General features: G+C 40.0%; 1 protein-coding gene across 2 annotated transcripts; it reads left to right on the top strand.

The window, feature by feature from the left end:
- The first annotated feature begins 6,758 nt into the window (after positions 1-6,758).
- Positions 6,759-52,593, top strand: NSRP1 (nuclear speckle splicing regulatory protein 1). 2 transcript variants are annotated; one of them, XM_056127610.1, is made up of 7 exons: positions 6,759-6,820; positions 8,010-8,103; positions 39,184-39,240; positions 42,331-42,459; positions 49,637-49,844; positions 50,398-50,506; positions 51,090-52,593. In XM_056127610.1, the coding sequence occupies exons 1-7, from the start codon at positions 6,801-6,803 to the stop codon at positions 52,135-52,137; spliced, it is 1,665 nt and encodes a 554-aa protein (XP_055983585.1). In that variant the 5' UTR covers positions 6,759-6,800; the 3' UTR covers positions 52,138-52,593. The 2 variants fall into 2 exon arrangements, with proteins under 2 accessions (XP_055983585.1, XP_055983586.1); XM_056127611.1 differs by lacking the exon at positions 8,010-8,103 and having other exon boundaries at positions 6,778-6,820.
- Positions 52,594-60,234: the final 7,641 nt, after the last annotated feature.

Here is a 60,234-nt window from a genome sequence, read left to right as displayed (position 1 = left end):
GATCAAGCAGAAGGACCTCACACATGCAAGACATGAGCTTTATCACTTTGAGTTACATCTCAGTCCAAATTCTAAATATTTCTTATAGGGTCCTTTGCGTAAAAAGTTTTCCAATCCTTACTTTTTGCAGTAGTTGGAGGTCATGCCATGCTAGGGATTGAAACTGGGGCTCCCATAAGCAAAGTATGTGTTCCAGTCATTTGAATCATTTCCCTATCCCCCATCACTGTAGTTTTGACATGTGCCTGCAGTTTTTTTTCTTTTGTCTTTCTTTTTTTCATGTAGGAGTATTGCTATTTATTCAGCCATTGATTAGGTTGATAGAATTGGGCATGAACTCTACCTTACTTTCCCCCCCCCCCACTTTGTTATAATTTTATTTATTGAATCACCGTGAGAGCAGTTACAAAGCTTTCAGGTTTAAGTCTCGGTCATACAATGGAACACCCGTCCCTTCACCAGTGCTCATTTTCCACCACCCAAAACCCCTGTATACCCCCTATCCCGCACCCTCCCCCTACCTGTGGGGCAGATGATTTCCACATTACTCTCTCTCTACTTTGATTACATTCAATATTTTGACACCAGAGCCATCATTATTATTTGGGATTTTATCCCAATACTCAAATCTGCTGAAAAGACAACAGTAGACAATTTCTTTTCTACTGCTGGTTATGAACAACATATGATGTTGCGTGGCCTCTGTAGTGGCTGCACGATTTTGGAATTCTGAAATTTTAACAATTAAATCTGGAGGGATTTCTACCCAAAACTGCTGAGTTCTGAGATTTGTTCCTGAGTCTCTTGGATCATGGCCATTAAGCAGCTTATCAGGAGCCAGAGAGGCCATTCGTGGATGGTGACTCGAGATCTCGTTGGGGCGGGGAGGAAAGGGCCAGCTCCACCCCCCCATCCCATGAGGCCCCAACGTGTCTCATCACTGTGGGCCCAATCCTGACTGTCCAATGACCTCTGGAGGATGGCGGCCACTGAGTCGCCAAGGGCAGCAGGTGGAGGGACAGCACCCTTTCCCCCCTGGGGTGGCCTGGTGCCAGTAACCTATTGCGGGAACTGGACGCATTTCTGCCAAAAGCTGCTGGGTTCCGAGATTTGTTTCTGAGTCTCTGGGATCATGGCCATTAAGCAGCTTGATCAGGAGCCAGAGAGACTCTTTGTGGGCGGTGACTCGGGGTCTCGCTGGGGTGGGGAGGAAAGGACCAGCTCCACCCCCATCACATGAGGCCCCACGTGTCTCGTCACTGCAGGCCCAAACCTGACTGTCCAATGGCCTCTGGAAGATGGTGGCCACTGAGCCGCCAATGGGGAGCAGGCGGAGGGACAACACCTTTTCCTCCCTGGGGTGTTCCAGCGCCGGTAACCCATTGTGGGGACCAGACGCATCTCTGAGCAAAAGCCGCTGGGTTCCAAGATTTGTCTCTCAGTCTCTGGGATCATTGCTGTTAAGGAATAATCAGGAACCAGAGAGGCCTTGCCTCCAATTATATAGCTGAGCCGGAGGTGGTTTGTGGATGTGTATCCCACTTACCTAACTTTTAGCCATTTATATTCTTGGTAAACTTTGCCCCAAGTTTTTGGGGTCTGGCCAAAGGCACAGCAGCAATTTTGGGGTATCTGGAAGTCTGAAGGCACCGTCAGGCTGCTGATGCACTCGCCTCACAAATACAGATTGACTTTGGCGACACCATACCCCTGTCTTTCTCTTTTCTTTTCTTTTCTTTCTTTCTTTTCTTTTTTTTCTTTTTATTGATGAAGCAAGAAGGTTTTTACTGAAGTTTATTTAGAAAGAGGTGAAAGGAGAGAAATGGAGAAGTACATGTTCAAGAGAGAACACAGGCTTCTCCAGAATGAAAATAAGCAAATAAACATAGACAAGCAAGTGAGACATGTGTTCAAGGGAGAACACAGTCTTGAAAGCAAGCTGCACCTCCGTATTTCTAACAAACAAGCATGATAACTTTTTTTCTGACTTAGTTGATATCAATTAACCTCCCAGCATTCAATACAAAGATTTAGCTCCCACCTTGGCATGTACATCCCCAGCACACATACTTTCCATCCCTCTACTCTTTCCTTTATAATAATGTGATGTAGGTAAGAATAGCTTGATATCCAGTGTTAGCACTATCATTATTATGTATTTGGCACTAAGCCATTTAGAAAAGTACAATTATTTTCTTTCCCTGAACATCTTTTTTTGTCTTTCCCTGGATTAAGCGTCAAAAGAAAACTTTAGAGTGTTTAATATCATCACAAAAAGTAGATTTCAGAGCAAAGAATATTACCATGATAAAAGGTTGTTTCAAAATGAAAAAGGGGTCAATTAATTAAGACATCACAAACTTTAAACATACAGCTAATAACATTTTCAAATCTGTGGATCAAAAACTGGAAAAAAAAGGCAAGTCCATACGATAGAAGTAGTATAGGTTGCCAAGAATTTATTGGTTTGGGAGCGAAAGGAGTGATTAATAGGTATACAGTTCCTTTTTTGGATTCTGTTGTGTTGTTGGTAGCTCAGCTCTGAATATAATAAAATATTGAATTGTACACTTTAAGAGGGTGAATGAATTCTATCTTAACAGAGATGTTTTTAAAAATAATTAAACTACACAAAAATTTGGATCTACACAAAGATCTGTAGAGACCAGAAATAGTAAATATGTGGATAAATAATATTTTATTTAAGAATATTTTGAAAGAATTACTTAAAGCAAAAATAGCTATTTTATTGTTTTTGTTTTTAAGAGGGAATTCCTTCTGAATCAATACTCAGAGGCTGAGGGCCACTTGTCATACCTGGCAAACTGAGCCAAATAGTTTGGTCCTAGGAGTCTCCCGGATTGGGATCTATGAGTATATGATGTCTGAAGCATCTCACACAATCAAGGCATGTGCTTTAGTGCTTCACTCTTTCTTCAACCATTACTGTTTTTTTTTTAATTGTTGTGAGGGCCAGAGAGATAGTCTAGGGCTTAAGGCCCTTGCTTTGCACATAGCTGACCCTGGTTCAATCCCTTGCACCGTGCATGTCTCTCAAATCCTTCTAGGAGTGATCCCTGAGCACAGCACCAGGAGTAGTCTCTGAGCACTGAAGCCCCAAATTAAAATACTTCTAAAAGTAACAAGACTTGTATTCATTATAAATAAAATTTTAAGGGGCCAGAGTGATACTACAGCAGGTAGGGGAGTGCTTGCCTTGCAAGCAATCAACCCAGCCTCAATCACCAGCATCCCATATCATTCCCAAGCCCTCCCAGAATGATTCCTGAGCACAGAGCCAGGAGTAAGTCCTGAGCACTGCCAGATGTGACCCAAAAACAAAAAAAAAATTGAAAAATTGTTGTGGTCCCCACACTAGGGGGCCATCAGAGCTCCAACCTATGAATGGGGTGGCAGGATCTTGATAGCTCATGCTGGGTGTCATTAGCAACAACTCACACAGGAAAGGCACATGCTCTACCATTTGAACCCTATCCCCCCTCCTTTCATGGGTTTTGAACAGAAAACATGTATGACAACAATAGCACAAAATCTAAGAGAGGAAAAACAGAAATATACTTCCCCTACTTTCTTGTTGTTATTGTGACCAATGACTGCATACTTTAAGTTGCGTGCTGCTAAGGCTTGCACACTATAGTTGTGGTATACTCACTCTTGGATATCACAAATGGCAGTCCACAAAAACAGCACTCACGTATACTTTCTCTCTGTGATTAGACTCCCTTCCTGGCCTTGCAGGTAGGCATTCATTTTTCCTAGAGTGCTACTTTCCCCGCCCACCCCAGCAAGGTTTTTATACAGTATATAATGTGAGAACAGATAATGATAAGCTAAAAATGCATATTAGAAACCCTAAGGCAACATCTCTTTAAAAAAATACCACAATCTCAAAAGCTCGCAATGGCTGAAAATCAACTCTGGCAAAAGCCAGAGCACTCTCGCTATAACTGAGGCTGTGGGTGAGATTCTGCTCCTAGACGCCTAGATCTACCAGAGCTTCTAGCCCACCACATTCTCTTTGCTATGGGGAGAAGAAACCATACAGACACACACACTACTGGCCCAGTGTCCTGAGACTGAAACCATGCTAGGGAGAGGGAGTGGTAGAAAGGGGCAGTTAACCCACTTGGCAATAAAGTTAAGTCAAAATTAAAACAGGGGCTGAGAGATAGTACAGTGGTTAAGGCACAGGGCTGGCATGTCCCCAAGCATTCCTGTCACATATGGCCCTCTCACATCATGGGGTGCCCTGATGACCCCCAGAAATACAGAATCACTGGTGAGACTTCTGGCCTTCGGAAAACGACTTGGGATCTCCCCCTAAAGACCCCCCCAAAAAACACATCTAAACATCCAATAATATAGTTGATAAGCTAATGAACAAATCAATTTTTTAAAATTTTTTATTGGTGAATCACTGTGAGCTACAGTTACAGACTTACAAACTTTTGTGCTTGTGTTTCAGTCATACAATGCTCAAGTACCCATCCCTCCACCAGTGCCCGTTCTCCACCACAAATGATCCCAGTATCCCTCCCACTCACCCACCCCACCTCTGTGGTAGGGCATTCCCTTTTGTTCTCTCTCTCCTTTTGGGAATTGTGTTTTGCAATAGAGGTATTGAGCGGCCATCATGTTTGATCTATAGTCTGCTTTCAGTGCGCATCTCCCATCCCAAGTGGGTCCTCCAACCGCATTTTACCTGGTGTTCCCTTCTCTATCTGAGCTGCCTTTTCCTCCAGCATGAACAAATAAAATTTTAAAATTTCATAATGTACGGTTTGGGAGAAATATTTCAAAGAACAGGAGCAGGTGATTTGCACAGAGGAGGTCAGGGTTCTGGTGCCCAAGCCAGGAGAAGGTTCTGAGCACTGCTAGCTGTGACCCTGAAAGAAAAATAATGCATTCATAAATTAAATAATTAAATTTAGCACTAGCCCTGTCCAGAACTGTCCTCCCATTGTTCATTGATTTGCTCGAGCGGGCCCAGTAACGTCTCCATTGTGAGACTTGTTACTGTGTTTGGCATATCAAATACGTCACGGGTAGCTTGCCAGGTTTTGCCGTGCAGGTGGAATACTCTTGATAACTTGCCGGGCTCTCTGAGAGCGGTGGAAGAATCAAACCCAGGTTGGCCCTGTGCAAGGCAAATGCCCTACCGGCTGTGCTATTGCTCCAGCCCAAATAATTAAATGATATCATTTAATCTAAGAGAGCAGAAAGGAAAAAGGGAAAGGATATATACAGACAAGTAAAATAGAAAAATTGCAAACATACTAATAATTAGTCTAAATATTAATTAAGCAAAAGAGATTGGCATATTGGATTTAAAAAAGCAATTAAGACTCAAAAATTTACTCAATAAGAGATTCACTTTGCAGGACAGAGAGACAACTGAGTGAGTAGGATTCTTGCCTTGCACACCGCTGACCTGTCTTCCATACCCTGCACCACATGTACCGTGACCTCCACTAGGATTGATTCCCTGAGCACAGAGCCAGGAGTAACCCCTGAATACAACCATTTGTGCCCCCAAAAAACTAAGGAAAAAAATAAAATAGAGAGACTCACTTTGACATAGATTTATAAATGGTAAGAATAAAGTGATGGAAAAAGATAAGCTATCAATACTGGCTTTAATAACATCAGATGCAGTAGACAAAGTCAATAAAGGGTCACTTCTTAACAGTATACAGGTCACTGAAAGAAAACATAACAAAGTTGTGTTTATATAAGCAATAACAATTTCAATAGGTGTCAAGTGAAAACTGTCCAAATTGGAAGGAGCAGGCTGGCAAGATAACTCAAAGGGCCAAGCATTCAATCCCAATACCACATGATCCCCTGAACACTGCAGAGAGTATTAAAGAAGTAGTCTTCCCAGGCAGGTGTGGCCCACCTCACACCCCACGTAAGTGAAATGAATAGACATATCCACAATTGTGGTCAGATGTTTTTAACTTGTCAGTAAATTAAAGATCAGTTTGAAATTGGTCAAGAGTGAAATGTGTGGATAAATAGCCCGTGAGTTGAATCCAAAATGAAGTATCACATGAGTTTGCTTCCAAATGACAGCATTGCTTCCATTAATAATTTAGGTGTCAGAGCGACAGTGTGACGGATAGAGCGTTTGCCTTTCACGAGGCTGAGCCGGGTTTGATTCCTATATGGTCCCCCTGAACCTGCAAGGAGCGACCCCTGAACACAGCTAGGAGTAAGCCCTAAGCACTACTTGGGTATGGTCCAAACACAAAAGCAAAAAAAAAAAAAAAAGAACAAATTATCATATTTTCATCGTTGCCAAATTGCCGAGATAGGTTTACTCATCAAACACTTCAGAGAGGACAAAACTTCGATGGCTCAGTCTTGTGGTGTTTAAACCTGATTGGGTACCCAAATCCCTTGCAGACCTCGTTCAAGTTCAGATTGCTGGGCCCCCTGTAGAGTTCTAACCTGAGTAGCTCCGGATTAGGACCTGATCATTTGCATTTCGCGTATTCATTTGTTTTAGGTATCCGGGCCACACACAGTGATGCTCAGAGATCACTCCTAGTGGGCTGGGGTGGGGGCGGGGGGCAACAGACGGGATGCCGGGGATCGAACCCGCCAGTTCCGCCGTCCGCATGGCAGCCGGCCCAGTGGGTGAAAGCCAAAGAAAAAGAGGTAAAAGTGGCCGCTGGGCGGGCTCGCACCGCCCCAAGCCGCGCGAGAACTTCCGCGATTTCGCCTGCGTCAGCGTCACGCCAGCGTCGGCCACGTTCAGCGGAGACGGGAGCAAGATGGCGATTCCGGGCAGGCAGTGAGTGATCTGGGAGTTAGGGTCAGGCTGGGGAGAGGAAAACCACGGCGACTGTGTCTGGGGCCAACGAGTAAACATGCGCTGGAAGTGACGGGGCTGTGTCGTCAGGGATAAGGACGGGGGAAAACGAGGAATCCTGAGCAACATACTTCCCTTCCCCCCGCCACCCCCCGTTTTCCAGGATGGAAGCCCGAAGTTTGAGGGAGAAACTTGTGAGGAAATAAAGGAAGTTAGGCTGAGGGGCAGAGAGCGAGACTTTTCTATTTTCCAAAAGCTCGGTCTGAGGCCCCTCAGTCTTGCTTCCTACCCCGCGCTTGAGTTTCTCCCCGGTTGGATGCTCTGGGGGCAGTGAGAAGAGACACCCCCGGCCTCCTTAGAGGGCCTCTTGTTCTCTGGGCGGCTCCAGCCCCGGCTCCCGCCCTCCCTCCTCGGGGAAGGAGTGTTGTGCGGAGAAGCCTCAGGAAAGGGTAGGCGTGTAGGCAACGGAGGGTGGTGTGGGGGGTGGATCCGTGTTCGCCAGGGAGACGTGGTCACTTGCAGGTTCTGCCTCAGCCGTCCGCCCCGGGATGCGGCTTTCCGTTATCTGTGCATCTTAAACGATGAGCATGGGAGACGCGAAAGGCGTCGGGGTCCGATGGGAGGGTTCTCTCGGAGGCTCCGGGACAAAGCAATGGGATTTTGCCCCATGGCTGCTTTGGATTTCTCGGTTAATGGTATCTTTCAAAAAGTTTGTGTTGGGTGACATTATTCTGTAACTTGTTTAAACTGTGTAAGTGTGTGTGTGGGGGGGGGAGGGGACGCGGAAGCGGGGGGGGGGGGGGCTGGCCATTTTCCTGACTTTTGTTAGACCACAAAGAGAATTGAGTGCGTTTTTGTATTTCGTGGGCTGGAAGTGAACTTTCTAACCCGGTTTGTTTTGTTTATTTGTCTAAACAACTAAAACATTTTTGAACTCTTCAGTGACTTGACTCCCTTGGTTCAAAAAGTGTTTTGAAGTTTGGCCATATTCACAAATAATCACTCAGGGTAACTAGAATTTTGAGCTAATTAAAAAAAAAAACAGAGGCAGTGTTACGTGTGTATAGGTTAATTGACATGTTTTGACCTGGCATCTTCATCTGGAAGAGGCAGTGGGTGTATTATTTTTTAACATATAATGGTGTAATTTCTATTTCAAAAACAAATGCAGGTATGGGCTTATTTTGCCAAAGAAAGCACAGCAGTTACATCCTGTTTTGCAAAAGCCATCAGTGTTTGGGGATGATTCTGATGATGATAATGAGGTAAGGGAACCCATTTTTCTAATGCATTGTTTGGAAATACAGAATTGTTTTTAAAAGTCGAATTTGAGTTGATTAAGTTATAAGTATAGTGTTTCGGGTATAACTACAAAATTATCAAAAGTAGTGATGTTAAAAGCACCAGTTTTTTTTTCTGGGATAAGTGGATAACCTCTATTCCCCCCCAAAATTATGTACTTAATTACTCTTAAGTAGTTACACAATGTCTGATGTAAAAAATTGTTAGAATCCTTGTAAATGTAGTGATAAAATGTCACTGATTACTTAGAAATTTTTAATTATACAAGGTAGTTTTGTATGAGGACTATTTTGGTTATTTATTGTCTACAAAATGTAATTGTTCCATTATAATTATGGTAATGCATAAGGCTACCATTAATAGGACTACACTAGTAGCATCTAATATGACTGCTTCAGCATCTAAAAGTGTCCTGTGAAACCCAATTTATAGCAGAAACAACTCCAAATGTGTTATGACCTAAATTTCAGTTGTTTTCTCTATTTCTAAAAGGCCTTTGGATCAGTTAAGCCTACTGCTCTATCTGACACTTTCTATGCTCTGCCAGAAAATTGCTTCTCTTTCAATTTTAACTAATTGTATAATAACAAGGTAGGTAGTGGGACATTTGATACTTCTTGCGTCTTTCCTTCTATTGAGGAACTTGACTTCTGCTTCACACTGTAAAAATATTTGGTTTTAGTGGCTGGAGAGATAGTATAGTGGGTAAGGCATTTGCCTTGCATGAACCCAACCCCATTCCATCCCTGGCATCCCACATGGTCATGTGTCTTCCCCCTTTTCGTTCCCCCACTGCCCCCCCACCCCCAACACTGCTAGGGGTAATTCCTGAGTGCAAAGTCAGGAGTAACCCCTGAGCTGTGCTAGGTGTGACCTAAAAACTTTAAAAAATTTGTTGCTTTAATTTATATATAATACATTTAGTAGATTTTAAGTGTACAGTTGATCACTGTTGATAAATGCATATGTCCTGGTAAATATAGAAAGTTTCCTTCACCCCAGAAAAATTCTTTCAGACCCTTATATAGTCAGTTTATGTGCCCACATTCTGCCCCATATCACAGTCTCATTGTAATGGGAGCTGTTTGGGCTAGCAGAGCTGTGTTAGGGCTCTGTTCCTGACTCTGCTCAGGAATGAGCTTTCTCAGAGCTGGGAGACCATATGTGTAGTTGGGGGGCGGTGGGGGCAGGGGGTTAGAACCAAAGTTGGGTGGAAGCAAACCACAGGTACCTGAAGCCTACTGCACTCTCTCTCGAGCCTCTCTCATTGTGATTTTTGTTTGTATTTTCCAGAATCAATGATGTGACATATTTATCATTATTTGCCTATTTTTCACATGGTCTTATTTGTTAAAAATTGTAAGATTCTATTACATGTTTAGATACACATTCCTTATTAAATACAGTTTCTGAGTACTTTCTCATATATGTTGTTTTATTTTTACTTTCTTGATAATGCCATTTCAGGCACAAAAGTTCAACCTTGAGAAGACTAACTTCTTAATTTTCCTTTGGTTGGTACTTTGGTGTATCATACCTAAGAAACTATTTCCTAATTCACTGTCCTGAAGATCTGTGCCTCTGATTTCTTCGTAGAGTTTTACCTCTTAAATGTAGGTCGGCCATTCTGAGTTAATTTTTATATATTGTATGAGGTAGTGGTCTAACTTTATTCACTGAGGATATTTAGTTGTCTCTAGACCATTTGTTGAAAACTATTCCCCACTAAATTGACAATATCTTTGTTGTTTGTTTTAATATGTATGTAACCTTTTCACTGACTTACTATGGACACATCAGAAAAATAGGACATGCTTCTGTAGCTTCAACTTGGAATGTCATGTAATGCAACATGATCCAATTTGAGATGGTTGGCCTTATACAAGTGATATAGAAAGTTATTTTTTCTTTAATATTGGTGATTAAACCGAGGATCTTACGCATTTCAAAATTTGGCTAAAAAAAAGGCCTAGCCAAAAGTTTATTAATGTTACTTCTATTTCTTCTCCACTGTGAAAGACAACTGTGGTATTCAGTGAGTCTCCTTTGAGTAAAAATAAGCCTGGACCATTTTGCTCTTTCTTCCCCCTCTATGTTTCTTATCCTTTTATTTATAAGAACTTTAATTTGGATAATGGCATACATATATGATAGGAGATGTTTTGTTAGGGCTCCTCAGCAGTACTCAAGAGTGCCAAGGATCACCATGGGTGATAATGTGGCAACTGAGTCAGATCATTCATGGGAGGGCCTGGAGATGCTGATGAGGTGCTGCTTGGGCCTCGTGATGCTAAGGGCCATAACTGCGATCAACAAGGGCTTGGTGAGGTTGGAGGTGGCAGAGAAAGAGGGCTTTTGGTGCTGAGGATAGTACTGAGGCCTTTGCACATACAAGGCTTACACCCCCTAGCCTCTGAGGTATTTTCCTTGTCATAGAGATGGAAGATTTGAGAAAATAAAAAGAGCATGGTAAAGCAACCATGAGGTAAAATAGGCAAATAGTGGTAAATGGGGGAATACAGCTTCAAGTTAGGTAGTTGAGACCAGGGGTTAATGATTATTTTTTTCAAAAAAGCTGAAGTCACTGGGGAAATTCTGAATTAGAGTTAAAAGGTATCTCTCTCTTTTGCCTTCCAGTATATAATTTTTATCTTTCATTGGTAGAGTTCTACCAGAAGTCTACAAACAAGGGAGCTAAAACTCCATTCGTAGTTTCTAGCATAATTGGAAAGAAAAAAAAAAGACAGTTTTTAGGATAATTCAAACGGAGGTTTGAGTATGAAAACTTAATTTCAAAATTAAATATTTAAAATAAGATCATGACTTTTGAAAGCATAGAGAAAGAAATTGTGTTTCTCTTCATTTGGAGAACATTTGATTCACTTTCTGGAAAGAAGCAACTATGAAACAAAGCCACCTTTACTTCCAGCAGTCCAGCAGAGGGGGCCCTAGTAAGTGAATTCTATCTTAATGGGTACTTGTTTCCAGTGACTTTAAAATGGGAAAGTGGTAGTGCAGCACATTTAATGATTATTTAAATTTAAATAGTTCCTTTTTTAAAAAATAATTAGAACAAGGGGCTGGGAAGATAGCGCTAAGATTATATTGCAAAAATGCACTATACTTGGCATTCTGAGGCCTGTTTCAATCCTAGCACTCTGTGCTCCCATTCCCCTACTCTTGTCAGGAACAGTCGCTGAGCATTACAGAATGTGACCCAAAAGCCAAAATATAAGAAATAAAATTAATTTAAGCTGCTAATTTTGATATAGAAAGCCTTTTTTTCCCTTTGACCTGGACATGGGTTTTTTTTTTAACCTTTTTTTTTAACTAACTATGCTCCTCCATGCAAAGTACAGTCACTTTTGTAGTCTTGTTAGAAGTCTCTTTTTCTTCAACACCGTAACCACCTCATCTTATGTGTCCAAGTTAGAATCATCTTTTAGAACTCAGTGCAACAGCTGATTCCTAATGTCTTCCTGAAACACTTGTTTTTGTTTTGTTTTGTGTTTGTTTTGGGGCCATACCCTGACTTTGCAGTCAGGAATCAATGACTGAACCCAGGTTGACCCACATACAAAGTGCGCGCCTTACTCTTTATGTTCTATCTCTCCACCTCCTAGAAGACTTTCTTAAAGCACCTAGGTTTTTTTTTAAATCCCTTGTTATTGACATACATATCTTTGTTATTTGCATGTAAGACATGTCACTGTACAAGATTATGAACTCCATGAATTAGGATATATGTATATCCTATATGTATCTTTATATATCTATATATCTATGTATCTATATAGATATATAGCGAGAGAGAGAGAGAGAGAGAGAGAGAGAGAGAGAGAGAGAGAGACTGGCTTCCAAGAATGAATAAACTTATTTACTCTGGTGTTTTAGCTGTCTGTATTGTAAAGTACCATATAATTGTTTTAGACTTTGCAGGCCACCTAATTAACTTTGTTATCATTTGTGTAAAAACAGCCATTAGATAATATGTAAATACACAAGCCAAACTCGTAAAATGTTTTTTAATAGCATCTATTTTTTTATATCATGGATGGGCCTAGTGAGATGGCTCAAACTGTTGGAGTACATGTTTTGCACAGGGAGGCCCTGATTTTATCTCCAGTACTGCTGGTCCCAGACACTGCCAGGAAAGTAACTCCATCCACTGCCCCGGAAATTGGCCCAAAAAATAACCCAAAAAGGGGTGCCAGAGGCAATGGGTGGATTTGTCCTATAGACTAACTTGCTAGCCCTTAATAGTCTATGTAATTCTCAAAAGTATTGTAGCACTGTCCTCCTGTTGTTCATCGATTTGCTCAAGCAGGCACCACTAACGTCTCACAACAAATTGTGAGACTTGTTACTGTTTTTTGGCATATCGAATACATCGTGGGTAGCTTACCAGACTTTGCAGTGGCAACTAACATTTCACATTTCATAAACTGACTAATGACTAAGATGTTGCATGATAGGTCAGACAAGAAACTTCCTTTAGATATTTCTTCATGATAAAATCATGTCCATTTTGTGGAATATAGTGAATTTTCCTGTAAACCTTGGCAGTTGAAATGCTTACTTTTAGATGATGATCTATTCCTTTAACTGTTTTTCTCCACTTTATCTTTTAAAAACATTTTCTTTTGAGTGTTGAAATTAGGTAAAGGGATATACCTGATAACCTTTCATTATCTGCGTTGCAAGTCATAAGGCGCAAGAGGAAAGATCTAGTTTTGTGACCTAATTCATATGCCAGGGTGAGGTATAAAAAGCAAGAACAAGAGGACCTTTGAAAGTGATAGTCCAGTGGGGAGGGTGCTTGCCTTGCATGCGGCCGACCAGGGTTCAATCCCTGGCATCCCATATGGTCCCCTGAGCACCGCCAGGAGTAACCCCTGAGCATTGTGGGGGGGGGGGTCACCCAAAAAGAAAAAAAAACCAAGAATAACAAATCATGTCAGAAAGATGGTGTTGCAAGTGTTTGCCTTGCATGCTGCCAACCCTTGTTTGATCCCCAGCACTGCATATGTCTCTCCATCTAGCCAGGAGTGATTCTAGAGCATAGAGCCAGGAGTAACCCCAGACACAGTAGGTGTGGCTCTAAAGAAAAAAACAAATAGCAACAACAAAAAAAATCCATGGGGTCTCTTTTATTTATTTATTTATTTATTCATTATTCTTTTAAAAGAAAATTAAGTTACTCTTAGTATTAAATCAACAGGGATGAATGGAGACATTACTGACACCTGCTTGAGCAAATCGATGAGTAATGGGATATCAAGTGATTAAGTTACTCTATACTAAAAATAAACTTCATCTGATAGGCAACAATGTAAGATTGGAGAGATGAGTCAGTGAACTGGAGTGCATGTTTTGCATTCAGAAGGAATTGATCCTTGACAGTGCATAGTCCTGCAAGCCCTGGGCCAGGAGTCTCCCCTGGGCACCACTGGGTGTGCCTGAAGCCCCCTCAAAAATGAATGTATGTATTAGAATTGTTTAAAAATATAAGCAGAATACAAATTAATATATGAATGATTGTAAAAACCATATGTAAAGGTGAAGATAATAGATGACACTGCTTATTTGGAGGTGGTACTATAAGGTTTTTCACAGATGACTTTTTACAGTTTTGAACAATATAAAGACATGAATGCTTTAAAAACAACCATAATGGTATAAATTTACTGGAATACATGATATTTTTCTATTTCTTTCACTTCTTTCACTGTTTTCTCCACTGTAATCTTTTAGAAACATTTGCTTCTGAGTGTTGAAAGTAGGTAAAGGGATATACCTGATAACCTTTCGTTATCTGTATTGCAAACCATAAGGCCCAAAAGGAAGGGGAGGGAGAGGGAGAGGGGAGAGGGACAGGGACAGGGACAGGGAGGGAGGGAGGGAGGGAGGGAAGGGGAAAAGAGAAAGAGAAAGGAGAGAGAAAAAGTGCCTGCATAGAGGTGGGCGGGTGGGAAACTGGGAACTCTGGTGATGGGAAGTGTACATTAGTGAAGGAACAAGTGTTGGAACATTATATGACTGAAACCCAATCAGAAAAACATTACAGTTTTGTATATCACTGTGATTCAACTAAAAAAAAAAATAAAAAACAGCATTTTCTTGAAAAAGTAATTTTCAAAGGTTAGTTTTTTCTAATAAAAACCTAAGGCTGTTTTAGCTGGAAGCCTGCTTGACTTACTAACTGTAAGAAAAAGTTAAAATTTTAATCAATCTCAATATTAGAGTATATCTGAATCAATAAAATATGCTTTTCACCAATTGTACAGTTTTCTGTTTCTCTGCAAATAGGCTGGTATAGTTCAGATAAAATGACAGGTTTTTTGGGGGGGCCATAACTGGCTGTGCTCAGGGCTTACTTCTAGCTCTCTAGCTCAGAGATCACTGGTGGTGCTCAGGGAGTGATGCCAGGATTGATCATGTGCAAGGCAAGGGCCTTAACCTCTGTTTTACCTCTCTGGCCCTGAAAATTAGTGTTTTGTGGAAATGACAGGAAATTCAGATTATTTTAAAAGACTAGTCATTAGCCAGTAGGAAGGAAAATCACAATATTGATATTTCTCAGTCACAGTATTGGCAGTGAGGTATTTAAAGTAAATGCAGTTTTTGTGCTTAAAATTTCTTAACCTTTTTTCTGTGGGAAAAATAAGTGAAAATGTAAGAGAAAAGGATAATGAGAAATAGCAAGAAAGTTCTGGGTATGTTTGTATTTTTCTTTTTTGATCTCTGTAGGAGAAGAGATTTATAGAAGTAACCGAGACTATTCAGATTATGAAGATGAGGTGATTTGGAATTTTTTTTCTAGGAAGTAAATGTTTTTAATCATAAGTCGTCTTGGATAAGTAAGATTATCCAAGATATACAGTAAGATTGTCTTGTGTATCTTTTTAAATTAGTGTTTTTGACAAACTTTACTTAGTTTGCACATGGGCAAATAATTACTATGGTGGTTTTGGGGGTCTGTGCATTTAGTGCCAGGGATTGAACTTGTGTCAGCTGCATACAGGCCAAGTGCCTTAAACCTATACTTTGTCTACAGCCCCTCGTGCAAATTATGTTTTAAAGATTTCTTTTTTAGTCTGAAATGAAATGAACAAGTAATACAATATTTTTATACTTGAGGTTATTGTTTTAAATGTTTTCTCTTTAGCTCTGAGTTCAATCCCCCACTGCAAAAGAAAAAAAAATCTGTTGGTACTCTCTACTCGGTGAGACACTCTTTTCAAATACTATTTTCTAGATGTGATTTCCTTCAGTTCTTTGAACACATTTGTTCTGCATATAAGCCATACTCTCTCTTTCCTGTGCATATTTTGTAATTTATGATTGAAAATGGAAGCATTTAATATGAAGTGGCAGCTGGAGAAAAGAGCCTTCCCTCTTCTAAGGTTTATTATTGTTGCTGTTGGTTTTTTTGGGGGGAGGGGTTATTTACTGATTCTTGAATTCTTAAAGTTTATCTGTTAATGTGTGCCCCATTGGGTTGGTTAGCTTAATAGCTAAAGATTTGACAGATGTTCTTAAACACCCAACTGATTCTTCAGTCTGCAAGGGACTTTGCATAATTTGGTATACCTGCCGTATCATACCAGGAATTTTTCAACCTTGACAGGTCCTTGCTTCACTTGCATCCAGAGGCTCAAAATCATTCAGTTAGAGCTTAGGACTTTTTCAGATCTTTTTCTGGTCACACATAGGATCTTTATAACCCAAGAATAGGTTGGCTTTTTCAGAATCCCCGATTTTCGGTCCTGTTCTTTAGGTTTCCTTCTTAATAAATTTTGTGGTTAGCCTATTGTCTCCAACTAGTAAAACTTTCATCCACTTGACTCAAGCAGCCGTGATGTTCAAGAGTTGTGTTGAGTGGTTTTGACTGGTTCCCCAAGGGAAAAGAGTAATTGCTCTGTCTAATCAAATAAAGAATGTCTTGTGAGAGGAACTTAGTAGGAACACTAGATTGGTCTAATAATAATGAGGTTTTGGGAATGGGATTTTAAGGAGCTCTAAGTTCCATTTTGCCCTTTCCTGTGGCTGCCAAAATGCTAGTTTCTACCATGATTGTGGGCTGTTTTTAGACTACGGAGACTTGAGGAGAATATGATGGAAATAGGTCAAGTTAAAATACCACAGAGCTCTTGCTGAGATTTAACTGTTGTTAAATAAAAGCCCTAAGACTATTATAAACCTTTGGTTAATATCGAAAATTCTACAAAAGGTGATTCTGATTTTTTTTTTGGGGGGGGCAGTGTTTTCATCTTTTTTGAAGAGAATTTTCATAGTTCCAACACTCTAAAATTTCTGGTGACTTCCCAGGATTTTTTGTTTTGTTTTGTTTCATAATGTATGAGTACTGCTATTTATTCCCAGGCTGTCTGGATTTGGGTGTCTATCCTCTTCTACTTTGGGAAATTCAGATCTATTATTTCTTTGACTGATTTTCTTTAATTGGTTTTTAGCTTCTTAGGGTGATTCTTACAGTGTTTTTTCTTGAACTCATCTATAGTTCTTCCGAGTGATGTTCATTTCTTTTCAGAATTTTTTCTATCTTTTATTATTTTCTAGAGGTCTCATTTTGAAGCTCATTGATTTTTTTTTTTTCTTCATCTGCTCATTACTCTGTTGCTGAGGCCTTCTGTTGAGGGTTTTCTTTTTCCTTGTTTTTTTTTTTTTTTTTGTATCTCAGCTACCATACTCCTCAGTTTTGCCATTTTTTTTCCCCTTTATTTTATTTTATTTTTTTTAAAGTTGTAGATTTACAATTTTTTGTGCTTTGGTTTCAATTATACAATGATCAGATACCCATCCCTCCACCAGTGCCCATTTTCCACCACCATGGATAATATCCCTCCCACCCCCATCCCCCCATCCCCCCTGTCTCTGTGGCAGGGCAATCCCCTGTGTTCTCTCTCTCCGTTTGGGTGTTGTGGTCTGCAAAAGAGGCATTGAGTGGCAAACATGTTCAGTCCATAGTCTACTTTCGACATGCATCTCCCCTCCTGGGAGGGTCCTCCAAACATCCTTTATTTGGTGCTCCCTTTTCTATCTGAACTGCCCTTTCCTCTAGGATACCCGGCTGGCCTCTAAGTTATGGAGTAATCCTCCTGGTGCTGATCTCAGCTATTCTTGGGTATTAATCTCATACTTTGTTACTTTATATCCCCCAGATGAATGCAATCTTTCTATGTCTATCCCTCTCTTTCTGACTCATTTCGCTTAGCATGATACTTTCCATATTGTACCACTTGTATGTAAATTTCATGACTTCATCTTTTCTAAGAGCTACATAGTACTCCATTGTGTAGATGTACCAAAGTTTCTTTAACCAGTCATCTGTTCTTGGGCATTCAGGTTTCTTCCAGTTTCTGGCTATTGTAAAGAGTGCTGCAATGAACAAACAAGTGCAGATGTCACTTCGACTATACATTTTTGCCTCTCTGAGATATATTCCCAGGAGTGGTATTGCTGGGTCAAATGGGAGCTCAATTTCTAATTTTTTGAGAATCATTTTTAAAAATAGTTTTCTCATTTCCACACTCAAATGTTCTAATGCTTTACTGACTGCCTGTTTCTTTGATCTCTGGTCTCATTAAGCATCTTCAACATGGTGTGTTTATAGGCATTATTCTGACAGGTTACAGAGATGGTTGATTACCAGCAGAGCCATCTGTATTGTTCATTCATTGAGCTTGGTGGGCTTCCATGGGATTTCTTCATTGTGTCTGCTGTTTTTCTGAGAGTGAATCTTTGTAATTCACTTTGTAACTCTCTCGGTGACAGGAGGTGTAAGTGTGTGCACTATGATGTGTCATGGGTAGAATATGGCTTCAGGGTACTAGCAGTAGTGAGTGTTGTTATGGGTGTAGGGTGTGGATGTGGGCCTGTGAAATGCATGAGTAGACAGGAAGATCTGGAATCTGGATGTGAGCCTCCAGAGATGGCAGAGGATGGGTGTGAAGACTGCTGGAACCCAAGCCGAAGGGAATCCACTTCGATTACCATGGGGTATTAGCCTGTAGATATCCTCACCAGGATATTGACCTGTAGATATCCTCACCTGGGAAATAAATGTGCCAACATAGGAGCTGTGGGTGGATGATAGAGGTCTCTGCATGTTATTTAAAAGTTGACAAAGAATCAGTTTAGCAGGTAAAAAATGAGAGAGTTAGGTATTTAGGGAAATCACTCAATCTTTTTCTTTGCTTTAACTGCGATTATATTAAAAACTCAGTATATCCCTTGTCTTTTCTATGTTCTTGAAGTTTATTTTTTATTAGCTCATGGTGTTTTAATCTTCAATATGTTTTCTTAGCTCTAACATCTTGTTTGTAATCCCTTTTAATTTTGTTTATTAATTCATTTGATTTAGTTTATGATCTTATTTTGAAGGAATCTGATGGGACAGTGAAGGAGATAATTGATGACTTAAAAGAGAAATGGTAGGTTTTGTGGAATTTCCCCTTTCTTTAGGAGAGAAATGATTGTGCTTGTTTAAGAAAAGGGAGGAAGCCTGACAAAAAAGAAGCTGAGAAAATAAAGACGTTAATAAGTAAATTGGCACATATCACACACAGAATACTTAGACAGTATGGCTAGATTTTGAGCCCAGAAGGTCTGACTGGCTTCAACTTCCTGCTTATAAACATTACAATGTACTCCTGAGAGACAGTTTGTTTATAATGGATTTTATAAATTTTCAGAGGGTTGGTTTTAGAAGCAATAGTAAAAAGTAGTTGAAGGACTGACAGATCAACTAGGATTTCAAAGAATTGGGCTGGATAGATGGTATAGGAGGTAGTAAGGTCTTGCATGTGGCTCTATAGGCTACAAATCTAAATCCCAGGCACCATGTATGGTCCCCTGTGCACTACCAGGTACAGCTCAAAAAACAAAGTCTTTTCCAATTGTGGGAACCTCGGGTGCAAGTTCTTTGAACACATAAACACAAAATAGGTTTTGCAATGTCTTACTACTTTTTTTTTTTTTTTTTGGTTTGGGCCTATACCCAGTTGTGCTCAGGGCTTATTCACTCATTGCTCTGCTCTCGGGGATTACTCCTGGCAGTGCTTGGGAGCCATATGGGGTGTTGGCGTGCTGCATGCAAGACAGGTGCTCTGCCAGCTGTACTATCTTTAGCCCCTATTATTTTGGGATGGGGGTGCACCTGGATTTGCTCAGAGTATACTCCTGGCTCTGTGTTCAGGGATCACTCCTGCCAGTACTCTTGACCATGTGTGTGAAAAACTATGCACGCAGAAGGTTGTGTGTTCGCGGGCTCTCTGGACGGCTCTATCTCACCGCCCGTGTTCGGTGCCCTAGAGCCGCTGTGTGTGGCCTGCATCAGGATGGCTGTTGGCCAAGGGCAGATGAAGGAAGAGACGAGGGTCAGGCCGGTTGATCTCAGTGGCAGTTTATTACAAGGAAGTTTATCCCATAGAAGAACTTATGTTGTGGAGGGCCTAGGTTCTCTCAAGCACATGTTCCCCTTGCTAGTCTCTCCGTAGTCCATCTTTCAGCCCTGCTCTCTCCTTCTCCAGCTCCCTTCTAGTCTGGGCTGACACTCCACCCAGTCAGGTAGTCAAATCAACATAAGAAAGCCCTTCCTGACTGCTCAAGGGCAAGATACCTCTTAAGGTGTTTTTCTCTTTTCCTCAGTCCAATAAACTATCAACTATTTCTGAGGTTATGCAGGAAGGACAGAACGGTGTTATTCTATACATGTGCAGTGCTGGGGATTGAACCTGTGTTAGTCTTGGGCAAGGAAAGCACCTTACCCCCTGTACACTCTCTGACCTCTTGCATGTCTTATTTAAAAGTACCTTTTCTTTTGATAGGGGCTTCCCCATCCATATTTAGGGACCAGAAACAATACTTGCCCAGAGTGCATACCTGTTTAGGTTCTCTGACTGATGACGTAGTGTTATCTTTTACCTGGTATAGGCCACCAGAGCCAAAGCAGGTGGTTATTATGGGGTGAGTTGGGTGGAACAAGGCAGGGGGCAGAGCCAGGAATCAAGCTTTGGTCTCTAACATATTTGGTCTCTAACATATAACACACTCATCTCTTTGAGTTGTTTCCTTGGTCCCATACTTAAATATGTAATTTTAGGGACTAGGGAAATATTCAAAGGACTGTGTTCTTGAGGTCATGAGTAATTGATAGTTCAATCACCATTATTGCCTGACCCCTGAAACACAGATGGGTAGTGCTGGTGGGCTCCAACCCTGTCAAGAGTGGCCTCAACTTCCTAATCCACTTAACACTGTTTGGAGGCCCAGGAAATAAAAGTAATTTTAGTAGTTTTAAAAATAAATAAAAGATGTTATATTTGGCAGAATGAAATGTATGATAAAATTGGGATTGGAGTAATAGTACAGGGAGTTTGCCTTGCAAGCAGCTGACCCAGCATAGCACAGTGATAGGGCGTTTGCCTTGCACACGGAGGGCCCTGCCGAGCCGGGTATCTCGCCCGCACGGCAAAGCCTGGCAAACTACCCCTGACGTATTCAATATGCCAAACACAGTAACAACAAGTCTCACGATGGAGACATTACTGGGCCCACTCTAGCAAATCGATGAACAAATGGGAGGACAGTGCTACAGTGCTACCACCGGTAGTGATCCCTGAGTGTAAATCAGAAGTAACCGTCAGCACTGCTGGGTGTGGCCCAGAAAACAAACAAAAGAAAAGAAAAAAAGAATTCAGGTCAACTCTCATCGGCAGTGTCACTTCTTCTATCCAGTCACTGAATCTGTACTCTGTGTCTTATTATAGTAAGACATTCATGTAGCTTTAATGTTAATTCTGATGATTTTACATAGTAAAGTATTTCAACTTACTGTCTTCTAATATAGATATGTGTTTATACATTTTAAAAGGTATATTTCATTTCATGTAAGTTACCTTTCTTTCCTTCATTCTTTACAGTTCTAAGGATGTCTGTGTTTTCAAAACAACTAGAATGAAAAATATATATATATTTTTAAATTGTTCATAGAAAGTTTTGTTATTTGTGCATTTCATTTCCATATAGATAAGGAATACGAACACATCTGTAAAAGAAGGGTATCATGTATGATGTGATTAAAAAGTGCTCTTCTGGCTGGAGCTACAGTATAGCGGCTAGGATGGTTGTCTTGCGTGTGGCCAACCTGAGTTCTATTCCTGACACCTCATTGGGTCACAACCTGCATTCCCAGAGAACCTATCTTGTGCCCGGGATTTACTGGGCAAGCAGCTTAACCCCTGTTCTATTTCTCTGGCCCCGGATTAAGTTTTGGTTGTGGTTTTGCTGGTTGTCCTGTTTTTAGTACCCTTAATTTTTGTTTATATTTCGACCATACCCAGCTGTGTTCGGGGCACAGGGGGCCTGTGGGATATTGGCAGTCGAACTAGAATGGGTCAGGCATGTATAAAGCGTGTGCCCTCCCCTTAAATTTTCAACATAACAATTGAAGTTATTTTGATGACATCTAGAATATCCAGATCCATAGATCATTATTTTAATTTTTTGCTACTTTCTCTTTTCTTTGAGATTGAGATACATACATATTTATTTATCCCCGTCCCCTTTGTTATTTCATGGGGTTACACATATACTTGGATGTTGTAGACTTTGAGGATTACTTTAGTTGTGGAGCTTACACTCTTGCCTGCCTGAGGACATACTCTTTAAGTTATATTCTTGCACGTTTTGGCTGTGGTGAGTGTGTGTGTGTGTGTGTGTGTGTGTGTTGGGGGAGGAGGGGCGGGGTTGTTACATTTTAGTTATGTCACTCATCCGGTTGCAGTGGACTCGAGATAAATCTTGCACAACCAGATGCTTTAGGTAGCAGATCTGCTGGGACCTCCAGGGTACATATAGATGATACCCGTGATTGAATTTGAATGGCCTCACACTTGGATTGCAGGTGCTTTTTGCCTCAGAGCTATCTCCCAGGTTCTCCTGTCAAAGCTTAATATTGGTTGCTTCTGAGAATTCATTTGCAAATTTGTTTGTTTGTTTTTTAAATACAAGTAATGCTTATTTGAATTTATTGATGAGGTTTGTGTTTTGCTAATTTTACTTCCCAATCAGAATTCTTTGGCTTAACCTGTTGGTAGTTTAGATAATTAGGGATTTTCTTTTTCCTCCTTTCATCCAAAGGGTTTGGAATAAGGAAAGTCTATTAATTTGACAGCTAAACCTGAAGTTTTGCATTACTCTCCTAGTTTTAAAATCTGGTTCTGTGTTTCATCTCCTAGTCTCAATTCCGTGGTTTTTGGGGAGCCACACCAGCAATACTCAGGGTTTATCACTGGTTCTGTGCTAAGGGATCACTCTTGGCAGGCTTGGGGACCATAAGGCGTGACACGGAAAGCATCTGGGTCAGCTGTATGCAAAGCAAGTGCCTATCTACTATACTATCTCTCCAGCCCCTCAGTTCTTTTTTTTTTTTAAGTATTTTATAATATCTGATAAAGTTCATTTTAGAAATTAACAATAATAAATTTTAATTACCAGTGTAAGGTATGGCACATAAAAGTGCAATAAATGGTAGCTATATTGCTATAATAAAACAATAAAAATAAGATTTTGTGTTTCCATTAATCAGCATTAATATTACTCATCTGAGTTTCTTAGGCTGTCTCCGACCCACTTTGTGTTTGACAGTCATAATTGGTAGCCTGGCTTTGGAGGAACCTTTATATAGTTTTTTTGTTATGTTTTTGGACTATATCTGCGGTGGTTAGGACTTACGTTTGGCTCTGTGCTCAGGGGTCACTTTGGGGACCAGAAGCAGTTCTAGAAATTGAACCAGGGTTGACTACATGCAAGACAAGCGTCTTAACCTGTACTGTCTGTCGGGTTTGTCTTTTGATAGTCTTGATACCCTATTTAGATTATAGCTAAGAATGATTTCATTAGGAAAATTCCATAAATAAGGTAGTCACCTGTAGTTATATTTTATTTTAGTTTGTTAATATCTCACTGTATTATTTTTATGCCTCCCTTTTTTAACTGACAGTTTCTAATTAGTAAAAGCTTTACTTCAAAATTTGCTATTAAATAACAAAATTAGCTTTGTTTTCAGAACCATGAGTATTTTTCTTACGAACTTTAAGACTTTGATGCTGTATATTTGAGTTTCACCATAAAAATACCTTTTAACAAGTTTTTCTTTATTTTTCATGTTGGTTTCAGTGTATAAAATGAGTCAAAAAAGCAATAATCCTCCAGCCATTCTTGAATTTATCAAAAGCTGAAAATAAAGTAGATCAGATCACTTTCTGAAACAAAATTACTTATTGGTTTAGTAATAATTTGAGGTTACTTTAAAGATAAGCAGCAGCATTGGGGAGGAGATTCATTTCCTGCCTTTGGGCTTTATCTGCTAGAACTACATCTTCAATGTCAAGAGATTGTGTGTTTATAACTGAACTCTAATAAAACATACTGGGGATCCTGCACACCTGACTTGATACTGTGATTATATATTAGGTGCCAAACTGTTGTTTGTCTTGGGGGAAAAAAACATATTACCAAGTGTGTTTCATTAAAACTTGACTTTTGTGAGTCTGGAGCAATGGCACAGCAGGTGGGGCGTTTGCCTTGCACGCGGCCGACCCGGGTTCAGTTCCCAGTATTCTATACATATGGTTCCTTGAGCATTGCCAGGAGTGATTCCTGAGTGCGGAGCCAGGAGTGACCCCTGAGCATCAACAGGTGTGACCCCAAAAGAAAAAAAAAACCAAAAAACTTGACTTTTGTGGGGAGGATTATAAGTACTTTGATTATAATTGTGTTAGCTGTTACAAATGTGGCTAATGACCATGTACCTTTATATATTGGTGAATTAAGCAGTACTTGGAAAAGGTATCACAGTTGTTTTCACTAAGGTTTATTAAATACTGGTTTTCAGCTTGTTTGTGAGGAGTCCATGCCTGGCAGTGCTCAGTACTTTCTTTGCTCAGGGATCACTCCTAGCAGGGATTGGGGGACCATATTGGTCAGGGATTGAACCTGGTTGATTGCATGGAAAGCAAGCAGCCTATCTGCTGTCCAGCTCCTTTTTCATTCATTTTTTGACTGATGCCACTTAGAATATCGAGAATTGTATTCTGTTTTTCCCTTTTGTATCTTATTTCATTGTAGTTGATCTGAAATTATCTTCCCTTTTATAACTTTTATACTTTTTCTACTCTTTGCTTTGTCTTTTCATTACAAGGAAATTATCATACAAAATATTTGAGAACTGCATATTTTGTGACATTTTCCTCTTCTGCATTTATGTACTTGTGATTTTTATGTACATGTCTGTCTGAATGTGACATCTCTTTGAAAGAATGGCTACACTTATAATTTAAACAATAAGACTTTTTACTTACTTCTAAATTTGCTGTTTATAATATCTTTTAATTAGAGGTCTAATTTATGTCAAGTTCAATTTTGTATACATTGTTCCAACATTATTTGCTTATAATGAGTCCATTTTCTCAGTATTGTTTGTAAACAGTGTATGTTTTTTCTGCTTTTCATGTGTCATGATGTCAGGTTCCCATATTTTCTACTTTTTAATTTAATTTATTTGTGTGGCTAGTTGGTTTTGATTTTTAGTTTTTAGGCCACACCTGGTGGTGCTCAGGGGTTACTCCTAGTTCTGGACTCAGGAATTAGTCCTGGTGGTGCTCAGGGGATTGTATGGGTAGGCCCCATTCTTGTCAAGTGCTAGACCTGCTGTAGTTGAGCTCTCACCCCTACTGCTTTTTTGTTAATATGTTGTGTCCGTGCTGTCTGTAGTTTTTCTGCACTCTGACTTACTTTTCTTATTCAGTAGGCTGAGTCCCCTAATATTTACTTCTCTTTCAAATTTGATTAATTTGTAGACTTTTTTCCCTAAAGATTTTAGAATACATATATGAAAATCCTTGAAAACTAAACTAAAACAAAACTCTTCTGATTGTATTGAAATTGCCTTGAATTTATAGATTAGGGAAAGTACCCATATATATGAAATGTTCTCCATTCGTTTAGATTTGTTGTTGTTTTGGAGCCACACACAGCTGTGCTCAGTGCTTACACCTGGCTCTGCATGCATTAGCAGTGAGGGATGCACTCACTACCAGCATCCCTCCTGGTGGCGCTCAGGGGACCATATGGGGTGTCAGAGATTGAACTTGGGTTAACCGAGTGCAAACAGCTGCCTTACTCTGTACTGTCTCTTCAGTCCCTCATTTTAGACTTTTGAATAAATCAGGTTTTGTTTGTTTGTTTGTTTTACCCCAATTAGAGTTGTTTTTCATTTGGGAATTAATTCTTAGATAGTATAGTTTTTACTGCTATTGTGAATGGTGTTTTAAGAATATTTTCCATTTGACTTTTCTCATATAGAGCAATAGATTTTATAACTTAATTTTGTATTTGGCAGTCTTTGTAAACTCATTTACTGAGTTCAGCAATCTCTGCCGTGTGCTTCATTTCCCAGTCCTTTGCCTCTTTTTTTCTTGGTTTTATTATATTAGCCAGTAGTATTTTGAAGGACACCTCAGTGAATATTCTCTGTATTTTAAATAGAATGTGTCTGAAGTTTTTCTATCTAAGTTTGATGTTATTTATTGACTTTAAATATGTAGGAAATTTCCTCTCTCCCTTCTGTTTAAGGGGAAGTAAAACTATTAGGAGGTATTAAAACTTTAGCAAATACATTTCCCAAATCTGCTGAGATAGCAGGGTTTGTTTAATTTCTAATTTCAAACGTCAAATAGTCCTGGAATGTTTTGTTTGACCACTTATTTTCAGTTAGATGTATTATTTTTAACATACTAATGGGTCAGTTCACTAATGCTTTGACTTTTCAAACATTTATGTTCACAAATGAGATGGTCTTTATTGTCTCAAAATGATCCTTGAAGTTTTAATGTTGTTTAATAGGCTTGAATGACACAGAGAGGTCAATGCTATTGAAAAGAAATTAATTGCTTTAAGTTTAATGTGAAGAGAGCATACCATTTCTCATGGGGTCATGGGGAGTGCATCAGGTTTTAGTCTCGAGTCAAAATAAGGTGCAAGGAGTAGAGCACAGCAGGAAAAACCATTTAGAATGGGCTGTCACTGTCACTGTCCTCCCGTTCATCGATTTCCTCTAGTGGGCCCAGTAACGTCTCCATTGTGACACTTGTTACTGTGTTTAGCATATCGAATATGTCACGGGTAGCTTGCCGGGCTCTCCGAGAGGGGCGGAGGAATTGAACCTGGGTTGGCCAGGTCGGCTGTGTGCAAGCAGATGCCCTACCCGCTGTGCTATCGCTCCAACCCTAGAATGGGCTAATCTGAATAATGATGGTCGGTTCTGAACTTTAGGAGGGTTTTCCAGTGGCTTGGTACTTACTTGGCCTTCAGTAATTGGAACAGATTATAAAAGTGTAAAAGCCTGATAGGCAAGGTCAGTTCAAAGTACAGGTTTTGTTAGTTTACATGCCTACATAAATGGCATGCTCCGGGTTAACTCCTATTTCTCTCTAAAGAACTGACTAGTTCTTTAAGGGTTTCCACGCATGTCAGAGCACCAGTGCTACAAAAAATAAAATATGGTTACTATAATTGGCCCTGTAATTGGTGAGACCAAAATAGAATCTAGAAAATACAAAACAATTATGTAGTTGTCTAGGTTTAAAATCAAATTGATACTAACATGATGGTACAGGTGTCAACACATTAGCCTCATATCCCAAGCTAAGTGTTTTCCCACCTTGTTTTCTACTGTCTGTAACAACTTGAAGAAAACGGGAGTTACTTGGTCCTTGAAATTTAGCAGAATTCAGTTTGTAAGCAGAAGGTTACGGTTTATACAGACTCTTGTATTTTGAAAAGCAAGTGTATTTTCTTTATTTAGCAGGTATTTTCTGTAGTATGAAGATTTCTATTAGCTTGTGTTTTTATTCATCTTACATAATTTTTCTTCTTGATCTGTTAGATTCAAAATAGAGTTCAAATCTCCCATGTGAAGTATTGATGTCCCTTGTCACAGGGATGAAGGAATGCAGTGCCAGGACCTTCTGTACTTGGTTCTTTTGAGTGTTTTGACTTTTTGAGGACAAGACTGTAGATGATAGTAGAGAGATTTATTAAAGATTTTGTCTATATCCAGAGCATGAATGTGGGTCCTTTCAATGGGAGAGTTTTGTGCTAGATTTGGGGGCAAGGGTTTCTTAAGGAAAAAGTTAATTAAGGGAGTAATATACATAAACAAGGTTTCTTAGGGGCACAGATTTTTTTTTAAGTTCCTTTTTGTTGTTCTTTTTTTTAATTAATTTTTTAATTGTTCGAGCGGGCCCAGTAATGTCTCCATTGGAGACTTTGTTGTTACTGTGTCTGGCATATCGAATACATCACGGGTGGCTTGCCAGGCTCTGCCGTGTGGGCGAGATACTCTCGGTAGCTTGCCGGGCTCTCCGAGAGGGGCGGAGAATCGAACTCGGGTCGGCCATGTTGGCTGCGTGCAAGGCAAACGCCCTACCGCTGTGCCATCACTGTGAGATAGAACCTTACAAAGCTGTTTGTGATTAGGTTTCAGTCATACAGTGTTTCAACACCTATCCCTCTACCTGTGTACATTTCCCAGAAGTAGTGTGCCCAGTTCCCTCCCATCACAACCCCCCAGCCCCGCCTGCATCTATGGCAGGCATTTTTATTCTCGCTTTCGTTGCTCTCCCTCCCCCTCCCTCTCCTCTTTCTCTCCTGCTCCCTCGCTCCCTCGCGCTCTCTCTCGCTCTCTCGCTCTCTCGCTCTCTCGCTCTTGCTCTCCCTCCCTCTCCCTCTTTCTCTCACGCTCCCTCTCTCTCCCTCTTTTCTTTCCCCAATCCTTTATTCCCAATGAACACTAAAAGTCTAGTGATTTTTCTAGCAATTTATATTTTAAAATGTTTCTTTTGTCATCTTTCCTTCAATTCTGGTGTCTAGTTGGATTTTCATGGTCAATCAGATTGCTACTGTCAAGGTTAGTGAGGCTTCAAATTTTGCAGCTGCAAGACAAGTTATTACAATTTATAGGAAAGAGAAAACTTTAAGTTGTCTGAGGTTAGTGTAAGGTCAAGTGTTTATAATAGTATAGTGAGTAGGGTATTTGTCTTGCATGCAGCCGACCGGGGTTCGAACACTACATATGGTCTCTCATATCCTGCCAGGAATAATTCCTGAACATAGAGCCAGGTATAAGCCCTGACTGAACACAGCCAGGTGTTGTCCCAGAATCAAATGTCAAATGTTTCTTTGATCGCTTCCTTTATCATTTTGTTTAACTTTCAGTTTCATTTTAGAAATAACCAGTTTCATTCACCTTGAGATAGAATTTGTGTAACATAACATCTTCAACTTTAAAGAATAAATTCAGTTACTTCTATATGGCAACTTGAGTTAATTTCTAGCCAATAAACGTAGGTTACACAAATGTTTTTGTGAGAGGAGACATACAAATATACATATGGATATAGATATCTCTTAGACATAGAGCTGGAAATTCTCTTCCCCAAAATGGTTGACACTAAGAAAGAAAGGTTATGTTAATCTTCGAACTTTTTAGGCTGACAGCTCTAACTAGAGAAAAATTCAGAATAAAGAACATAATTTGAACCCCAAAGATAATAAAGCAGTCTGTACATCAAACTAAGAAGCTTCTGCACTTTAAAAGAAACAGTGACCAAAATACAGAAAGTGCCTACAGAATGGGAAAGAATATTTACCCAATACCCATCTGATAAGGGATTAATATCCAGAAAAAAGAAAAAAAACCCAACCCCATCAAAAAATGGGGAGAAGAAATGAACAGAAGTTTCTTCAATAAAGAAATACAAATGGCCAAAAGGCACATGAAAAACTGCTCCACATTGCTAGCCATCAGGGAGATGCAAATCAAAACAACAATGAGATATCATCTCATACCACAGAGATTGGCGCACATTCAAAAGAACAAAAGCAACCAGTGCTGGCGTGGATGTGGGGGGAAAGGGACACTCTTTCACTGTTGGTGGGAATGCCCACTAGTCCAGCCTTTCTGGAAAACAATACGGACAGTCCTTCAAAAACTAGAAATTGAGCTTCCATGTGACCTTGCAATACCACTTCTGGGAATATATCCTGAGGATGCAAAAAAAGCACAGTAGAAGTGACATCTTTATCTATATGTTCATTGCAGCACTGTTCATTTCATTTCATTTTCATTTCATCATCCTGTTATTCGTCGATTGCCTCGAGCAGGCCCCAGTAACGTCTCTTTCATCCTAACCCTGAGATTATATTCAAGGCTCTTTAGGAGAATGAGACCCATCATTGTTACTGGTATTTGGCATATTTGGTACGCCACGGGGAGTTTGCCAGACTCTGCCCTGTGGGCAGGCTACATTCGATAGCCTGCAAGTTTGTCCAAAGTAGGAATGAGATAATAAGACGTCATAAAAAGATGTCCTGATAAGATGTCGCGGGGCTGCGAATGCGGCCATGCGGTTTTGGGAGCTGGATTTTATAGTCTCTGAGTCTTGGCCGTTGATGGGATTACACGGCGCCAGGGGGCCAGGTGGTGGGTGTGACCCCCGCCTACTGGAATTTGGAGGATCTGGGTGGAGGATGCTCGACTCCAATCCGAGTAGGCTGGGAGATCTCGGCAGCACTGTTCACAATAGCCAAAATCTGGAAACAACCCAAGGGCCCTAGAACGGATGACTGATTAAAGAAACTTCGGTACATCTACACAGTGGAATACTATGCAGCTGTTAGGAGAGATGAAGTTATGAACTTTGCTTATAAATGGATAGACATGGCGAGTATCTTGCTAAGTGAAATGAGTCAGAAAGAGAGTGACAGACATAGAATGACTGCACTCATTTGTGGAGTATAAAACAACATAACATGAGGCTGACAACTAAGGACAGTAGATACATGGGATAGATAGATTGCTCCATAGCTGGAAGCCTGCCTCATGAGCAAAGAGGAGAAGGCAGCTGGAATGGAGAAGGGATCACCAAAAAAAAGATGGCTGGAGGAATCGGTCGGGATGGGAGATGTGTGCAGAAAGTAGATAAAGGACCAAACATGATAACCTCTCTGGGTCTGTATTGCAAACCATAATGCCCAAAAGTAGAGAGAGATTATGAGGAATCATGTCTGCCACGGAGGCAAGGGGAGGGTTGAAAAGAAAGTAGATAAAGGACCAAACATGATAACCTCTCATTATGGTTGTCTGTATTGCAAACCATAATGCCCAAAAGTAGAGAGAGATTATGGGGAATTATATCTGCCATGGAGGCAGTGGAGGCAGAGGGAGGGTTGGAAAGGGGGGGGTTGGGGGGGGTATACCAGGGATATTGGTGGTGGGAAATGTGCACTGGTGGAGGGATGGGTGTTTGATCGTTGTGTGATTGTTACCCAAACATGGAAGCATGTAACTATCTCACAGTGATTTAATAAAATTAATTTAAAAAATAAAGCAGTCTGGCATTGAGTATGTTACAGGATTGGTAGAGAGGAAAGTATGTTGGCAGTTAAGCACCTCCCACTCTCTCAGAATTGGACATTAAAGGAAACATGTCCCTTAAGAGGCATAAACATGTTTGGATATAGGGGACATCCTGCAATAGAAAGTATAGTATGCCGGGCCGAATAATGGAACTGAGCAAGTATTCTTGTGGCAAGTGGCCATCTCTTATCATTGCTAACTCTGCTATGAACTTTGGCATTCCTCTAACTCTTCTTTTTCCCCAGTAAAGGAGCATTTGAAGATTTATTTATTTGGTTTTATTTTTGTGAGGAAATACACTGGAAATTTTGTTTCAATTTATAAAATGTGAAACAAATTGTTTTCATATCTCCTTGGATATGGGCTTAATTCAGGGTCACAATAACAGGTGGTAGGGATGTATAAGTTCAGGCAAAAGAGTTGGGAGTCCGACCCTCCACATCTTTCACAAATTCTAGTGTTTATCTTAGTAACTTTTAAACAGTGAGTAAGTGTAAAGGGAGGGAAAAGGTCACTTTTTGAAGAAATGAGAAGTTACTTCTAAGAGGCACACCTTGATTTGTGAACTTAAAATACTCAGAAAAGTGTTCTTGCATGAAAAAATTTCCCAAACCTCTTTTATATCATATAGATAAAGTATTAGCCAACTACGATTAGTGTGCCTGCAACCTGTAGTTTTGTTTTTTATGTCACAACCTGCTAAGTGCTCTGAGGCTACTCCTGACTTAGTACTCAGTAATTGTTTCTAGTTGTGCTCAGGGAGCCAAGCAGTGCCAGGGATCAAACCCGGACCTTATGCATGTAAAGCATGAGCTCCCACCCAAGGAGTTTTGTCCCCAGACCCACTGGCAACCTTTTTATAGTATAAAAAGAAATGCAGTCCTGTCACTTATTGTGACTGGATTTGTGAGACGGTGACAGAATTGAGTAATTGTAATAGAGGCCTTCTGACCTCAGTTAAAATATTCATCCTCTGTTCTTCAAAGAGAAAGTTTACTGACCTGTGCTGTAGGTCTGTATAGATCTATCTAACATGGAAGCCATTAGTCGCAAAGCCTGTTTAATGTAAACTTAAATAAAGTTAAGTAATAAGTTTTGAAGAACATGAACTCTAATTCAAAAAGATAGGAGAGGAAAAAAGATAATTGCTCTCCTGTGTTCACAGCAGCATTTATTCATAATCAAGACAACTAATTGCCCACCCATGAATGACTGGATAAAGAAGTTGTGGTTTATGCTCAGTGGAATACTGCTCAGCTATTTAAGATGAAGTATTGGGGACTGGAGTGGAGAGCTTAGTAGTAGACGATGCCTTGCAAGTATGAGGCTTCAAGTTCGATGTTTATCAGATTTTCACAAGTTTCACAAGTTTTCCTTGTGAAAGGAAAGTGGGAAAAACTGATCGATGGGATGAGAATGATAGTTAAACTTTGGTTACAGGTGACATGAATCTTAACACAGAGGTGTGAAACAGTATTCCTGACATTTATATAGTACTATAAACTCCAGCTTCTTTAACTGTAAGAATTGAGGGGGCGGGTCAGAAAATGTTAGCACTCAAAAATGTTGAGTGCTCAACAATTCAGAATCAAACAAGTAATGAATCTAAGGTATTTCTGGCAGTCCTTACTCATATTTCAGTTTTGGGGAGAAAAGAGGTAAAGACCTCGTGAGTGGAAAAAGTTTTAAGAGTCCATATTGTAAACCAATGATAAATCACTAAAAAAACTGGTTGTGGCTCTGCACTCAGGAATTACTCCTGGGGAACCATATGGAATACCGAGGATCAAACCTGGATCAGCCCCATGCAAGGCAAACTCCCTACCTGCTGTACTATTTCTCTGACCCCCTAAAATTTTTTTAAATTAAGTGTTACTAAATTCTCTGTGTGTCCTCTTTCTCTGCCCATGTGATGACTCAGGTGATTAAGCTTGGACACTGAAGCATGTATTCCAACCTGTTAATCTATCTTTCAAGTCCCTTTATGTTTGCTTTACGTGTAGCTTATAGCACCATTCTTCATTAGAAATAATTTTGAAATAGAATATTTTCCAAAACTTTCATATAGAAAATTTGAAACTTTTCCTAAGGTATCTTTGATGATTGTTTCATCTGATATACCTTTTGATTCATAGTTCATTACATCTACTCTTTAAAATTATACTATCCAGTAATTTTAAGAAAAACTCTTTAATTCTTGTGTTGCTGATGTCAGCTGTTCTTCTAATCTTTATAGGGGATTTATACTTCTAGAATTTTCTTTCTGTCTTTGATTTCTTAATATGATTTGCCTGGTTGTACTATGTGTGTTTTTATTTATCCTCTCTTCTCTTTGATACAAAAAATCTGCTGGCTTTTTTTTATTTCTAAGAAATTCTCTCTCTGTCATTTAGAGACTTATTTGAATATCTTCTGTTATATCTTCTCTCTGCTTACTGCTGACCTGTTTTCAGCTACATACTCAAGCTTCAGTTATTTTTGGCTATTGGCTTTCTATTCTTCGGCCTCCTGCTCTAGTGCATTTTTACATTCCAGGAATTATACTGTATGTATACTTGCATCCTGCTCCTTAATCTTCTCACAGTCTTGTTTATATGTTGTGTCATAATTTGTTTTTCCCACATCTGAATTTGTTCTGTACCTGTGCGTACACATTTTTTGGCTCCTGGTGTCTTTCTAACTAACCTTTATTTCTGTTCTTTTAAAAAATTAATGAGACTTTCTTACAACTATTTTTTTTTGTTTGTTTTTGGGCCACACCCGGCTCTGCACTCAGGAATTACTCCTGGCAGGTTTGGGGGACCATATGGGATGTGGGGAATAGAACCAGGTAGACTACATGCAAGGCAAATACCGTACCTACTGGTCTATATCTCCAGCCCTGCTTGCAATTAATTTTTAAAATACTGTTGCACTATACACACATACACACACATGCACACACACACAATGTATATTTTTATTTATCCTTCTATTTGATATATGTGTAGTAAGTGATCTAACATCTCATGTTACTTTTTAAAAAAATTTAATTGGGGGGGCTGGAGCGATAGCACAGCGGGTAGGGCGTTTGCCTTGCACGCAGCCAACATGGCCGACCCAGGTTCGATTCCCAGCATCCCATATGGTCCCCCAAGCACCACCAGGAGTGATTCCTGAGTGCATGAGCGAGGAGTAACCCCTGAGCATCGTCGGGTGTGACCCAAAAAAAAAGCTAAATAAAGTGCGTGCTTGCGTGTGTGTGTTTGTGTATGCATATAAATAAATAAATAAAAATTAAAAAACTGCAGTTTAATTCAGTTCCCAGCTTCCCATATGGTCCCCCGGGCAACACCAAGAGTGATTCCTGAGTGCAGAGCCAGGACTAACACCTGAGCATCGCTGGGTGTGACCGCAAAACAAGCAAATGAATAAAACCCCCCCAAAAAAAATTTAATTGGGAGGGCTTGAGCAATAGTACAGTGAGTGGGGTGTTTTCCTTGCATGCAGCTGTTTTGGGTTCAATCCCTGAGTTCATAGCCTGGAATAAGACCTGAATACAGTTGAATGTGATCCCCCAAAAAAGAATAAAAATCTTCACTGGCCCAGAGAGATAGCTTAGTAAGCCGAGTGCATGATCCATATACTGGAAGCTCAGGATTAATTCCCAGCACACATGGTCCTCAAGCAAGACTGGATACAAGCACATAAGTCACGGTCACAGTTCTCCTGTTATTCATCGATTTGCTCGAGCGGGCCCAGTAACATCTCCATCGTGAGACTTGTTGTTACTGTGTTTGACATATCGAATATGTCACGGGGAGCTTGCCAGGCTCTGCCGTGTGGGCGAGATACTCTTAGTAGCTTGCCGGGCTCTCTGAGAGGGGTGGAGGAATCAAACTCGGGTCGGCCATGTTGGCCGCGTGCAAGGCAAATGCCCTACCCGCTGTGCTATCGCTTCTGCCCAAGCATATAAGTATGTATGATCAAACCCACCACCACTCACATCGTGCAAAGCAAGTGCTCTTCCTTTGATGTATGATCCTTCCCCCTTTTTTGGCAGGGATTGTGCATGCACACCTGGTGGTACCTAGGGCATACTCTTGGTTCAGCAGTCAGGGATTACTACTAGTGGGCTCAAGGGACCATATGGGGTGCCAGGGATCTAACCCAGGTAAGCTTGTGTGCAAGGCAAACACTCTACCTGCTGTACCATTGCTCTGGTACCCACACCTCATTTTTTAGAGTCAGCACTCACTATGTTCTGACACTTTCATACCTGACGTTTCACTGCTTGACCCAGCAGTGGTGGGGGAGGAGGAACATGGAGAGCTGGGAGTTGAACTCAGGGCCTCACTTGTGCTTGGCATGTGCTCTGCCACTTGAGTTATCTCCTGGCTCTCCGTTTATTTATTTATTTTTTTAATTCAGATCATGCAGCGTTCAGTTCAGATCAAGTTAAAGAGTATTATGTTGGAGATTGAGGTCAATAGACTGAGCAAATGCTTTGCATATGGGAGGCCTGTATTTCAGATTTATATGAACCACTGAGCACTGCTGAGTGTTACCTACCAAAAAAAGTCATTTAGGGCTTTTATGGGAAATAAAATATTTTTCCAGATTATCAGAGACTGACATAAGATTTGCAGGAGCTATAGTACAGCGATAGGGCATTTATTTGCCTTGTACGTAGCCAACCTGAGTTTGATCCTCAGCTCTCCATATGGCCCCTCAAGTCTGCCAAGATTAATCACTGAACACAGAGCCAGGAGTGACCCCTAAGCAATGCCGGGTGTGACCCAAACAGAACGATTCACAGAAGAAATATAAAACTTAGTAATAAATGAGAAAAATGAAAGACTTAAAGTAATGAATAATCTAAGTGCTTATGTACCAAAGAAAAGCAATTGTGGCAGAGTAAAATAGATAATTGGAATAGACTGAGGGAATAGGCCCTGTATAGTTGTATATGGGTTTTTTTTTTTTTTTTTTTTGCTTTCTGGGTCACAACCGGCGATGCTCAGGGGTTACTCCTGGCTCATGCACTCAGGAATTGCTCCTGGCGGTGCTCGGGGGACCATATGGGATGCTGGGAATCGAACCTGTGTTGGCCATGTTGGCTGCGTGCAAGGCAAACACCTTACGCGCTGTGCTATCCGCTCCAGCCCCAGTGTGTTTTTATTTTTTTAACTTCTATTCCACATCTCTGGGCAAAAGTTTTGCATGTGTTTGTATAGATTTTTTTAACCTTTGCTCTCCCATCTCCAGTAATAAGAATGCTTCCTTCTCTAGGCACTAAGAGGGCACTTCTTACATAGGCATTCACCCTTTTTTTTTTCTCTTTTTGGGCCATGTCCATCAATGCTCAGGGGTTACTCCTGGCTCTGCACTTAGTCATTACTCTTGACAGTCTGTTTTATGCACCTAGAGCTTTTTTCATAAAGTACCTGCCCTTATATTTCTAGCCCTTGTCCTTTGTCATAAATACATCATAAATACACCCATACATCTGAGGGATTATCTTTGGACTCTCAGTTCTATGATCTGAAGGTTTTCTTTGTTTCAACAGCATGCAGTTTGAATTGCTAGAGTTTTGTAGGAAAGAAGGCAGGAAAGTACGTTGCCTCCAAAGTCCTTTTTTTCCCTTTATAATTGCTTTAGTAAATTATGGAGTTATATGGTTAATTGTGGGAATTTTATGGGTCACTATGAATTTTAGAAACATTTTACATCTTTGAAAAAATGTCACGCAAATTTTGATGTGAATTGTGTTACATTTGTAAATTGCTTTGGGTAAGGTGGTCATTATTTTTTTAACTGTTTTTTTTCCCTTTTAATCCATAAACAAGGAATATGTTTCTATTTTTTAATTTTTTTTCAAAAATTATTTCTAGTTTTTACTAAATAGGTCTTTCACCTCCTTTGATAAATTGATTCCTAGTTATTTGGGCTATTATGACATAGTCATGTCATAGAGTCAAGTCATTGGTACAGGTTTTGTTAAAAAAAATTCTCTTCTACATCATTCTTAACATAGAATTGCATTTTCTGTGCATTGATTTTTGTGCCTGCTATATTACTGTTTCAGGGTATTATTCAGTGGAGCCTTTAGCTTTTTTTTTTTAATGTGTAGTATGCCATCTGCAAATAGTGATAGTTTGAAAGCTTCTTTACCAGTCTAAATCCTAACCATTCTGAGTTCTCTTTCTTGCTAATTCCCTAGAGCAAGGACTTGTGCTATGTTTAATAAAGTGAAAATGGACTTCATTGTCTTCTGCTTGATCATAGAGAACAGGTGTTTTCTCCACTAATGATGATGTTAGGGGCCAGAGTACTGGTATAGTTGGCAGGGCATCTGCTTTGCACACAGCCAACCTAGGTTTGATTCCCATCCCATATCGTCCTCTGAGCACTGCCAAGAGGGATTCCTCAGCAAAGAACCAGGAGTTGCTTAGCCCCTGAGCATCACAGGGTGTGGACCAAAAAACCTAAAAACAAAACAAAACCCAAAAAAGTGATAATGTTAGCAAAAAAGTAGTAATTTAAATAAAACAATAGAGTACTGGAATAAAGATAGTCCCTCAGATCAGTGGAATAGAATGGAAAATTCAGAAACAGACCCTCAGAAGATATAGTCAATTAATCTTTGATAAAGGAGTAAAAAAAATATGAAGTGGAGCAAGGAAAGCTGCTTTAGCAAGTGGTGGTGGGAAGACTGGTTGGCTGCATGCAAAAAAAAATTTATTTCAGACCTCTTTTTAACACAATGTGCAAAAGTCAAATCAAAATGAATTTAAGATCTCAGTATCAGATCCAAATCTGTAAGATATATAGAGGACAACATAGACTGAACTTGCCATGACATTGAAGCTAAAGGCATCTCTAAAGATGAGATGCCACTTAACAAGCAAGTAGAATCAAAAATAAACGAATGGGACTACATCAAATTAAGAAACTTCTGCGTTTCAGAAAACAATGACTAGGATAATAACAAAGGCAGCCCACAGAGTGGGGGAGATTATTTGCCCACTACTCATTTAGTCTAAGATCTATAAAGCACTGGTAGATCTGTACAAGAAAAAAGTCCAACCCCATCAGAAAATGGGGAGAAGAGATGAACAGAAATTTTCTCAAGACATACAAGTGACCAAAAAGCATATGGAAAAAATGCTGTGTATCACTAATCATCAGGGAAGTGCAGAGCAAAACATCAATGAAATATCGCCTCACGCTGAAGAGACTTACGTATCAAAAAGACCAAAAACAACTAGTGTTGGCAAGGACCTGGGGGGCAAAGTACCCTATTCACTGCTGGTGTGAATGTCAGTTGAGCCAGCCATTTTGGAAGAAAATATGGTCATTCCTCAAAAGACTGAAAATTGAACTTCCATACAACCCAGCAATTACACTCCTTGAAATATACCTCAGGTGTCCAAAGCACAATCCAGAAAAGACCGCTGTACTCCCTGTGTTCACTGCAGCAATATTCACAATGGCCAAAATCTGGAAAAAACACAAGAGCCCAAGAACAGATGACTGGATAAAGAAACTGCAGTACGTATATATACATACATGAAATAGTCTTCAGCCATAAGCAAAGATGAAGTCATGCAATTTGCTGCTACATGGATATATCTTGGAGAGTATCATGTTGTGTGAAGTTAGTCAAGGAAGAGACAGACACACAATGATATCTGGTGTGGGATATGTGAAACTTCCTTCAATAAAGAAATTTTAAGGGAGTAACAAAGCCCCAGAGTCAGTAGAAATGAAGAGCAGAAGTGTTCTTCACTAGGAAGCTTGACCCTGGAATGGCAGCTTATATCTTCATTCTTTTTCACTTATTTGATCTAGTGCTAAGGCAAATGCCATACCCACTATACTATCCTACCATCCCAAGAAATACTTATTGAAAGGTTATAATCAATCTGGAGAGATAGTATAGAAGTTAAGGCACTTGCTTTGCATGCAGCTGGCCTGTTTGACTCTCAGCACTGCTGAATGTGGCCCCACCAACCCCTCCACTTCCCCTCTCCCCCAAAAAATTTATGTCTACTAATTGTACTGGTTGGTTGCCTCTAATCTTATATATATAAAGAGTTCAGTTTAGTAAATGGTGACTATTAAAATAAATTTTTTTGCTGTTGTGACTTGTACTATTTTAGTATTGAAATGAATCTGAAATATGTCCATCAGAGACCTGAAATCTAGTTCAGTCCTCTGCCACTCAACACGCTCACATCCACATATGCACATGAAAACAAATTGAAATCTGTAAGGGGTTCAGTAACTCAGGGGTCAAATTGAGCTTAAAAATATTTACTACCTCATTTTTTTTTTGGATTGTTCTGTTTTCTTTAACAGTTTATTGCCCACTCTGTCTGATATTAGCAGTGGAGATACATTTATTTTCTAAGGTTTAGGGAAGACTTTGAAAATAACTTAATATGTTCATAAAGACCTCTTTCTGTTCTTTTAACTATAAAGAGCTACTTGCCAACCAGAATAGAGGAAAGAAGTAATGTAATTGGTCTAAACAATGACCTTTTTCTGTTTGTAGACCTCCGTGAGTGAAAGCCTTCAGAGGGAAGCTGCAAAGAAGCAAGCGATGAAACAGGTAAAGAGAAGAATGTGTTTAATTCACTTGGTGCAATAACTATTTTAGCTGTATAAGTTTTAGTGTCTAGGTACTGATCAGTGTGTTTAAAAAAATAATTCTAGCTTTTTTTTGGGGGGGGGCGGGGAGTGAGTGCACCTAAGTGGTGACCACAGGCTGTTTCTATCTCTGTGCCCAGGACCATATGTGTGATCCAGCCACATGTTAAGCAGGTACTGTACCTGTTGTACTCTCTGTGACCCTGAGGAAATAATTCTATCTTGATCCTTTTTCTGAAAATATGTAAGATGTTTCATTTTTTATTCACTCTGTATTCCCCCTTCCTTTTATTGTTGCTTCTGTTGCTCTGCGAAATGTGCTGCTTTCCAGGGGGTTGCACATTATTGTGCATTGGTCACACATGCTGCCACAGTGCTGATCAAGTTTTGTGCTTCTTTAGCCATGGTGAACTTCTGGTCATGGTGCTTGCACATCTTTGTAATTGTGCTTACTGGGAGTCATTTCATTTTGTGGTGCTTACATCTGACTGTAGTGCAGCTGGAAGTTGCTTTGGCACTGGGGATTACAGTCAGCAAAATTGTCTGGGTTGTATTTGCATAGGTGGAATATTGGGGACTTGAACTCATGACCATATGCTTGCAGGACAGGCACTCATTTTTTGGCGAGGGGATTGGAGGCCTCACCTGACTGCACTCAGGGCTTACTCATGGCTCTGCACTCAGGGATCACATGAGATGCTGGGGATTGAACTTGGTTCAGTTGCATGCAAGATGCAGGCCTTATGCTCTGTGTTATCTTTCCAGCTCCAAGAGCAGCACTGTATAGCCATTATGCTATTTCTCTGGGCTGTTCTTGGTTTATATAAATTTCTTCCCACGCAAAGAAAAGGTCAAACTAAACTGATTTTGTGAATTTACTGTTATTTGAAATTCATCTATCAAGAAAGCAGAATCTCACATAATTTTTCTGTAGACTTTCTGTCACCAGGGCAGGTACCAAGTATTTGGTATAGTATTTCCAAGATGTTTTTGTTTGGGGGCTATACCTGATTGTGCTCAGGAATCACTCCTGGAGTTGTGGAAGAGTGGGGAGGAATTGTGTGGATTGAGACAAGGATGGACTCTAGGTGTGGAAGGCAAGTACCTTGCCTCCTGTACTAACTATGTCCCAACTTTTTTTTTTTACGTATCTTCACTATCATAGTAATTCTCGCAGTCCTTCTTTAATACCAATTAAGAAATCTGGTATTTGAGGGCTGGAGGAGATAGCTCAAAGAGCCAGAATGCATTTTTTTTTTTGCATGCAAGAATGCAAGAGGCTCAGGTTATATCTGCAAGTACCTCTTGAAAACTTTAAAAGAGATAAATTACTCCTCATGATCAAACTGCTAGTCATAGAACTGGTATCACAAGACTTAACAATGACATGGTGCATTTCTTTTTTTTTTCTTCTTTTTTTAAAATTTTAATTATTTTCCCCTCCAAGATTTATTGGGGGTGGGGGAGGGAGGGATCATTTAGGAGCAGGGATCAAGCTCAAAGACTCACATGTCTCTACTCCAGACCTTTGAGCTGTATCCTGACTCTTCCTTCACGTTTTGCTTAGACATTTTGGTACAAATTTTTCCTTAGTCAAGTAGAATCTTACACAATGATAAATGTAGTAGGTACTTTAAAGTGCTAGACATATGCTAACTACTTTTGAAAAATTATCTTTATATTATAATTCTATGAGCTAGATGCTTAGTTTCATTTTTGTTGCATTTTGTAGTTTGTATTTGCAGCAATGAAAGCAAATAGGACTTATGTTCTAATAATTTTATTATGAGATGTACTGTATAACTTAGCCATAAAACGATTAAAGCAAAACACTGATTATTGTAAATGCTGAGTGCTTTGAAACAGTGAAGTTTAGAAAGTTCATGACGTTTAGCTCACATGAATGGGAAAATTAGCTCCAGAAATTCCATTCTGGTGACCTTTTCAAGGTCAGCAGGTGCTTTGTGTTTTAGTGTTCTTCTTACCTGTATGTGCACACATGGTACAGTTTTGGGGGAACTTTTTGTTTTTGTTTTTTGGTTTGTGGGACACAACCTGGTGATACTTAGAGGTTATTCTTGGCAGTGCTCAGGGGACCATATGGGACACCAGAGATTGAACTGGGTTGGCCATGTGCAAAGCAACTGCCCTATCCAGCCCATCTTTTTTTATTAAAGCATTAATCCCAAATCTAAATTTACATGATTTGCAAATTTGTGATGCCAGGGACTAAACCAATATTGGTACATGCAAGGCAAGCTCCTGTACCCTTAGCCCTATAAAAAAGAATTTTACTTGGTGATTCAGTTTACTAAAAATAATATGAAAATATAGTATGTGGTATAGGCATCTCAAAATTAGTGTTGTATGCTGGAAGATATAACTCAGTAGTAAAACACATGTCTCATGTATGAGGTCCTGGGTTTGATTCCAAGGACCTATAAATTTTCGGACTTGAGAGTTCACTGGGTCCGGCTTAGAAAGTAAAATTTTGATCTCTGGCACCTTATGGTCCCCAAAGCGTCATTATTAGGTGACTACTAGCACAGATGCAGAAAGAGCCCTGGAGCACTACTGAGTATGACCCAATAAACAAAACCCAAAAAAGGTTAGCTGTTTCTGAATCATTCTTGGACTTTTTTTTTATGTGAATAATTACGTTACATATGAGCATTACTGTATTTATTAAACATACCATTAAATACATTGATAAAGTTTATTTAACAGTTACTCTTGGTAAATGTTCTGTTTTAGGTTCATTAAATTATCACAAATTAGAAGGCATAAACAACTAGCCTTATGTTTTTTTTCAGATGAGGAAAACTGAGGTACAAAAAGAATAAATTTGTCCAAAATAGCTCATACAAGTGAAACATAACTGCATATGATTCAAATTTAAACCATTAGGCTTTAGAATTGATGTTAATATTTTTGTCTCAAATATAATTGATATTGTTAATGATACATGTTTTTATTTCTGATCCACTTAAAAGCCAAGACTTTCTGTGGTAACTACTAGCTGGCTCATACTACTAAAACTTTTATTTTTAAGACCAAACTGGAAATCCAGAAGGCCCTTGCTGAAGATGCCACTGTATATGAGTATGACAGTATTTATGATGAATTGCAGAAGAAAAAAGAAGAAAATAATCCGAAGTTGCTTTTGGGAAAAGACCGGAAGGTTTGTAGCTGCAAATGGAAACTTTCTTTGACCTGCATTTTTTGTCTTGATCTATTTAGTATGGGAATGATCTGAGAAAAAGCTTTTAGGTATTTAAAATATAAAAATCTCAGTTTCAGATATTGTAGTTTTGATGTAGAACCCAAACCACATTTATTATCCTAAAGGAGAAAGTTAACTTTCCAGTCGACATTCCCACCAGCAGTGAAGGAGGATCCCTTTCTCGCCACATCCACGCCAACACCGGTTGCTGTTGTTCTTTTGGATGTGGGCCAGTCTCTGTGGTGTGAGATGATATCTCATTGTTGTTTTGATCTGCAACTCCCTGATGATTAATGATGTAGAGCATTTTCCCATGTGCCTTTTAGCCATTCAGATTTCTTCTTTGAGAAAGTTTCTGTTCATTTCGTCGCCCCATTTTTTGATGGGGTTGGATGTTTTCTTGTGGAGTTCAACCAGTACTTTTTATATCCTTGATATCTACCCCGTGTCAGATGTGTATTCGGCGAATGTCCTTTCCCATTCTGTAGACTGTCTTTGTATTTTGGTCAGTTTCTTTTAAGGTGCAGAAGCTTCTTAGTTTAAGACAGTCCCATTTGTCTATCTCTGTTTTCACTTGCTTGGCCAGTGGCGTGACATCTTTGAAGATACCATTAGCTTCAGTGTCATGGAGGGTTTTGCCAACTTTGTCTTCAATGTTACTTTTGGATTCCGGTCTGATCAGCCCTTTTGGAAAACAGTATGGGCGATTCTCAAAAAATTAGAAATTGAGCTCTCATTTGACCCAGCAATACCACTCCTGGGAATGTACCCCAGAGAGGCAAAAAAGTATAGTCGAAGTGACATCTGCACTTGTTTGTTAATTGCAGCACTGTTTATAATAGTTAGAATCTGGAAAAAACCTGAGTGCCCGAGAACAGATGACTGGTTAAAGAAACTTTGGTACATCTACACAGTGGAGTGCTATGTAGCTGTTAGAAAGGATGAAGTCATGAAATTTACATACAAGTGGTACAATATGGAAAGTATCATGCTAAGTGAAATGAGTCAGAAAGAGAGAGACAGACATAGAAAGATTGCATTCATCTCGGGGAACATAAGGTAACAACATAGGAGACTAACACCCAAGAATAGCCGAGATAAGTACCAGGAGGTTCACTCCATGGCTTGGAGGCCAGCCGCACTTATGGGGGAAAAGGCAGCTCAGATAGAGAAGGGAGCACCAAATAAAGGGTGTTGGGAAGATCCCAGGATGGGAGATGCATACTGAAAGTAGACTATAGACCGAACATGATTGCCACTCAATTCCTCTTTTGCAAACCACAGCACCCAAAAGGAGAGAGAGAACAAAAGGGAGTGCCCTGCCACAGAGGCAGGGTGGAAAGGGAGGTGGGAGGAATACTGGGATTAGTGGTGGTGGAGAATGGGCACTGGTGGAGGGGTGGGTACTCAATCATTGTATAACTAAAACCCAAGCGCAAAAATTTGTAAGTCTACAACTGTACCTCATGGTGTTTCACTAATAAGAATTATAAAATTTAAAAAAAGTTAATTATCTAACAGTTTTATATATATTTCGGGTTTTTTTTTTTTAAGAAAGAGTAAATTCTTTTTTTTATTTCGGGGTATTTTAAAGAAGTTTTTTCCCTAGAGAAAAATTCTCATTCAACTAGTGTTTTACCATCCTCTTGTTTTTCATTGCTTCCTAGCTGATAACTAGGATAAATCTGTACATATTATGATCATGGTTTAGTTTGGAAAATATTGGGCAGGAATTGTTCTTTCACAAAAGCTGATTTTTAAGGAGTTTGGCATTTTATAGTATTTAGCAGATAGTGGTATAAAATTATATGAATACCATTTAAAATATATTTTTCTAATGTGAAAATCTAGTAGCAACCTTTCTTATAGATACATTGAAGAAATGTTAGGCAGTATCAACTTTTTTAATTGAATCACCGTGAGCTACAGTTACAAAGCTTTCATGTTTAAATTTTAGTCATAAAATGATTGAACACCCTTCTCTCCACCAGTGAACTTTTTCCACCACTAATGTCCCTAGTATCCTTCCACCCCCCCCCCCCCCCACACACACACACACGTGCCACCCCTCCTCCTGCCTCTATGGCAGACATTTTCCCTCTTTCCCTCTTTTTCTCTACTTATGGGCATTATGGTTTACAATACATGTAATGAGAGGCCATCATGTCCTTTATCTACTTTCAGTACACATCTCCCATCCCAAATAATTCCCTCCAACCACCATTGGCTTAGTGATCCCTTCTCTATCCCAGCTGCCTTCTCCCCCAGCTCATAAGGCAGGCTTCCAAACGTGGAGCAATTTTCCTGGCCCTGTCTCTACTGTCCTTGGGTGTTGGTCTCATATTATATTTTATATTCCACAAATGAGTGCAGTCATGCTATGTCTCTTCCTCTCTTTCTGACTCATTTCACTTAGCATGATACTCTCCATGACCTTCCACTTGCTCGAGCGGGCCCAGTAACGTCTCCATTGGAGACTTTTGTTGTTACTGTGTCTGGCATATCAAATACTCTCGGTAGCTTGCCGGGCTCTCCAAGAGGGGTGGAGGAATCGAACTCGGGTCGGCCATGTTGGCTGCGTGCAAGGCAGACGCCCTACCCGCTGTGCTATCGCTCCAGCCCTTAAATATCAAATTTCATGACTTCATCTTTTCTAACAGCTGCATAGTATTGTGTTGTGTAGATGTACCAAAATTTCTTTAACTAGTTGTTTGTTCTTGGGCACTTGGGTTATTTTTCAGATTCTGACCAGTGTTAACAGTGCTGCAGTGAACATAGAAGTGCAGATATCATTTCTCTCCACTATGCTTTTTTGCACCCTTGGGATATATTCCCAGAAATGGTATTGCTGGGTCATATGGAAGTTCAAATTCTAGTCTTTTAAGGAATGCCCATATTGTTTCCCCAGAGGGCTGGCCAGTCGACATTCCAACCAGCAATGAAAGGGAGTCCCTTTCTCCCCATATCCGCACCAGCATTGGTTCTTCTCTTTGATGTATGTCAGTCTCTGTGGTGTGAGATGATATCTCATTGTTGGTTTGATTTGCATCTCCCTGATGATTAGTGATGTAGAGCATTTTTTCATGTGCCTTTGGTCATTTGTATTTCTTTTTTTGAGGAAGCTTCTGTTCATTTCTTCTCCCATTTTTGGGAGGGGTTGGAGTTTTTTTTTTTCCCTTGTATAATTCTACTAGTGTCTTGTATATCCTAGATATTAACCACTTATCAGATGGATCAGTCACAGTCACAGTCCTCCCGTTGTTCATCAATTTTGCTCGAGCAAGCCCAGTAACATCTCCATTGTGAGACTTGATGTTACTGTGTTTGGCATATTGAATACGTCACGGGGAGCTTGCCAGGCTTTGCCTTGCGGGCTCAATACTCTCGGTAGCTTGCCGGGCTCTCCGAGAGGGGCGGAGGAATCGAACTCGGGTCAGCCATGTTGGCTGCGTGCAAGGCAATTGCCCTACCACTGTGCTATCACTCCAGCCCATATCAGATGGATATTGGGTAAATATTCTTTCCCATTCCTTGGGCTCTCTATTTTGGTCACTGTTTCTTTTGAGGTGCAGAAGCTTCTTAGTTTAATGTAGTCCGATTTGTTTATGTTTGTTTCTACTTGCTTGGTCAGTAGTGTTTCATTCTTAAAGATACTTTTAGCTTCAGTGTCATGGAGGGTTCTGCCAACATTTTCCTCCACCATGCCTCATGAATTCATTCAGGTCTGATATTGAGGTCTTTAATCCACCTTGATCTGACTTTTGTGCCTAGCGATAGACAAAGCTCAAAGTTCATTTTTTTGCAGGTAGCTATCCAGTTTTCCCTGCACGACTTGTTGAGGAGCCTTTCCTTGTTCCACTTCACATTTCTTGCTCCTTTATCAAAGATTAAGTGATGATATATTTTGAGAGTTTGTGACAGAATATTCAACTCTGTTCCATTGACCTGTGGGTCTGTTTCTAGCCTAATACCATGCTGTTTTAATTACTACTGCTTTGTAGTACAGTTTGAAGTTGGGGAAGGTGATGCCACCCATCTTCTTTTTCCTAAGGATTACCTTTGCTATTTTGTGGAGGTTTATTGTTCCATATAAGTTTCAGGAGTGTTTTGTCTATTTCTTTCAAAAATGTCTTAGATATCCTTATAGGGACTGCATTAAGTCTGTATATTGCTTTGGGGAGTGTTGCCATTTTGGTAATGTTAATCCTCCCTAACCATGAGTAGGGGATGTATCTCTGTTTCCTAGTGTTCCCTCTTATTTCTTGAGGCACTAATGTGAATGGGATTTTTTTTTTTTAGTATCTCTTTCTTCTCTTTCATTATTTGTATATAGAAAAGCCATGGACTTTGGGGTGTTGATTTTGTAGCCTGCCACTTTATTATACAAACCTTTTGTTTCTCGGAGCTTTTTTGTAGTCTTTAGGATTTTCTTGGTATAGTATCATATTATCCACAAATTGTGATAGCTTACCTTTTCTTTTCCTGTCTGTATGCCCTTTATACCTTTTTCTTGTCTAACTTCTATGGCAAGAAATTGCAGTACTAAATTGAATAGGAGTGGCAAGAGTGGGACAGTATCAACTTTAAAAGTAAAAATAAAAACCACTAGGGAAATTAATACTTAGTTTGAGATTAGAAAAAGTAAGATGGCATTATAAATAACATCTATCTTTATACATAAACATTTTATTGAAAATCTTAGTTTTAATGATCTGGCTAGTTTGGAGAAAATAATAGTTGGACTAGTTAGTTCTTACCAAATTAATAATTTCAAAGGACTGGAGAGATAGTACAGGGGTAAGAGACTTGGCCTTGTATGCAGCTGAACCTAGTTCACTGTGAGGGTGTATGACTGCAAATACCCCTCCCCTCAAAAGCAACATTTTTGCCTTTTCTTTTTTTTTAATTTTATTAAATCACTGTGGGATACAGTTACAAAGCTTTCATGTTTGAGATTCAGCCATACAATGATAGAACACCCATCCTCCACCAGTGCACATTTTCCACCACCAATGTCCCCAGACAAGGTCAGACCTGAACACCTGAAGAACCTGCCATCAGTACTCATCAGTACACTGGCTTGGCTCTTCACACGCTACCTGTCTGAATATAAGTTTTCATCCCAGTGGAAAACCAGCAGAACTGTACTACTTTACAAGAAGGGAGACATCCACAACATTGGCAACTATCGCCCGATCTGCCTATTGTCTGTCATCTACAAGTTGTTCACTTGAGTCATCCCGAATAGGATTGGCAGAACACTAGATGAAGGACAACCATGCCAGCAAGCCAGGTTCCGCAAAGGATTCAGCACCATCGACCATATCCACATGATAACCAAGCTCATTGAGGTTTCTCGGGAGTTCAAGATGCCGCTCTGTCTAACGTTCATTGATTTAAAGAAGGCCTTTGATTCTGTTGAGACAGAAGCAGTCATTGAAGCCCTAGCCAATCAGGGCATTTAAACTCAATATATCAGGATCCTCCATGAGCTGTATTACGGATTCACTACCAGGATCTCACCGATCTACAAAGAAGTAATCATCCATGTCAAGAGAGGGATTCGGCAGGGTGATACCATTTCACCGAAACTCTTCAGTGCCACCCTCGAGAACGTCATGCGACAACTGGAATGGGAAGGAATGGGAGTGAAGATAGAGGATTGGCAACACCACCTCTGCTTTGCTAATGACATTCTTATAACACCAAACATCAGCCAAGCAGCACAAATTCTGGCCAACTTCGACTGTGAGTGTGGAAAGGTCGGACTCCAGCTGAATCTCACTAAGACAATGTTTATGAGAAACAGTCTCGTTCCTGACGTTCCATCTGCTCTCAACGAAACGACCATCTTCTGAATGCAACAGTTATGTGTACCTATGTTGAGAAGTCAACATGATAAATGACCTGGCACCTGAGTTGTGCAGGAGGAAGAGAGCGGCTTGGAATGCCTTCAAGAGTGTCAAAGAAATAACTAAGAAGACGAAGAACCTCCAGTTTCGGGCACATCTCTTCTATTCCACTGTTCTTCCTGCATTAACATACACCTCAGAGACCTGGGCCCTACGAGAACAGGATGAGAACGCTATTTGGGTTTCCCAAAGAGGAATCGAAAGAGCTATACTTGGAGTATCACGTTTCACTCAAATGAGAGAAAGAATCTGGAGTTTCGACCTTCAATGGTCAAGAATCAGGGATGCTGTCTCGTTTGCCAAGGCGTTGAAAATCAGATGGGCTGAACACATAATGAGATTTGGAGACAACTGCTGGACTAGAGCCGTTACCAACTGGACTCCATGGAACGTCAAAAGATCGCGTGGACGCCCACCAACAAGATGGACTTCTTCGTTAAGACCCTGAACGATTGGTTTGAGACTCTTTGTGTTCCTAGAACAAACAGACGCCATTGGGTTACACTAACACGTGACAGGTATAAATGGAGACATTACCGGCGCCCGCTCAAGCAAATTGATGATTAACGGGAGGTCAAGTGATCAAGTGAAGTGGTCAGTGTCCCCAGTATTCTCCACCCCCACCCCCACCCCCATCCCAGTCCTCACCCTGCCTCTGTGGCAGACAATACTCTCTACTTTGGGGCCATTATATTTTGCCCAAATTTTCTCACCACCCACCATTCAAGCCTGCCTGCCAGGAGCAGATGCTAGATAATTTATTTTCCAGTGCTTTTTTTTGAATATCATGCTTTGTGGCCATGCACTTCTGGAATTCTACATTGTAAATGGTTGGGTTCCAAAGACATCTCTGTAGGGCACTAATTCATTTGGGGATTCAATTGGGAATCTCTGGACCAGGGCTGTTGGTGCACCAAGATGGTGCCTGGAGGAAGCTTGTGGGCGGGACAGGCTGCGGAGCAGGCGGAGATTGCCTCTTTTTCTAAATTATTGTTTCCCCATAGTAAGTGATATCATCCTTGAGGGATATTGGAATAGTATAGAGGGTTAGAAGTAATCTTGGATATGATTGGAGGACACTTCCTGTTTGTTTGGATTAGTAAGGTTAAATTGGGGTGGGTGGGGCGGGAAGGAGTATTAAATGTTTCCTTGTTTTATGTTTTGGGATCCTCTAAGTGATCTTATTTTTCCCCTTTCTAAATGATCTTATTTTTGACCCCTAGCCAAAGTATATTCACAACTTGCTAAAAGCAGTTGAAATCAGAAAAAAAGAACAGGAAAAACGAATGGAAAAGAAAATACAGAGAGAGAGAGAAATGGAAAAGGGAGAATTTGATGATAAAGAGGCATTTGTGACATCTGCTTATAAGAAAAAACTGCAGGAGAGAGCTGAAGAGGAAGAAAGAGAAAAGAGGGCTGCTGAACTTGAAGGTGAATATGGGGCAGGGAGAAAAGGGTAAAATTAAATAAAAACAGAATTCTACCCTGTATTTAGCAGTTTGTTTTGTTGCTGAAATTTTTAATTGCAATGATAGTACAATTATATATATTTAACAATATTAGAATTTGGCTGGAGCGATAGCACAGCGGGTAGGGCATCTGCCTTGCACGCAGCCAACATGGCCGACCCGAGTTCGATTCCTCCGCCCCTCTCGGAGAGCCCGGCAAGCTACCGAGAGTATTCGATATGCCAGACACAGTAACAACAAAGTCTCCAATGGAGATGTTACTGGGCCCGCTCGAGCAAATCGACGATCAACGGGAGGGCCTTTACCTTACCTTACCTAGAATTTATATTGGTGCTACTATATAATCCAGGCTTATTTCCATGTGGTAAGTGGCAACAACTTTTGTAGTCTGGCAGAAATTTCTAAAGACTAGTGTCAGTCTACAGACCAACAATGGAAAAATCAGTTAGATATTCTATGCTTAACTAACCTTTCATTGTACCTTGTTGAACATGTTCTCCTATTTTGTCTTTCAGCTCGTTTGGATGTAACCAAGCAGAAAGATCTTAGCGGATTTTATAGGCATCTGTTAAATCAAGCAGTTGGCGAAGAGGAAGTACCTTCATGCAGCTTTCGTGAAGCCAGGTGAGACATGGCACATGGATAGTTAAAAGATATTGTTAATAATCTATGATTGAATCTTTTTTAACCTCTGAAAAAAATGTAGTATTGCTTTGTATGTTGTCAGCCAAATCTGGCCTAATTGGATAAAGGATATAGATTTATATTTTCATACTTCAAAAAAATTATATAATTCTAAAACTGTATCTTAAAGACAAAAAATAAGTTCCAGTGAAGAGCCTGAATTTGAGCTGCCTGTTGAGAAAATAGTATTTAACTCTCGAAAACATTTGACTTTTTCCAATTATTCTTTGATTGTGGTTAGCAAAAATGAAAACCTTACACAAAAAGATTCTTTCTGAAGGTTCTTGCGTTCTGCATATAGACGGGCTCATTTTTCTGTTTTACTTCCACCAACACTGAAAATGTCCTGAATGATAAGAAATTAGTAATTTGTAGATATCTACAAGCTAAGTAATGATCAGTACTTTTACACATTTGGAAAATCAAAGTATATGTAAACCTAGTTTGTTTAAATATTGAGAAGATATATGTATTTCATTTGCTTGTTACAATTGATAATTTGGCATTTTAAATTTTTTTTCAGGCTTGAGATTAAAGAAGAGAAACCAAGGGGTTATCCTGATGAAGTAATATCAAAGAACAGAGCTTCACATGAAAAAAGCAGCCTCCAGACTGTTGTGAAAGTAGAGAATAACCCAGATGCAGACAGTGACTTTGATAAGAGCAGTGAAGATAATGAAGTGGGAGAAAATAGTGAAGTGAACTGCAGGAGGGCAGGGGGTGCTGAAACCTCCAAGAAAGATTCCAAGCATCACAGAAATCAAGCTCGTTCACAGTCATCTAGTGAAGAAAGAGAGCATACTACCAAATACCACTCCAAAAGTTCCAAGTCAAGAGGACATGAGAAAAGGGAGAGTCAGTACCAGTCCAGGGACCAGGAGAACTATTACACTGACCGTGAATACCGAAAAGAAAAGGATTCCCATAGGCACAGAGAATCCAGTCATAGAGACTCCCACTGGAAACGGCATGAGCAAGAAGATAAACTGAGGGGAAGAAGTCATAGAGAACGAAGTGACAGAGAATGGAGAAAGGAGAAAGACAGAGAGAAATACACCGCAAGAGAACAAGAAAGAGATAGACAACGAAGTGATCATGACCGGCACAGTGTGCAAGGAGAGAAGGAAGAAAAAATCAAAGAAAAGGAAGAACATACGAAAGCAAGGAAAGAGACATATGACAACAGTGATAAACACAGAAACAGAGAAAAACGAGAAGGAAGTGTTCAATTTTCAGAAAAAAATCAAGAGAGAAAAGAAAGCAACCCAAATCATAGGACAAAAGATAAATTTCCTGACGAGGAAAGACACAGTAAAATGAAACACGTGGAAAAGGACAAAGAAAGACATGAAGAGAAACCATCTAGTTCTGAGACACCACTGGGAGCAAAACACAGAATCACAGAGGAAAACCAAGAGACTGACAAAGAACATACAACTCCACGTGAAGCAGTGAGCAAGTTTGCAAAGCGGAACAATGAAGAAACTGTAATGTCAGCTAGAGACAGATACTTGGCCAGGCAAATGGCACGGGTTAATTCAAAGACATATATTGAGAAGGAAGAAGACTGATGACTGCCCGTGTAGGAAGAGCTGTGGAAGTCTAGATTAATAACTGTCAGACTGTATGTGTGAATGCATAAAAGAGCGTTTTGATTGTAGTTGGGAGAGAATTTAAAGTATTTTTTAAAATTAAAGTATTTTTTCAAAATTCAGTTTTTGTTTAGGTTTATCTGAAAAGTCAGTTCTTTTATGTGATTGCCTAAATTGATGCTATAATATTTATTTACCAATACCACTTTGTTGGTTGTATGCAAGCAACCTTAATAGTGTGCTAAATTCGGGGACGTAATGAGGAAAATTAGCTCCACTATAAATGTAGAACAGTTCTGATACTGGTTTGTGTGAGGGCTTGTTCATTTTGTAAGTATTGTGTTTCAGATAAAGATATATGGATTTGAATAATGGAAAATACTACTGCTGTACTTTATTTCTGAAATTTGTATAAAAATGTAAACATGGATCAGACATTCTGTCAAAGTAACTGTCTAGCTTGCAGCATATTCGGCAAATGAAAATCGCGGTCTGGAGAGATTGTCAGATGTTAAGGTACTTGCCTTGCACACAGCTGGCCCCAGTTACATTCCCTAGACCACATACGGTACCTTGAACAGCACTAGGATCCAGCCCAGAGCACAGCCAGATATGGCCCAAAAAAACAAAAATAAAATTGTACTTTGTTTATACATACACAATTTTTAGGGTACATATTCATTCTTATATTTTAAAATATCACTTATTTAGGCTTACGGGTTATTTTTAAAGATTAATTTTGAAACCCTAGTAAGTTGGTTAGGTACATAATTTATTTTAGCTAGAAAAAAATTATGGAATTCTTTAATTATAAATACAGGTATCTTGCTTATGGTCATGTCATATTTGTGCACTCTAAAAGAGATAGTGTAGCTTGTTGCAGGTTTCATTATATGTCAAAATAAAACAAGAATTTCTGTGCTAAGCTTTTGAAATTTACCAATTGAAGTTGTATACTATAAATAATTTATGTGAAATAGGATGTGGTATAGGGAATATACCATATTTAATAGGTTTCCTAGTAAGAAAGTGCTGTGTACATTTTTGTCATGAATAGTTAACCATTTTTTATTTTTATAAGGATAAACTTGGTTTAATAAGAACAGTGGCTTTTAAGATAAGCATTGTTTACTAAAGATAAAATTTAACATTTAAAAGTCATTTTATTATACTTTTTAAAGCCAAAAAGTAGAGACTGGAGAGTTGACTCATTAGAATGCTGCTTTGACCTGCATGAGGCCTGGGTTCAATTTCCAGCATTTCATGATCTTCTGAGCACCGCAGGAAATAACTACCTAGCACAAGCCAGGAGAATCCCTAAGTCCCCAAACCAAAATAAAACCAGGGGGAAAAAGGAAAAGGAAAACTAATGCCCACTCCTCTTGACTGAGACATTAAATATATTCCAATCTTTGGGTCAGTGCTCAGGGGATAACCCTATTGGGGTGAGGGTGGGGGACCATGAGGAGTACTGGGATTAGAATTAATGTTTTAGAGATTAGAGAAATAATACAGCCAGCAGGTAAGGCTCCTACCTTGCATGTGCCTGATCGGGTTCAGTCCCCAACACCTCATGTAGTCCTTAGAGTACTGTGAGGAGTGACTCCTGAGCCCGGCTGGGTTTGGCCCCAAAAACAATAAAAAAGAACCTTTCTGGGACTGGAGAGATACTATATTGGGTAAGGCAATTCTTAGCACCTCATGGTTCCCTGAGCCCACCGGAAGTGATCTATCCTTGAGCAAAAGGACAAGGTGTGGTGTGGCAAAAGGACAAAACTGCCATGCGATTATTTTCTACTTATTTGTCACAACAGTTAAGGTGTGTCCCTTGTAAACAGAAGATTGGGTTTGATTCTCACATCCCATCCAGCCACTCTTCCTTTTGATCAGTGAGTTTAGGCCGTTCATGTTGAGTAATATAAAAGAATTCATTGAAATAAAGGAATTTATTGATAGCTTTGTAATGTGGATTCTGGGTGTTTGTGAACTTAGTCTTTAGTACTTTCGTATTTCCTTCCCCTTTACTTTGATACCTGCCTTTGATTTTTCTTTTTAATACAGTCAGGTTTTATTTGTCTCTTGTTTGTGTCTTCTGTGTGCGTTTTCTTGGAGATACCACCGAGGTTCTTAGTTTATATCCCCTCCTAATTTCAGAATGAACCTCATGTTTGTCAGACAGCGTATTATTACTGTCCTTCCCTGAATTTTGTGTTATAATAGTATTTCTAAGTAGAGTTTCTTCTTTTATGATTCTATCCAGTGTTCTTGCAGAACAAAACTTGGCTTGGGAAAACATGAACTTTGTTGTTTGTAAAGCTTTGTGTCACTCTTTGTATTTTGGTTTCCTGTTTTACTGTGTGTTGGATGTATCATATCAATCTCTGCAGTCTGCTTTAAGTTTTGGGGCAGAGGGGTCTCTCATGTGATTTTTTTTTTCCTTTTGCTGCTGCTAGGATTGTCTTTGGGTTTTGCCATTCTTCTGTTTGAGCTTACTGTAATTGAAACTCCGCTATTTAAGTAGGAGTATATGACATCCTCAACAGGCAAGTTTTTAGTTGTAATAAATTTAGTCAATAATTCTTCCCCATTCTCTTTCCTCCTCACCTTTAGGAACTTCTAATAATATATTACTCTTTTTTGAGGCTGCTCCATAAATTCTTTTTTGTCATTTTTCTTGATTTTTTCCCTATTTTTTTTGGTACTTTAATATATTTTAAGTACATGGTTCATTCTTCAGCTTCTGTCATTCTGCTGAGATTCTCTATAGTGATTTTTAGATCACCTACTGTATTCTCGTTTGGTGAGTTCCAGTTTATGTTTTCTCATACTTTCTTTTCCTTATTGCACTCTTCTATTGCCATCCTCAATTCAGTGAACATCCTTATTTTCTCTTTGAAGTTTTTGAGGGTTCTCTTTTGAAGGTTCCTGTGTTCTCTGACTCTTTACTGGGCCTTTGTCTATTAATGCAGGTGAATCAGCTTCTTCGTTGTGTCTTGTGAGGACAAGGGTGAGGGTCCAAGTTCTGTATAAACCTACTTATAATAGTCACAGGTTTCTGTTTATAAATCTTACCCAGGCACTCTGGTCCTGCATTTTTGTTGCTCTGCCCTCTGCTGGGAATTTGCATATGCTTGTGGTGTCAACTATAACCCTGAGGACAGACAGACCAGTGCTGCCACCCAGCCTTTGCAACTGCCAGTGCCTGGCCCAGGCTGAGGTGTTGATGTCCTACAAGTATGAGGGCAAATAAGGGCTGTTGTTTGCAACCATTAGCGCTGTAACTACATGCAGGCCCAAATCTACTAGGATACTTGCATTTGCCTGCACTTACCTGGCCAACTTGGTAGACTTACCTAGGAAGCCACCTGTGCTCAGCTCTAACCCGGTGTTCTATCTGTTCAGTCATTCGGCAGAGGGCTGAGCATATATGCAGCAATCAGATGAGGTTCAGAGGGCATGGCTTTGTTTCTTTGGGGCAGCTACTGTCACTCAGCTCACACTTGCTCTGCCCTCTGCTTAGAATGTGGTTCTTGTCTGTGAACCTCATTTTACTCTTTTCTATTTGGAATTATTAGGAAAATCTAGGGCAGCTGGAGCAATAGTACCATTTGTAGGGCATTTGCCTTGAATGCAACTGACCTGGGTTTGGTCCTTGGCATCCCATATGGTCCATGGGGCACCACGAGGAGTAATTCCTGAGCTCAGAACCAGTAGTAACCCTTGAGTATTGCTGGGTATGACCCAAAAACAAAAAGGAAAAAAAAATTTCTAGGAATTGTCTTAATACATACGTGTCTAACAAAATCTGCTTCCATTGTCTAGAGAGCCATTCAAGAGACACATGACAGATGCATAAAGAGCTGTTGGCAGGTTGGAAGATGGTGGACTCATGTCCTCCAAGAAACCATTTTCTGGACGGTCATAAAAGCGGACTTTAAGAGAACAAGAACAGTTTTAGAATAGGGAAACAGGGCTGTAGATCTGTGGGTGTGGAAATGATCAGTAAATTCCCATGTGGACTGATCCCCTGAAGTCCACACCTTCTTACCAACAAAAATAAATCAAAGGTCTCTGAGTTTACCATGTCTTACTTTTAGAGGGAAGCATAAGATAAGGACAAGAGTCTGCACAGAAGACTTTGCTGGTGTTTTCTCCTCTGATTTTGAATTATCTTTCTTTTAGGCCAATTTCATAAATGATAATTTCTAGGATTGAAATTCCAAATCTGTAGGATATGCATTTGTTCAGCTTTAGTAGACATTTCCAATATAGTATCAAAATAACTTGAATTGTTCACATATTGGCGCCCACTCGAGCAAATCAACAGTTAATGGGAAGTTAAGTGATTAAGTTCACATACTTGGCAATCATTTTTATATCTTCTTGTTTTAATTTTAACCATTCAGGTACTCTTGATACTTCATAGTGAAGTATCAAGGTTTTAGTTTACAGTTCCCTGTATCTCCTTTCTGAATATTTTATTTCACCTGTTTTTTGTCTTTCCTCACAGCCTATTCTGGTTCTTTGCAGTATTCTAGACAGGAGTCATTTGTCTTTGCAAATAATTTCTCCCCCTCTGTGGCTTGCTTTCTGATGCTTATTGTTGCTTTTGAATTAAGAGATTTTTAATTTTGATAAAATTCAACTTAACTAAGAATTACTGCTACACCTGTGTGTGGTGCAGGGGTCAGGCTGTAGTACCAGAGCCCAGACTTGCACAGTACGTGCTGGCAACCCTCTGTGATGGCCCTTTTAATTGCAGAGCAGCTCTGCAGCTGGCAGGGGGATGAAAGGGAGGGGGATAGAGAAAAGAAACATTAAATTAGTTTTTCAAGTGGCACTAGACACATTTAAGGTGCTCAGTTGCCACTTGTACAAAAAGTACAATTTTATAGAACATTTCTATCATTGCAGAAAGTTCTGGATGATGCTCTTAAAATCATAGTTGTCTTTCACATTTAGATCTATCAAATACCTGGAATGAATTTTTTTTACTAATACAGGATATGACAGAGGAATTAAGATTTCTCTTTTTTGTTGTTTCTTTGATGTTCACTGCAAACACCTGGCAGTGCTAAGGGGCTACTCCTGGTTCTGCAACCAAGAATTACTCCTGGCAGGCTCGGTGAACCATATGGGATACTGAGGATCGAACCCAGGTCAGCAGTGTGCAAGGCAAGTCTCCTACCCACTGTACTATAACTTCAGCCCTGGAATTAAGATATTTTCCCCTGGGGCTGGAGCTATAGTACAGTGGATAGGGCACTTGCCTAGCATGTGACAGACCTGGGTTTGATCCCCAGCATTCCATATGGTCCCCCAAGCACTGCCAGGAGTGACTCCTAACTGCAAAGCCAGACATGTCCCCTGAGCATCATTGGGTGTGACCAAAAACCAAAAAAGATTTCTGTAACTCAATGTTCTTCCACTGATTTTCCATGAGTACTTGTGACAGTGTTTTTCTTCAATTGGAAACAACCTAAAAGTGAGCTCATACTTGGCTGCAAGAGGCCAGGGTTTGACTCCTGGTCCAATATGGTCACCAGAGTCCAGAGTAGCCCCCCCCCATACACACACTAATTTGTTTCCCATATATCCCATATGTATTTCTTGTTATATGAATAATATTAGTCTTTTCTACCAAAAAAAATATAGGCATGGCTGGTGAATGGTTTGTGCATAGGGCAGAAGTTCTCTGAAACTTGGGCCAGTATGACTAAAGAAGTCAGCTTGCTGCTGAATGTTTTTCAAATATGAGATCCAGTTCTCACCTAAGTTTTGTGGGGCTGGGGAGAGCAGGGTGTTGTTTTAGTGGTGGGGGGGTTGTTTTACGTTTTTTTTGGGGGGGGGGGTGAAGCAAGGTACTTCTGCTTTTTGTTTTTATTTTGAGGCCACACCGGCAATGCTCAGGGCTTTTTCCTGGCTCTGCACTTGCTTCACTCCTGGCAGGGCTCAGGGGACCATATGGAATGCTGGGGATCGAACCTGTGCAAGGCAAATGACCTGGCCACTGTACTATTGCTCTGGCCCCTCACTACTACTAAATTGTGTATTTGAAAAACTTTTTTCTCATATATAAGATATAAAGAAAATAATAAGAGGACAGCAAATGGCCAAAGTCATTGGAACTGGAGATTTTTGCCTTTAGAATTGAGCTTTCATGGGAGATGGATTGGCTGGGACACTGGTGAAGCTAAGTGATGGGTATGGTGTTGAAGTATGCGTGAAAAGTATATACATGCGTTTAGGTGTTTGCCATACAGGCAGCCAACTCTGATTTTATCCCCAGCAACGCTTATGATTCCCTCAGCACTGCCAGGAATGACCCCTGAGCACAGATCCAGGAATAGCCCTGAGCATAGCTGTATGATCCAAATTCCACCCCCCACCTCTAGAGTCATGGAGATAATATAGTGGTTACGGTATCTGCCTCACATGCAGCTGACTCTGGTTTGGTTCCTGGCACCAGATGGTGCCCCCAAGCACAGTAGCCAGGGTCTACTCCCAGCTCTGCCCTGGAGTCACTCATGGCTGCACTCAGGAGGCCTTACGGTGCCTGGGATCAGGCTGGGCCTCTTGCATATAAAGCATGGGCGTAATCCCTGGAGCTCTCTTTCCCATCCTATTGACTTTATAATGTTGGGTTGGGATTTAAGCTACTTGTATGAACTTAGTTCACAGAAAAGAGAAATAGATACAAATGTGCATGTACGTTCAGACTTCTGTCCAGTAAGAAGACTTGGATCAGAAACATGCCCCAAAGCACAAACATGTTCTTTACTGAAAGAAGCCAGGGCTGTGGCAGAGAAAGTACAAGATGCTCCGGAAACATTATTCCAGAGATTGAGGATGTGTTACAAAAATGATGGGGGCATATCACAAGGACACAAGCCAGCTGGAGAGGACTTGTGCTGGCTAAATATGAGATACTCTTGAGTATCAAAATAAGGAATGAATTTTAATTCATTGAATAAGGACCCAAAATGAGTTTATTAAAATTTATATGAGGAGCCAGAGGTAGTTCACTTGGCAACATGGGTTCAATCCCTGGCACCACATGAGGTGTGCCCCTTGTTTGTTTGTTGCAGGGCTCCTGGCAGTGCTCAGAGACAACCAAGACTACAGCCGTTGGTGCTCTGGTGACAGTGTGGTGGGAATTATGGGTGACCATCACAGGCAAGGCAAATGCCTTAACCCCTGTAATATCTCTCCAGTTTAGCAACCCATTCCAGTTGTTTTTTTTTTTTAATTAGCAAATGCTCCTGTGTGTTTAAGATGAGCTAGAGGACCCAAAAACACACAGCAGAAACACTGTCTGCACTTCTGTGTTCATTGCAGCACTGTTCACAAGAGCCAGAATCTGGAAAAAAAACAAGTGCTGGAGTAGGTAAAGGTATACACCTGATTATCTGATTCATTATCTGTATTGCAAACCATAAGGCTCTAAAGGAAAGAGAGAGAGAGAGAGAGAGAGAAGAAAAGTGCTTGCCAGAGAGGCAGGTGGGGGATGGGTGGAGGGCAGGAAGGAAACGGGGCCATTGGTGGTAAGAAAGCATAAAGGTGAAGGGACGGGTGTTGGAACATTATATGACTAAAATCCAATCATGAACAACTTTGTAAATGTGTTTATCACTGTGATTCAATAAAACTTTTTTAATAAATATGAAATAACTCAGACCAGGGAGATAGTGCAAGTGGTAGATGGCATGCCTATATTACAGGAGGCTTTGGGTTCCATCCCTGGCACTTAATTACCCCTGAGCATCACTGAGTATGGCCAGTATTTGTTTTTAAAAAGGTAGAAAATGGAATAATTCTTCCTGCAAGATGTGTTGCTTAAACGACCAGTGTTTACAAATTGGAATCTTCCCTCAAGAAAATATAAGACTGTTATCATCTCTTCTCTTTCCTCAACAATATCACCTGAAATCCAGCTGAATTTTATTGTGTACATGTTTTTTAATTTGTTTTCTTTTGGAAGGGGGCGCATACCCAGTGGTGCTCAGGGTTTGCTGGCTCTGCACTCAGGAATCACTCCTGGTGGGCTTGAAGGACCATATAGGATGCTGGGAATGA

Source organism: Sorex fumeus, unplaced genomic scaffold (genome assembly GCF_029834395.1).
Source record: "Sorex fumeus unplaced genomic scaffold, SorFum_2.1 ptg000063l, whole genome shotgun sequence".
Taxonomy (NCBI): domain Eukaryota; kingdom Metazoa; phylum Chordata; class Mammalia; order Eulipotyphla; family Soricidae; genus Sorex; species Sorex fumeus.
The sequence above is the reverse complement of the archived record's forward strand: the minus strand, read 5'-3'. Positions and strand labels throughout refer to the sequence as shown.

Excerpts from the sequence above, each read along its gene's own strand:
- NSRP1 (XM_056127610.1), top strand. The coding sequence starts at position 6,801 with ATGGCGATTCCGGGCAGGCA. Across the intron at positions 6,821-8,009 it reads ATGGCGATTCCGGGCAGGCA|GTATGGGCTTATTTTGCCAA; the intron begins GTGAGTGATCTG and ends AAACAAATGCAG. Across the intron at positions 50,507-51,089 it reads TGCAGCTTTCGTGAAGCCAG|GCTTGAGATTAAAGAAGAGA; the intron begins GTGAGACATGGC and ends ATTTTTTTTCAG.